Here is a 52,913-nt window from a genome sequence, read left to right on the forward strand (position 1 = left end):
TGGGGCATGAGGCTTCCCTGGTGGTTCATACTGTAAAGAATCTGCCTGCAATGTGGGAGACCCGGGTTCGATCCTTGGGTCGGGAAGATCCCCTGGAGAAGGGATAGACTACCCATTCCAGTATTGCTTGGCTTCTTCTATGGCTCAGATGGTAGAGAATCCGCCTGCAATGCAGGAGACCTGGGTTCGATCCCTGGCTCAGGAAGATTCCACTGGAAAACGGAATGGCAACCCACTCCAGTATTCTTGCCTGGAGAATTCCACGGACAGAGGAGCCTGGCAGACTACAGTCCAAAGGGTCACAAACAGTTGGACACGACTGAGCGACTAACATTTTCACTTTCAAGTGCATAACATTTATTGTGCACTGTATTTCTATCATTATTATATTCTGATGTATAATGACATACATATATAATATCATAGTAGTTTCAGGTGTACAACATGATTTGATATTTGTATACCTTGCAAAACAATCACCATAATGTCTAGTTAGTATTCAATACCACACATCATTTCAAATGCTTTACTTTTGTGATAAGAACTTATAAAGGCTTATAAAATCTTGTAAAATCTCTTAGAAACTTTCAAATATACAGTGCAGTATTAACTAGCGTCACCATGCTGTACTTTGCATCCATAGGACTTAGCTACTTTATAGCTTGCTGTTTGTACGTCTTGATCACCTTCACCCATTTTGCCCACCCCTATACAATTACAAGGGGCTTCCTGAGTAGCTCAGCTGGTAGAGAATCTGCCTGCAATTCAGGAGACTCCAGTTCAATCCCTGGGTTGGGAAGATCCCCTGGAGAAGGGATAGACTACCCACTCCAGTATTCTTGGGCTTTCCTGGTGGCTCAGATGGTAAAGAATCTGCCTGCAATGTGGGAGACCTGGGTTGGTAAGATCCCCTGGAGGAGGACATGGCAACCCACTCCAGTTTCTTGCCTGGAGAATCTCCATGGTCAGAGGAGCCTGGCGGGCTACAGTCCATGGGGTCGTACAGAATCCGGACACAACTGAGAGACTAAGTATAGCATACGATTACAAATAATTTTTAGCATAACTATGTCACAAAGATTGCTTGGGACATACTTAAAAAATTATTCACTGTTCATCTGAAATTAAAAGTAAAAAACAACAATCTAACTCCTCGTCAAGAAAGCATTTCCTGGGACTTCCCTGGCAATCCACTGGTTAGGACTCCTGCAGAGGGCCTGCGTTTGATTCCTGGTCTGGGACCTGAGATCCCACAAGCCCCATGGTGTGGCTTTAAAAAATAAATAAAATACAATTTTAAAAATTAAAAAAAATTTTTTTAATTTAAAAATCAATTAAAAAACGAAAGCATTTCCTGTCTGGCTCCGGACACCCAAGGATACCCACATCTCTATATCACTTTGCCTGCTCTTCCTTCACCACATCCACACTTGCAATTTTGTAACTGTTAGTCACCTATGAGATGGTGATCTCTTTGAGGCAGGAGCCTGATCTTTTGTGTTTTATTTTTAAAAGCTTGAGGAAAGGAATGAACACAAATCTGTGGAGTAAGCCCCCACAATCAACAAGGCTTTGTCTAATTCCTTTCACACCCCTAGGCTTAACAGGGCCTGGCACACAGTAGGTAACTGTCAAATGAATGAATGAAGACAGGACAGAAAGGATTCAGACAAGAGGCTGCTCCTCCTTGCCTGGGCTGTCCTACTGCCATCAGGGTTGGGGGAGGGGTGGTAGGGGGCAGAGGAGACAGCATGTAGGCCTGGGACCCCAACATTTTGCCCATAAATGAAGGCTAAGCTAGAGATCCCCAGGGTGTGATGATGAGTTTATTGAGTGCCAAGTTAAGCTTCTACTGCCTTCTATATTTTTAAAAAAATGCACATCCTGTAATTCACTAGTGAAAATAGTAACCACAAATGATGTGAAGGTTCTGAATACTGCAAAACGGTACCCTAGCTAAAGACATGACTGTGCGCTTGGTAGCTCAGCTGTTAAAAGAATCTACCCGCCATGCAGGAGGCACCGGTTCGACTCCTGGGTCGGGAAGTTCCCCTGGGGAAGGGAGAGGCTACCCACTCCAGTATTGCTTGCCTTCTCCTATGGCTCAGACGGTAAAGAATCCGCCTGCAATGCAGGAGACCTGGGTTTGATCCATGGGTTGGGAAGATCCCCTGGAGGAGGGCATGGCAACCCACTCCAGTCGACAGCACAGTGAACTTGAGCGCTCACCCCGACTGTCCATCCAATCGGGTGTGTGTCTGGCCTGTCACTCAGTATTTACTGAGCACCTACTTCGTGAACAGGCACCATTCTCTGCACTGGGGGTCTAGGGGTGAGCAAGACAGAGTATGTCTCTGTTCTTATGAAGGTTATAATCTACACTAACAAATAACCGCTGAACTAATTACTAACCCAACGTTTACACAATCAATTCGATTGTGTTCCCTGGAAAAGAACAGGATGTTGATGATTAACGGGAGAGGAAGGAGAGCTTCTGGGGGAGTCAGAGGCCTTCCTGAAGAGGCGATAGTGAAGCGGAGATCTGAACACTGAGAGACCAGGCAAAAGGACAGAGCAGATGAACAAGAGTATTCCAGCCAGAATGCAGCTAGAAGGAAGGCTTACATTGCTAGAGAGCAGCGAGAGGGGCTCATGAGGCAAGGATGAGTGAAGTGAAGCAGCGAAATTAGAGGAGGAAGTGCTGGGCTGTGATGACAGGAGACGGCTCTATCATGTTTTCCCCTTCTATGCTTCGTTTTCTTTTCTTTTAATCTCTTTTAAAATTTTGACTGTGAAGGGTCTCTTCAATGCAGTGCTCAGGCTTTCTCTAGTTGTGGCTCTTGGGTTTCTCTTGCTCCAGAGCATGGGCTCTAGAGCAGGGGGGCTCCATAGTAACGGGCTCTAGACAACTGGTGAGGGCTCTCTAGTTGCTCCGCAGCATATGGAATCTTACTTCCCCACCCAGGGATGGAATCGGTGCCCCCTGCATTAGAAGGTGGATTCTTAACCACTGGACCACCAGGGAAGTCCCTCATGCCTGATTTTCCTACCAGGGCTCTAGGCTCCTGGGCCAGCCCCACTCAAATCTCAGTTCAGCCAAGCTGTTGGAATGATCAAAGAAACACAAATCTGGAGAAAACACACACACACACACACACACACACACACACACAAATCTGATCTTGTCACTTCCCTACTTGAAGCATGTCAGTGGCTCTTCACCTTTCACTTCATGAAGACCCAAGTCATGTCTTCCCTAATGGACCCCCCACTTTTGTCCAGGAACCCAGAAAAGAGCTGGCCCCAGCCCCAGTTCTGGGTCTAGCTCCCCACCCACTTCCCCAGAAGGGATGCATTCAAGAATGGAGAAGTCATGTGGGGGAAGGTGCTGGAGAGAGGTTTCCACGCTTTCAGGGAGAGAGCCACAGAAAGCCATGCTCTGACAGCATGAAGGAGGAAGTGCAGAGGGGCCTGAGCGCTTCAGGCAGCCAATCATGAGTGGAGAGAACCAACCAGAGGCTATTGCCCATGCTGGGGCCAACCAAGCAAAGAGATCAGAAGACCCTCAGACCTCCACGAGGTCACTGAATGCTTAATTAACCAACCCCAGAGCCTGCCATACCCCTGCACTTTCTGTTTTGTGGGACACTAAATCTTGTTTAAGCTTGTTTGAATCTGGATGTTTTGTTATTTTTAGTGAATGGTATCTTGATGCCTTTGATCTGGCATCAAGGCTGTTTGGATTTCCCCTCTGGCTGGGTTTCCAGCCATTTATCCCACTCCTTCAGTTCCTACCCATGACTCCGGTCAATACCCTTCCAATTTCCACTGACCTGGAAACTCCTACTTGTCCTTCAGAACCCAGTTCAAACTTCATCTATAAAGTCCTCTGACACCCATGAACATGAACCATGAACTTCCTTCTCTGGGCTCTGCTCTAACCCAGAAAGTTCTCATTAAAAAAAAAAAAAAAAAAAAAAATTTGTTTGGTAGAAACCAACACAATACTGTAAAGCAACTATCTTTCAATTACAAATAACTGAATTAAAATAAAATTTTAAAAATTATTTATTTGGCCATGCTGGGTCTCAGATGTGGCATGCGGGATCTGTAGCTGTGGCATAGAGGATCTTTTTAGTTGTGGCATGCGAACTCTTAGTTGGGCATATGGGATCTACTTCCCTGACCAGGGATTGAACCCAAGCCCCCTGCTTTGGGAGCACGGAGTCTTAGCCACTGGACCACCAGGGAGGTCCCCTCATTTTCTAAGTATTTATTATCCTGGCCCCTGGGAAGTTAGGGAATTTTATCATGACAAAAATATTAACTAATCAATTAGACAATTTCTAACTTAGCTCCCACCAAACATCCCTCTATATAGAAGTATTTAATCTTAATCTTCACATCAAGTCTTTGTCAAAGGTCGGTCTCTCACAGATAGCTGGATTCAATGCGATTTACCGGCAATGGACCCAGGTAGTTAACTACAACTGCAAATCTTGCAAAAGAAACATGATTCCCCAGTATCAGTGAGTCATCCTGGGAAACTGTTGCAATCTGAGAGGGTTAGACCAGCTGATGATTGCCACTTCTGAAGAAACTGATCTGATAAAGGACTCTTTTTTTCATCCTGAGACCTTTCCTGACTCCCTGCTATTTGTCAGGCAATGTGCAAGGTACTATGTGTACAACCAAGAATAAGAAAAACTAACTGCCTGCCTCAATCTTATCCTCTTTAGAGTAAGATTGACAATAAACATGTACAAGTACACTATGTAATTTCATATATTAATAAGTATTATGAGGAAAAAATAAGCTAGATAAAGACAATATAACAAAAAAATAGTAATTTTCTGGCAATGGTACTCTGTAAACTCCATGTTAAGAGAGTATGCCCAGGGGCAGAATGGCTCCCTTGATTACTAGAGTGGGTCTCCTGCAGCCACGATTACATTACATGATTCTGTCCCACTGGCCACAGTTGATTGGAACAGAGGTAAAGAGCTGACCCAAGCCGCTGCTGCTGCTGCTGAGTCACTTCAGTCGTGTCCGACTCTATGAGACCCCACAGACGGCAGCCCACCAGGCTCCCCCGTCCCTGGGATTCTCCAGGCAAGAACACTGGAGTGGGTTGCCATTTCCTTCTCCAACGAATGAAAGTGAAAAGTGAAGGTGAAGTCGCTCAGTCGTGTCCGACTCCTGGCGACCTCATGGACTGCAGCCTACCAGGCTCCTCCGTCCATGGGATTTTCTAGGCAAGAGTACTGGAGTAGGGTGCCATTGCCTTCTCCGTGAGCCAAGGTAGGCCAATCAAATTCTTTCCTAGGATTTTGGACATAGAATACTAGTTATTGAATTGGTAGCTTATCAGAGGGGAGATGATTCAGCTTTAGGGCTGGGGCAGTTGTTGGACAAGTACAGAGATAAAAAAAAAAAGCCAGCCTGCAGAAGGAAGATGAGGGAAGCAGACACCCTGACAGAAATGGTTACAAACTGCAGATTCAGAGGGACAATGGTGAGTGTCTTGGGTTTTCAGGAGTTACTGGTTAGAGACCAAGTCTCTTGTAAGGTCCAGCTGGGAGTCCTGCTTTTGGATTTGTTGTAATTCTTTCAATAAATTCCTCTTGTGGTTTAAGTTAGGCTGGGTTTGTTTCTATGTTTTGCAACCAATATTAGCATTTCCAAGAATGAAAATACTGGTGATGAGGGTGATGGTAAGAGATAACATTTGTTGAGTGCCAGGCATTGTTTGAAGTTCTTTACATAGGTCATCTATTTTGATTCTTACGAATTGTTGAGACAGACACAATTGTTATCCCCATGTTGCATGAGGAAACTGAACTTCAGAAGCCACAGTGATAAGTAGTAGAACCAGCTTCTGGCCTCCACGACCTTCACTGCTTCACTATACTCAAAAAAGCACTGGGGAGGGGGCCGAGAGGGGTGGGGCGGAGAAAAAAAAAAAAAAGCACTGGGGAATGGACTTGAGGTTATTTAAAATCTGTTAAGTCCTTTGACACATTTCTTCTGATCGTGAGCAAAACCCCAGAGCAGAAGATACGTGCTGCTTCTCAGATAACTCACTCCAACTGAGGAAGTGGCCACATCTTTATCAACTCAGCAGTCTGATCACCCACTTTGTTAAAACAGCCACATTCCCAACTGAGAGCTAGAGTTTCTCATAAGCATACTTGATGTCTTAGAAGTGGAGGCTCTGATGTCACTCAAGTCAAGAGTTGAGGTTGGACTCTGGGTTGTCACATGCCTCATGCTAAACCCTCAGAGTTGATCAACTCTGCTGAGCCCCAGTTTCCCTATCTGAAACACAGAAACAAGAAGAAGAATAATAATGCCTAATGTGAAGATTCAAACAGATGATGGACTAAAGTGTTTACCAGTATAATTTAAAACCCACAAGTATCTGAGGCTCATGTAAATGCACAATAAATTGAAAGCATTATTATTCTATGCCCTTTCAATGCAATACTTGTTGTGTCTGCCACTACCCCTTCTTCTGGAAAAAGTACCCTACTTCTCCTTGGGAACTTTTCCTCTGTTGGATATCATCCCCGAGGGACCACCTATTCCTGGTTGAGGAATGGTAACATGGACTCAGTTAGCCCAACCAGAACCCTCTTAGTATCTGAATCTTTAGCTGAGCCACATCCAAAACTGAGTGGGAAAAATACAGAGGAACAACAACAGAAAATATTTAAGGGTTAATGTGTTCCCATTGAAGAACACAGACAAGACTGGCCATGAGCTCCTGTGGTGGCCCACATGATCAGAGCTTCCCTGGCGCCTGTCTTTTCCACGATCTGGTTCTTTGGTTTTCCCATAGATTCTTTGACTTTCTCAGAAATTTAAACTCCTATAAAGTCTCCAAAAAACCTAGGCAGAACTGGTTTCCACTATTTGTCATCAAAGAACTTACTTGATGTACTTTTCAAAGAATGATTAGGTCTCTGTGAAACTCAGCAAATTCTTTAATCCCCTTTCCCTCCTCCTCTGGACAAGGAGAGTGTATTAGTAATCTACTGCTAGGTGACAAATAATCGTAAAGCTCGGTGGCTTTAAACAATAAATATTTATTAACTTGTAACTGTGTGTCTGAAATTTGGAAGCAACTCTGGTTAGTGGCTCTGGTTTAGGATCTTTCAGGAAGGCTGCAGTCAAATGTCAGCCAGCACTGCTGCTGCATTGCAAGCCAGCATTGCAAGGCTGCTTGACTGGGGCTGCAAGACCGACTTCCAAGATGGCCCATTCTTACGGCTGTTGTCAGGAGGCCTCCGATCCGTATCTGTTTGAGTGTCTTCACCACGTGGAATAAGACGGAAGCCACGACACATCACACAAGGCAGCCATCTTCCATGTAAATGCCAGGAGATAGCGATGAAGATGACTGGGGGCCGCACAGGGGAAGCCCAGAAACCCTGTAGAGGGCCTTGGTAGCCAGTTACCATCCTCCTTTCACTGAGTTATTCCTATTCACCCCAAGAACATCTCATTTCAGAAACTCTCAGACAGTGATTTATAAACAATGGGTGGAAGGAGGCAGTGAATATGAAGATGCAAAATAGGCAGAGTGAAGGTCTCCAGTCTAAGGACTTGTTCTGGAGAACTGGAAAAGAGGAAGATATAGCCTTTAGGGAAGGGAGACATAGCCTGCCCTAAGTCCAGGGACAAAGAGTAGTATAAAACCTAAGTGTTCCCCCTGGGCAGCCCCAAAGAAGGTCTGACAGACAGTTCAGGCCTGCTTGTCAATCACTGCTCCAAAGTCAAACTGGGTTTGAGAACTGGAGTCTAAGAGTCCAGGCCACTGCCAAGCTGTTACATATGGGCTGAGCTGTGTTCCCCACAAAACTCATGTTGAAGCCCCAACCTCCCAGTACCTCGGAATGTGACTGAATTTGCAGACAGGGATGATAAACAGGTGATGAAGCCCAAACTGGGCTGTGAGGCTGGGCCTTAACCCAATCTGACTGGTGTCCTCGTGAGAAGAAGGCATTTGGACAGACAGAGATAGCGAGGGCATAGACAGAGGCAAGACTGTGGAAGGACAGAGCAAAAAGTCAACTGTGTGCAAGCCAAGGAGGGGGGCGTCAGGAGAAACGAAACCTGCCGCCACCCTGATCTTGGACCGCCCGCCTGCAGAACTGTGAGAGAATCACTTCCTGTTGTTCAGGCCACCAGTCTGTGGTCTTCCGTCATGGCAGCCCAGGCAGACTGAAGCTCCGGCTGCCACTATTCTGTGAGGCAGCTCCTAACCTCTGCTGTGTACTGGGGTGTCACAACCAGATGTGAGGCCTTCCTTTCCAGACTCAGGGAGGTGAGACGGGCCTGGGCGTCCCCAGCCAGCTGATAAGGATGGGCCTGGCGTGGAGCCATACATGCACCTGTGCACCCAGAGGCTGTGTCCACTCCTGGTTCCTCTCGCAAGCTCTCGCCGGGCCCAGGCCTCCTGCTCCTCGCCTCCGAGGGCGGCTCCTGCAAGAGCGGCTCCTGCGGCCACCTCCACCGTCCTGCCACCTTCTCTTTAGCTGCAGAGCACCTTCTGTATTCGTTCCCGCACTTCCTTTGGTCCCAAAGACACCATCATCTCAGCTACCGGAGGTCCTTGCTGAGGACAAAGAAGAGAAAACGTTGCCTTCAACTGTCTGAGGAACACACGCCCGGCCTCAGCTGCAGGAGTTACGCCCAAGCCAATGCTGCACCCTAAGGAAAGCCGGGTGTGCATTTTATGGGCTTCAATTTCTGAGGCTGACGATGGGTCCCAGAGCCCGCTCTCCCTGGGTTGGTACGTCCCTTCACCCAATCCACTGCCAGCTCTCTGAAGGGGGCGGGGAGCATGTGTGTTTCACTCATTACTGGATCCACTGCTCCTAGCATGGCGCTTGCACATGGGAAGGTACTCAGGAGGTACTGTCTGTTGAATGATTAAATGAGGGGGCTGGTCATGTTTCATTCATCTCTGTAGCCTACAAACTACACTTAGCGCTGTTGGTGAATGTCAGCTGAGTGGATAAAAGAAGGCTCCAGTCCAGTCCAACCGCCTGCCTCACCTGCTGTCCACTGAGGGCCACTCGGAGGAGCTTCATCACGTTACTGTGTTTGATGCCTTCCAGACCATCTGACAGCTTCTTCAGTTCTCCATTCAGCATGTCCTGAGTTAAGTTCGTACCAGGTCCTTCTAAAAGTCTAGAAGAGAGCCAGTCTGTGAGGGGCCAGCACAGGCCAATGGCAAGTGGGTGGAAAGGAGGACTTCAGAAGCTTATCCATCAGCTACAACATATTAATAAACTAACATCACAACCGAGGTTCAAGTCTGCTTGGAAGTGGAGGGAGATACCTACTACCCCCATCCTAGTTGGTGAAGAAATAGCAACCAAGGGACTACAAACACAGAGATTCCAAGCAAGTGTGCATAAAATAGGGAAACTCAGAGGATACCGGAAGAGGACTCACTAATTACTACCTGTGCCATGCAATCTTCAAGCCTCAGTTTTCTCACCTGTAAAGTGGGGATAATAACAGTCTCTGCACCTCACAGAGCTATGGTGGGGCTGAGTTAAAACTGGTAAAGCACTGAGTACGCTGCCTGAACAGATGGTAAGAACTCAAAAGTATGAATCTTATATTTCAATAAAAAGTTAAATATTTTAGCTAATATTTATTATATCCAAGAGCTCAGAGACATTGCAAGAGGATCTAAAAAGAAACTTACGAATGAGTTAGATACAGGATGGAAGAATGAAGCCCTCTGGGAAATGATCTGAAACATGGCTTCAAGACCTATGGGATTTTCCTGGTGGTACCACGGATAAGAACCTACCTGCCAATGGAGGGGACTTGGGGTCGATCCCTGGTCCGGGAAGATTCCACATGACTCAGGGAATCCATGCACCACAACTGCTGAGCCTGGGTGCTTCATCTACTGAAACCTGTGAGCCTAGAGCCCATGGTCCACAAGAGTGCCACCGCAATAAGAAGTCCACAAACTCCAACGAAAAAGTAGCCCCCGCTTGCTGCAATTAGAGAAAGCCTGCATGCAGCAACGAAGACCCAGTGCAACCAAATAAATAAAGACTTCCAGGGGATGTAGCACAGAAGAGCAGAAAGAAATACATCAGGAGAACCCAGCACCAGTAATGGCCCTGCCACCACTTGCTATAACCATTCTTTGTCCACAAACTGAAACAGTTCAGGAAGTACAGTGGGCCAACAATTCCCCACTTTCCTGGCAGTCCAGCTAAGACCCTCTTCCAAAAGCATGTCTGAGCTCAAGAGAAAGTTCCTAATTAGTCAGAGCCAGACTTGCAAAAACTTTGTCCCAGCCCTGATTCGGAGTTAGAGCAAGAGATGGGAGCAGGGCTAAAGATGGGCCAAGGCTGGAGACCTTCACTAGTGCAGATGATCCTTGACGCCAACTCTGACACTGACCGCTTCTGAAATGGTCAGACACTCCATCCCTCACACTGGTTTACTGGGAAGCTGGCGGGCTTCCAGCTCAGGAACAGGGTTCATGAGGAAATTGGAACCAATGGCCTTCCAGGGCACATTTCCTTACTCACTCCAGTACTTGAGCAATTCAGTTTCAGTTTGAGAAATATAACCATTCTTATTGCATCTTAAAACTACAACACATAACTACTGTTATTTATGAAATGGAAAAGAGGAAATGTGGAAAATATAAAATGTAATCGTTTGCAGCAACATGGATGGACCTAGAGATTCTCATACTAAGTGAAGCAAGTCAGAAAGAGAAAGACAAATGCCATGGGATATCACTTCTATGTGGAATCTAAAATACGACACAATGAACATATCTATGAAACATAAGGGAAAGACCTCTGGTTGCCAAGTGGGGTGTGGTGGGGGGAGGGAAAAATTGAGAGAGTGGGGTTAGCAGATACAAACTATTACATATAGAATGGATAAACAACAAGGTCCTTCTGTATAGTACAAGGAACTATATTCAATATCTCGTGATAAACCATAATGGAAAAGAATATGAAAGAGTATCTACATGTATAATTGAATCATTTTGCTATACCACAGAAATTAACATAACACCATAAATGAACCATACTTCAAAAAAGAAATGTAGTATGGGGTAAAAAACAAACAAGCTCCTCAATGTCATTATGGGGAAGCAGGCTGCCAAGGAGCTGGTGAAAGAGTGACAGGCCCCAGGAGGCCCACAGTGGCAGTCAGGACATGTTAATAAGAGCTGGCCCAGGACTTGGCATGGGCAGAGGGACTTCGACAGAACTGGTTGCTGCTCCACATGTGGGTGTCAGCTTTCCCGCCTTGAGTGGGAGCCCCAGAGTGTCCCTAAAATCTAATCCCATGGCAGGGGTGGGGAGGTGAGACGTTAGTTTGGTGAACTAGGACAGCCTCATAAGGAATGTCCTAAATTAACGGAGTATTATTAATAATACCTCAGGGAAATTTAGCATGGAGACATGCTTGCAAGGGTGCTTAATGGTGTCTATTCAAGGTTATTCACTGAGGCATTGTTCGTAACAGCAATTTTGGAAGCAAATGTCCATCGACAGGAGGTGAGTTAAATAAATCATGGTGAAGTGGTATAATAAAGGACTAGGTGTAGCTGAGAGGAGGAAGAGGATGCTCTCGAAGCCTGGAGCGATCTAAAGACACGCTATTAAGTGAAAAACAAACAGACAAATAAGCAAAAAAACACAAAAGACACTTAAGGAAATACAGCCATTATTTCATAAACTTTAGATGGAGTACAATCTATAAAGATATTGAATCACTATGTCATACATCTGATACTAACAATATTGTAAATTAACTGTAGTTCAATAAAAAAATAATAAAATTAAACCGAAAACCCCTAAAAGATACCAGTGTGATTGTACTATATTGTACCTTTTGTGTAAGAAGGTGGAAAATAAGGATTATCTAGATATAATTTAAAAGAGTAGTAAATCCAGAAAGGGTTCTGGAATGGGGCAGATGAGGGATAAGGATTAAAAATGGGATTCATGGGTTTTCCCTGGTGGCTCAGTGGTAAAGAATCCACCTGCCAATACAGGAGACACAGGTTCAATCCCTGATCCAGGGAGATCCCACATGCCAAGGAGCAACAAGGCCCGTGTGTCTGCTCTAGAGCCCGGCAGTCACAACTACTGAGCGCATGCGCCCGAGAGCCTGAGCTCCACAAGAGAAGTCACCACAAGAAGAAGTCCACGCACCGCAGCTCGAGAGTAGCCCCTGCTTGCCTCAACTAGAGAAAAGTCTGCACAGCAGTGAAGACCCAGCACAGCCAAAACTACATCAATAAATAAATAACGTTATTTAAAAAAAAATAGGATTCCTGATATATACATTTAAAAATAATTTCTAGGTTTTAAACCCACATTCAAGAGGTTTGAATAAATGAATAACAAATTAAAAAACTGCAAGAATGGAGTTATATACACCTTTCCTTGACTGTGCAGACCTTTCACAAAGGAAACTGCTATTTGGGACTGTCTTTCTGTTGGGGGCTGAGTAGGAGGGAAGACAATTTTTGCTATAAACCCTCTTGGACTGTTTGTATCTTTGCCACGTTAATTATATTCTTATCTTTTCAAAATGTATGTTTTAACGGTATAGTGATGGTTTCTCGTTATCAGGTGCTGTCCAAGCATTTCGCACCAAGGAGAAGCAACAGAGAACACGACAGGACATCCATTGTCTCACCCCAGCCAGCTGGACTTTCAACCCTGCTCCTCCAACTTACCAGCTGCATTATTTTATTTTATTTTATTTTTTTTACCAGCTACATTATTTTAAACAAGTTACTCTGCCACTTTGGGATACAACTTTCTCACCTGTAGAGTGGGGGATAGCAGCAGCAGTTCCTTTATGAGGTTGCTGAGAATTAATGCATGTATAGATACATGCACAGCACACGTCATGTCACGTGTACGGCTGCTCAGTCGTGTCCCCCTCTTTGCGACCCCACGGACTGCAGCCCGCCAGGCTCTTCTGTCCGTGGGATTTCCCAGGCAAGAATACTGAAGTGGGTTGCCATTTTCTTCTCCAGGGGATCTTCCTGACCCAGGGATCGAACCTGTGTCTCTTGTGTCTCCTGCCTTGGCAGGCGGGTTCTTTACCATTAGCGTACATACACGTTCACACATCTTTTGTGTGTGTTATTTTTTTTGTGTGTGTGTGTGTGTTATTTTTTTTATTGGAGTATGATTGCTTTACAATGTTGTGTTACTTTCCGCTGTACAATGAAATGAATCACCCATATGTGTACATGTGTCTTCTCTCTCTTGAGCTTCCCTCCCACTCCCCGCCCCACCCCTCCAGGTCGTCAGAGCACTGAGCTGAGCTCCCTGTGCTATACACCAGCTTCCCACGAGCGATCGACATCTCTAACGTACATGACATATAACATATTGCACGCACGTGTGTGGGCAAGTACGCAAATGAGTGTTTACTGTTCCTATCAAACATAATCTTCACAACAAAACTGGGAAGTTAAGTAAAATGGACATTTGTGGGGTCTGCTGCTCAGCCCACATTCCCGTTCCTCCTGATACCAGGGCCCTAACTCTCCCTGGGGAATGACCTGGCTCCATCCTCAGCCCTCGAGCTTTGGCTGGGGGTCCACTCAAGGCCCCACAGACGACCTAACCTAAGCTGGTCAACGTATCACATTCTCCAGGCTTCTGTGGCTGGTTCGGAGGCAGAAAACCAGGCCAATCAGGCCCCATCAGAGTAAATTTCAAGACACAGCTGGAGGCTGGGGCTGCAGTTCCGCCCTCTTACCCCCGCAGTGGGGACTGTGAGAAAGGCAGCTTTTGAGCCTCAGGATCCTTTCTCCCTCTCACGTGTACTAACATAATTTTCAACTGGGCATGTGGCCACCAAGGTAAAATCTACATTTTCTGGACTCCCTTGTAGCTTGGCATGGCCACAAGGCAGGCGTTAAGGCCAGCAGGATGTAAGTGGAAACACGTATAACTTTTCAGCCAGGGCCTCGAGGGGAAGGAGGGCCCCATCCCCTCTCCCTTTCCTCTTTCCTCCTATCGCTGAACCGTGAGTCACCATGGCCCATGTGGACAAGAGCAAAACCTGGGCCACATGCCACCACCACTGAGCTTGTGCTCTGCAACAAGTCCTCCTGCTGCAACAAAGACCCAGCATAGCCAAAAAAAAGGAGAGAGAGACAGAGCATGAGCAAAACCTAAAGGCAGCAGGACCCTAGAGATGTGGACAGAAGCTGTTCAGCCTTGAACTACCTGATCTGAATGCAGGTAAGGGAGACAGCACGTATTCATCTAACACAGATCCTCTGCAGAAGGAGCGGCTGGCCTGGGGGAGTGTGAGGCAGGAAGTCCAAGGGACAGAGGGAGAAGCGAGGTGTTGGTGCCATTATTTTTGGCCCCTGCGTTAACCTGGGCCTCAAGTCGACCCTTCTGGCCTCTGCAATGACGTACACGAGTCACTCCCCTCTTGCTTAAGCCAGTTTTGGTTGCACTTTGCGCCCTCATAGTCTAAAGAATCCTGTGACCATGAACAATGAGACCTAGTATCATCTCCACCCTGCAAGGGAGGGAAGGGAAGCTCAAGGACGTGCAGGAACCTGGACAAACTGAAGTCACCTGGCAGGTGAACTATTAAGTTGGTGTGAAAGTAATTAACGGTTTTGCTTTGTTGAACTTTGCCATTTGATATCAGAATAGATTCTTAAATAAATGTGGTTTTGTTATACATCACTTTCTATCCTGAAGCACAGATTTTTATGCTCCAGGAATAAGCAAACTTATTTCTTGTTGGCAAAAATGTGTTGACCGTAATGGTTCCTATTTTGATGAATAAAGATATATTTAAGCCTAGTTATAATGATTTCAAATCCAGAGTCTGAAACCGTAATTACTTTTGCACCAACCTAATAACTGGGTCAGTGAGTGGCTGGGCTGCAGGGGCACCCAAGTGGGTCCAATCCTGGAGCCAGAACCACTCCGTCTTCCGGAGCAGCCTGGGCTTCTCAATGCCATGAGTGACCCTCTCACTGAGAACCTCTGGCTAGCTCTGGGGCCAGACTGCAGGCCTGACCGCCAAGCCCTGGACTGGTGAGGGCCCTGGGAGGGAGACAGGGGAGGCAGGTGCAGACCCCAAGCTCCGCCTGTGGCAACTCACCCCAGCACACGCCTGGCAATGATGTCCACCTTCTCTGAGATGGCACCCAGCTGCGCTCGACCCACCGCAGGGCGGGTCCACAGGTAGGAGTACGCTGGGGAGACCAGATCTTGCAGGCGGCAAATGTGACCCTGGGGAGAGAGGTGGTCGCTGAATGTACTGGGAGGGGGGGACCCTGACATGGGAAGGGAGAGGAGAGGGGCGCCACCCGCTCCCCGGGTCTCCGGGCTCCTGACCCCACACCTGTCTCAGCAGGATGATCCTCTCCACGTAGGCCGGGTCTAGCACCTCTCTGTCCTGCAGCTGGCTCCCGAACGCCTCCTCCACCAGGGCCTGCAGCTGGCCCACCAGCTGGCATCTCTGGGTCTCGTCGCCCACCAGCCGGTGGAGGTGCAGCCTGCAGAAGGAGAAGCCAAGGGACCGTGCTGCTGCGGCCACCCCCAGCCCTGCCAAAACCCTCCTCCCTGGGGGAGCGGGTGGGCTTTGGAGAATGACTCCTTCCAGGGGATGCTCTCCTTCCAGCTGGGCTGGAGCAGTGGGGAGGCTCCCGACAGTCTGCCTGTGACTCAGCTCCCCGGCGCCTCTCACCTGGCCCACTGCCCTCCCCTGAGCTATCATTTGAATTCAGGACTCAGTTAAAAAGCTCAAGTTTTGCTGTCAGGTCAAATTTTCTTTTCAGAATTCTTCTAACCTTCTTGTTCCCTCCTTCAGAAGCAGCAGAGCCTCTAAGACTCCAAGCCTCAAACCAGGCCCTGTCGGTCCTCAGACCCCGGGCTGCCCTCACCCTGTCCCTGGCAGGACTGGAGGGACCCCAGGGTGTGAACAGCACAGGGCTGAGGACTGTTCTGGAGGCGCATGCCCTCCTGTCCCTGGTACAGAAGAAGGGCAGGCAGCAAGGGATGGGTGACCATCTCATGAGCTCTGAGATCGGGCAGGCCAATGAGTGAAGCCAGCTCTGCCAGACATCTGCAGCAAGTGATAGATACAAGCACTCAGAGCTCAGGATACTCATCTGTTGCCATGGGGATGACGGAGCCTCCCTCACAGGGTGCTGGGCGGAGCACAGGAGGGGCTGTCTGAAGCGCTGAGCACAAGGCCAGTGTGGCCGCCACGGCTGGGAGCCGGAGCCGGGCCGGGAGTCTGAGCAGAGGCTTAGGCGAGGCAGAGGGTGGAAGGACAAGACCCTCTGGGAAGCAATCAGGAGCATGCCATGGCCCCAAAACATCATTTTCTTAAAGCAAATGGAGGGAATTCCTTGGTGGTGGTCCAGGAGTTAGGACTCACGCTTCCACTGCAGGGGGCACAGGTTCCATCCCTGGTCAAGGAACTAAGATCCCACATACTGCCTGCCAGGCACAGCAAAATAAATTAAAAAAAAAACGAATGAAGAGAAATCACATGAAATTGTACTAAAGCTGTTTCTAGGACCTCTGCAGCTAGATGAGACAGCGGGAAGAAAGAAATCAAGAGACTATGTAATGTGGGCATGCTTGAGATAATCCACGAAAGGTCCAGGGATCCACGCCTGGGACACAGCATGTGCTAGACAAACGTCAGTTATTATTACTGCCTCCACCAAGCCACTGGCACTGCTGTGACAGCTACTACCTTTACTGCTGTTACTGAAACAGTCATGGCAGTGGCTCGATTACAGAACTACTAAAGCGAACAGCTTCGGCTATGTGAAATCTGCAGGCATCGACTGCAAGCAGAAGCCGCGGCCATCTTCCTCTGACTCCCCTCGTGCTCTGGGGAGGACTGGAATGGGTCACCAAGCAGCGTCCCTGTCCTGACCCCATTTCTTCCCGGGATGTCACTTTCTCCATGGTAAGCAAGGTTGTGTACAAGCTGCATTCAACGTGCATGTTGCACTTGTTCCTGAACGTCCCATGCAAGAGAGGCCCACCGGGAGTTCTGCGGTGGTCCAGTGGTTATAGGGCTCAGCACTTTCACTGCCATGGCCCAGGTTCAATCCCTGGTCGGGGAACTGTGATCCCACAAGCCTTGCAGCATCCCTCCCCACCCCCCCCAATAAACAAAAGCAGAAATACCACCACTACAGTATGAACTTAAACCTGCTTCGTTATTTAACTTCTGGACATCTTGCTCTCGTTAAATGCACAACAGGGCAAAATCATACCAGTGACCCCTGGTATCTGATGGGGGAAGTAACATCCTTGAGGCAAATGCAGTTGATGTGAACCCCCTGGGCTCACGCAAGTAAAACACTGAGAGCCTGTCCCCAAACCAGGTCAAGAGGAGGCATCAAGGAGTTCCGGCCCCCCTAACTACAGACCTGTCCGTTGGCTTTCCCACTAATGCCCCTAGCCCAAGATGTGGCAACAGGGATCCAAACTCTCTGTGGCTGGAGGTTTCAGAGAGAAGGTGTGGTGGTGTTGTTCAGTCTCTAAGTTGTGTCTGATTCTTCTGCGACCCCAAGGACTAGAGCTCACCAGGCTCTTCTTGTCCATGCGATTTCCCAAAGAATACCGGAATGGGTTGCCATTTCCCTCTCCAGGAGATCTTCCCAACCCAGGGATCGAACTCGTGTCTCCTGAATTGGTTCTGTACCACTGACTCACCAGGGAAACCTTCAGAGGGAAGAACTACTTGAGATGTGAAAACCATGGCAAGAGACAGCGCTCACTCACTGTATTGGCTGGTTTGGGGAGGGGTTGACCAAGCATAACTCTGAAGACAAAGAACAAACCTGCTATTTGACTGAGCACTTTCTCCGTGCAAAATAGCTTGAGGCTGAATTTAACTGAACAGTGGCACAAGGCCAGTACTATTATTGGCCCCATTTTTTAAAGAAATTCTCAGCAAGTTAAAAAGATGTATTACCCTTCCAGCCTTCACGTGAGCCCAGAACCTGGGGCTCATCGTGGGAGGACAGGACAGCGAACAAACCCAGGTAGCTGACACCTCTCTTTGCTGGATCCCTGCTCCCCAGAGCGACTGACAGTGGGGCCACCCCTTCAGCCTCTGCCCCATCACCCTGACAGTGCTCCGAGGCTGGGGCAGGCGGCCTCATGATCCCCGAGCTCTCAGTTCTGAGGTCACCCCTACACCTCCAGTACTGGAGGAGCCTGCAAGGGCTGGCACTGTGGATCTGGCCTGATGGAGGGAGAGACCGTGCAGGAGGAGTTGTCTCAAGGTAACAGTCCCATTCTAGAGAAGAGGAAACAGAGGCTTGAAGAGATCAGGTGACTTAGCTGCGGTCACACAGCACTAGACACCTAAGACCGCAGTAAAAATCAAGTGTGTGTGACTCCAGACCCCACTAAGACATCCACCATGGGGACCCAGCATCAGCAGGTGAGCCCATTCCTCCCAGGGGTGAGTGCTCCAGATTCCCCACTCACCTGTTGAATTCTGGAAGCTTCTCCAGGTCCAGCAGGGCTGAGTGGCAGGTGACCCGGCTCAGGTCAAACTGTGTGATCAGCTCTGGCAAGGTCCGGCCCATCTGGTTCTCTGCAAGTAAGGAGGCCCAGCTGCTCAGCATTCTATCACCCCACTCCCCTGTAAACCACCCATCACCACTGCATTTTCAATCACGAGGAAGGCTGGCCAAACAGATTTGATTTCTAGTCATTTTACATATCAAGGGTCCGAATGAGCTTTCATCTGCAGAAAGGGTCCTGTCACTAGGGAGAAAAAAAAAAAGCTTGAAAACAGAATCTGCCTAAATCAACCCTCACTGCCCTCAAAGACATGAGCTGCAAGAACAGCCTGCTCATCTGTCTGGCTGTGGGCCAGGGATCTCGATTGACTGGTTTTGGATGCGGTCTGAGTGGAAGTGTACTTTACAAGCTTCCTGGGGAATTTCAAACTGCAGCCAGAGTGAGGAAGCTGAGCCAGGAGCTGCTTCCCTCGAGCCGCGGCTCCATCCCACACAGTCAGTGGGCATCCTGGTCAGCCTCACGCCTCTGCCACATCCTTCACTAGCTGTGTGACTTCGGTGAGTTACTCAACCTCTCTGGGCCTCATAAGCTTCTAACAAACAGTGGTGATAATACATCCTTCTCATGGATATTTTAAGGCTTAAATAAGACAAGAGCAGAAAAAGCAGTAGGCAGGCTATTTATGGCCATGTTTTCAGAAACCACCCCTGACCAAAGAGGTCACTCTACTTTGTGCATCATCAAGATGTGGGCCTGATGTTTTGGGTCATCTTGGAATAAACTAGGGTCACAGTAATACTAGTAATACTCCCAGAGTACATACTTACTCTCCTCTAATAAAATAACTGCAATAATCACAGGATCTGTAGTGTCCGTGCTTATCGTGTGGCAGATACTGTGTTGGCTCCCCATAGGAGCTCAGTGAACCTGAACGTAACTCAGAGAGGAAGACACTTAGCCCCATTTTACAGATGAGGCAACCAAGGCTCACAGATTATAAGCTCCTTTGAGGCCAGAGATTACACCTTAATCACTGTTGTAGCCCCAGAACTGAACATGGTGCCTGGCTCAATAAATGGTGGACAAATAAAGAGGAAGAACTCATATAAGATCACACAGCCATGGCCTCCCTGGTGGTCCAGTGGCTAAGAATTCACCTTGCAACGTAGGGGACACCCGTTTGACCCTGAATCTGGGATGACCCCACATGCCTCGGAGCAACTGGGCCACCGCAACTACTGAGCCTGTGCCCCTCAACAACAGAAGTCACCACACTGAGAAGCCCGCAAACCACCATAAAATAAAATCAATAAACTAAAAAAAAAAAAAAAAAAAATCACACAACCTCTGGACAGCAACAGCTGGGACTGAAGGCTGGGTAGCCTGACCCAAGGCCCTGGCTCCTCACCACTATGGTCCGGCCAGGACCTCTCAGGGGAGTGGGTACCTGCAAACCCCGAGCCGCAGTTGGTGATGATGTCAAGCAAGGCGTCCGGCAGGAAGCCAGTGGCAGCAAAATGCTCCAGGAAGATGTCCCCTTGCCTCTTGGACAGCTTGCTGCCATCCCTGTTGAGGAGCAGGGGCAGGTGGGCAAAGTGTGGGGGCTGCCAGCCCAGGGCCTGGTAGAGAAGCAGGTGCTTGGCGGTGGAGACCAGCCACTCGGAGCCCCGCAGCACGTGGCTGATGCCCATGTGGTGGTCGTCCACCACACAGGCCAGGTGGTACGTGGGGAAGCCATCGCTCTTCAGGATGACCGGGTCCCCCTCCACACTGGCCACCTCATGCCGATTCCAGCCATATACCAAGTCCTGGAAGGCTGGCGCCTCCCCCTCCAGGCGGAAGCGGATGGCAGGCTTGGGGTCCGTGGCCAGCTTCTGGGCCACCTGCGCCTGGCTCAGGCTTCGGCACCGATTGTCATACCTGTTGAGAAGCAGAGCGGGAGCTAAGAGTTACTAAGAGCACTGGTGATGGGCGTGAGCCTTAGCCGTGTCTCTGATAACTATGACCCTAGGCAGCTCATTTACCTCTCTCAGCAACTTCTTCCGTCTTGAATGGGGATAATACGGTTGTTGTGTGGGAGAGCTAAGTGTGATAACAGAGCACAGCAGACTCAAGTCTGTTTCCTTTCTTCCTTGCTTGACATTCTTCCTTGTCAAATGTCACCCAAGGGGGTGAATCAAGATGGGTGTTGCTAGGTGTGTGATCCCATTCCTCTGTATAACTGACCCGTCCACACTGGACCATTCTAGTCACTGAGATTCAAAGAGACGTATGCCTGGCGGGTAGGGGATGATGAAGATTCTGGGAAAGATTTTTCTCTCCAAGTGAGCCTGAGAGTGAGCCACAAGCTGCTGCAGCCACTTGGAAGTGACTGAGGGAGGGAGGCAGCAAGAGAAGCAGAAAGAGAACAAAAGAGAGTCCCGCCTTCTCAGAGCTGCTGGTTTCGTCCTGGAGTCCCCCACCTCCGGCTGCTGCAGAATGAGAAGACAAACGTCTATGTGGTCTATGCTCTGACTACTCAAAGTGTGGTCTGTAGACTGCCAGCATCAGCCTCACTCGGGAGCTTGTCAGATATGCAGCATCTCAGCCCCTCCCCAGGCCTGCTACATCAGAAGCTGCCCATTAACTAGATCTGCAGGTGATTCTTCTGCACATTAAAGTATGAGAAGCTCCAGTTTGTCCGTTTTAAAGAGTATTTGTTACCTGTTCCCAAAAGTGTACTGATACACAAATGTACCACTTGAAAGCACTGTCTCTGACACTGAGCTAAATATTCAGTGGCTTCATGGATTCCAAAACAGAGCATGATGGTAATTTAAAAAAAAATAATCTTCTGTCAACGGGCAAATAGACTGTTTATAATTTAAAAAGCAATGCTGTAGTGAATGTCGTGACCTTGTATGAATCTCCAAGCCCTTGTCGAAAGAGTTCACTGACACTGGAACGTGAATGCTATGCTGATGAGAGTGCAAGCTAATAAAGGGCCACTAGACAGTATCTATCAAAGCTGCAAATTGACCCTGCAACTCCAAGTCTAGGGCGGTAACCCAACACACACACACTGCAGACGTGCAAAATGATGGACATCAACACTGCGCCTCAGCACCCTCTATTTTTAATACAAAAGATTAGAAGTGACATGAATGTTCATTAGTAAGGAACTGATGAAGTGAGTGAGGACTCAGCCCTGTGACTGAATAGTCTGCAAGTGTAAGGAAACTTACAGACTCACACAGACTGATCCTCATCACAGTCGGTGGCATCTATAAGCTGCATGACATATGTGTGCTACCATTTGAGCGGAGAAGGAGGGGAAACAGCACGCGTTCATCAGTGTCTGCCCTGCACATCTCTGGAGGAGACACCTTTGGACTGTCTCTGGACAGGGAATCAAAGAGCCAGAGTCAAGGCTGGGACAGATCTTTGCACATACACCTTCCTGAGCACGAGACAGATTTCACTAATCTAAAAAGAGAGAATTATTTTAAAACATTTATTTGGCTGTGCCAGCACACGGAATCTTTTGTTTTCAGTTGTAGCAGGTGAACTCTTAATCTTCTTAGGTGGCTCAGCAGTAAAAAATCCACCTGTGATGCAGGAGATACGGAAGTGCAGGTTTGAGCCCTGAATTGGGAAGATCCCCTGGAGAAGGAAATGGCAACCCACTCCAGTATTGTTTCCTGGGAAATTGCATGGACAGAGGAACCTGGCAGGCTACAGTCCATGGGGTCGGGCTACAGTCCATGGGGTCAGGCTACAGATCATGGAGTCGCAAAACAGTTGGATGCGACTGAGCGACTAACCAACGTGAAGTTGCGTCATGTGGGATCCAGCTCCCCGACCAGGGATTGAACCCAGGCCCCCCGCATTGGGAGTGCAGCGTCTCAGCCACTGGACCACCAGGAAGTCCCCAAATAAGAGAGAAGTTCAATGACCTTACACGCCTGAGGCCCAGGTTGGCAGGCAGAGCTGACCCAGCCCCAGAGACACCCCCTCCCGGTGTTTCTGCCTGTGTCCTCCCCGCCCTCGAGTGCGGGCTGGCCCTCCCGACTTCCTTCTGGTGACCAGAGCACAACGCAGCCATGTGACGTCACTTCCTCGACGCGGTGACGCAGAGGCTGCAGCTTCCGCCCTGCTCGCTGCCCTCCCTGCCCACTGCCTTCTCCCCAGCTCGCCTGAAGGAATGCCAGATGCCAAGTGGTGAGCTGCCCGGAGGAGAGAGGCCCACTCGCCGGGACTGTTGTCTCCAGGCAATAGCCTCTGAGAGGGATGGAGGCAGATCCTCCGCAGATCCTACCACGAGCCCAGCCTCGAGGTAACCACCAGGCTGGCCTAGACCCTGATGGCGGCTTTGAGAAACCCTGAGCCGAAGGAGCCAGCTAAGCTGTGCCCAGACTTCTGACCTCCAAGAACCCTGAGGTAGGTGGGTTGGGTGTCATTTGTGATGCAGCAGGAGCGAATGAACGCAGCCGCCCCTGGGGAGGCATGGTGACGGGCTGGGGCTCTCACCGGGGCGTCTGGCGGTTCCTCAGGGCCTCCTTCTTCAGGAGCTCCAGCCGCTGGGGTGAGCAGAAACACGGGTATGCAGCGCCGCTCTTCAGCAGGGCTTCGGCGGCCTGGGAGTAGAGTACAAGCCGCTGAGACTGCAGGTAGGGCCCAGCAGGGCCTCCGCGCCGGGGGCTCTCGTCTGGGGGAACGCCTGGAACACAGGCAGAGGGCAATCACCAAACAATAATGAACACGGCGCAGGTTCCCAGGCACCGCTACAAGTGTTCCACACACCCAGGTGGTGGTGGTGTTAGCTGCTCAGTCGTGTCTGACTCTGCGATCCCACGGGCTGTAACCCGCCAGGCGCCTCTGTCCGTGGGATTCTCCAGGCAAGAATACCAGAGTCGGTCCCCTCTCCAGGGGGATCTTCCCGACCCAGGGATCGAACCTGGGTCTTCCAAGTTGCAGGCGGATTTTTTGCCATCTGAGCCACCAGGGAAGCCCTTCACACATATTGCAGAGCTTTCAATCCTGCCGACAATCCATGAGGCCATCACTCATAATTTCCCTTTTCCAGATGAAGAGGTAAGGCACAGAGGGATTAACGTTTAAGATCACGAGGCTGGTGGGTAAGCAGTCGGATGGAGGTGCACCAGCTCCACGACCCACACCCCCTTGGGCATATCCTCTTCCTCCATCCTTGCCCTGAGGAGGGACAGACCAGCCCTGCCCTGGAACGGCGGACTCAGGAGAAGCAGCGTGGTTCAGGGACAGCCGGTCCAGCCGAGCTGGACTCCTGGGTTGGCCCCTGACTGACCGTGACAAGGGATGGTGCCGTGAACCTGCGAGGCTGCTTTTATATTTTATGATCACTGCTAAGGCCCCAACCACCCGACCTGGTAGGTGCTGCTGTGAACCCCACTCAGTTAGGAGGACACAGGAGCACCGAGGGGCTGTGTCATGTCACCTGGCCAAGGACAAGGGGGTGTAACAACATTCAAAGCCTGGCTAGCTGCTCCCAAGTCCATGCGCTTAACCACTCTGTGGACTGCCCCTTGCATTCCTTAGCTTTCCTAGGCCTTGGTTTCCTCCTCTGAAAAGTGGAGCTAAGAGTCTACTGTGCAGAGTGACCAAGACTTAATTGCATCAGTGCTTACAAAGAGCTTAGCCCAGTGGCTTCCGTGCAGAACATGGAAGCTGCAACATATGCTGTTAGATCAAACGCGATCCATTATAAGCGCAAACCCCAACCCAAGGTCTGGTTTCCATAGGTCACAAAGGATAGATTTCACTTACAAATGCTTCCAGGAGAGGCAGAGGGGACACAGAAGAGCAGGATGACGGTGTTTCTGCCCTCAGAGGGCTTTCAAATGAATCAGGAAGCTAGGGACGGGGTTAATCCTGCACACCGATGTTCCATAGTCTCTGGAGGTGGAGGGGCCTGGGCTCAGAGGCACTGGCCAGCTCTAAGGCAAGGCAAGACAGCTTGTACAGCCTCTACTTCCTCTCTTAAAGAAGCAAACAAACATTTACTTAGGCTTCCCTGGTGGCTCAAACCATAGCGAGCCTGCCCACAACGGAGGAGACCCGGGTTCGATCCCTGAGTCGGGAACATCCCCTGGAAAAGGAAATGGCAACCCATTCCAGTACTGTTGCCTGGAGAATTCCATAGACGGAGAAGCCAGCTATAGTCCATGGTGTCACAAAGAGTCAGACACGACTGACTAACATGTAACACACAAACATTTACTTTCTCCTGAGGGTCATCATGAGGCGGGAATAAGACAGCCTCTGGAAAGGCTCGGCACCCTGCCTGGCATATCTCAGCTCTCAGTAGGTCCTGGCTGCCAGAATCATTGGTTCTGTTGATATTGGTATTTCTTCATTTGTCAGATAAGGGGGGCTGGGTTACAAGCATCTGGGGTTCCTTCTTGATCTAATGTTAGCACGTCCAACATCTGGTATATGCTCCAGGGTTTAATAGCGACTCCACTAGATCCACATAAGAGATAGTATGTAAACGTTCATAGCAATTTGATTCATCATACCCAAAATGTAGAAACATTTCAAATGCCCAACCACTGATGAATGAATAAGCAAAAAGTGGTTATCTTCACATAATGAATATTGTTTGGTCATAAAAAAGAAAGAATTCTTTTTTGTACGATTCTTTTATGTACAACATACATGCCGCAACATCCCCTTCAGGGACCACAGCCTTGTCATGGAGAAGGGGTATGTGTACCTCAATGAAGCTTTGAGCCAGGCCATGTAGGACCACCCGAGACAGACAGGTCACAGTGGAGAATTCTGACAAAATGTGGGCTACAGGAAGAGGAAATGGCAATCCACTCCAGTATTCTTACCATGAGAACCCCATGAGTGGTATGAAAAGTCAAAAAAAATGATACCAGAATATAAGCCCCACCCCACCCCCAAGTCACTAAGTGTCCGATATGCTATTGGAGAAGAGTAGAGGGCAATTACTAACAGCTTCAGAAAGAATGAAGCAGCTGGGCCAAAGCGGAAACGACACTGCATTGTGGATGTGTCTGGTGGTGAAAATGAAGACTGATGCTGGAAAGAACAATACTGCATAGCAACCTGGAATGTTAGGTCCATGAATCAAGGTAAATTGGACGTGGTCAAGCAATAGATGTCAAGAGTGAACATCAACATCCTTAGGAATCGGTGAACTAAAATGGATGGGAATGGGTGAATTTAATTTGGATAACCATTTTATCTACTACTGTGGGCAAGAATACCTTAAGAGAAATGATGTAGCCCTCATAGTCAACAAAAAAGTATGAAATGCAGTATTTGAGTACAATCTCAAAAACGCCAGAATGATCTCGGTTTGTTGCCAAGGCAAACCATTCAACATACAGTAAATCCAAGTGTATGCCCCAACCACTGATGCCGAAGAAGCTGAAGTTGATCAGTTCTATGAAGAGCTACAACATCTTCAAGAATGAACAGCACAAAAAGATGTCCTTTTCATCACAGGAGATTGGAAGGCGAAAGCAGGAATTCAGGAGATATCTAGAATAACAGGCAAGTTTGCTTTCAGAGTACAGAAATGAATCAGGGCTAACGCCAACAGAGGTTTGCCAAGAGAACAGGCTGATTACAGCAAACACCCTCTTCCAACAACCCAAGAGATGACTCTACACATGGACATCACCAGATGGTCAATATTGAAATCAGATTGATTATGTTCTTTGCAGCCAAAGATGGAAAAGCTCTACACATGAGAAAAAATAAGACCTGGAGCTGACTGTGGCTCAGATCATGAGCTTCTTACTGCAAAATTCAGGCTTAAATTGAAGAAAACCGGGAAAACCTCTAAGTTATTTGTTGCTGTTGTTCAGTTGCCAAGCTGTGTCCAACTCTGCAACTGCAGCATGCAAGGCTTCCCTGTCCCTCACCATCTCACCATGTCCACTGAATCAGTGTTCCCATTCAACCATCTCATCCTCTGTTGCTATCTCCTGCTTCTGTCTTCAATCTTTCCCAGCATCAGGGTCTTTTCCAATAAGTCAGCTGTTCGCATCAGGTGGCCACAGTATTGGAGCTTCAGTTTCAGCATCAGTCCCTCCAAAGAGAATTGAGGGTTGATTTCCTTTAAGACTGACTGGTTTGATCTCCTTGCTTTCCAAGGGACTCTCAAGAGTCTTCTCCACACCACAGTCCAAATGCATCGATTCTTCGACGCTCTGCCTTCTCTATGGTACAGCTGTCACATCCGTACATGACAACTGGAAAGACCATAGCCTTGTCTATGGTCTTTGTTAGCAAAGTGACATCTTTCCTTTTTAACACACTGTCTAGGTTTGTCACAGCTTTCCTGCCAAGAAGCAATTGTCTTCTAATTTCATGGCTGCTGTCACCATCTGCAGGGATTCTGGAGCCCAAGAAGAGATACCTGTCACTACTTCCACCTTTCCCCATCTATTTGCCATGAAGTGATGAGACTGGATGCCATGATCTTAGTTTTATCAATACAATATTTAGTTTTAAGCTGGCTTTTTCACTCTCCTCTTTCACCCTCATCAAGGGGCTCTTTAGGTCCTCTTCACTTTCTGCCATTAGAGTGGCATTATCCACATACTGAGGTTGTTGCTATTTCTCCCAGCAATCTTCATTCTAGCATGCTAACTCATTCAGTCCAACATTTTGCATCATGTGCTCTGCATACAGGTTTAATAAACAGGGTGATAATAAACAGCTTTGTGGTACTCCTTTCTCAATCCTGAACCAGTCAGTTGTTCCTTACAGGGTTCTAACTTGCTTCCTGATCCACATACAGGTCTCTCAGGAGACATGTAAGAAAGTCTGGGATTCCCATCTCCTTAAGAGTTTTCCACACTTTGTGATGATCCACACAGTCAAAGGCTTTAGCATAGTCAATGAAACAGAGGTAGATGTTTTTCTGGAATTCCCTTGCTTTCTCTGATCCAGCATATGTTGGCAATTTGATCTCTCATTCCTCTGCCTTTTGTGAACCTAGCTTGAACATCTAGAAGTCCTCGGTTCATGTAATGCTGAAGGCTAGTTTGAAGGATTTTGAGGATAAACTTACTAGCATGAGAGATGAGTGCAACTGTCTGGTGGTTTGAACACTCTTTAGGACTGCCCTTCTTGGGAACTGGGATGAGTACTGACCTTTTCCAGTCCTGTGGCCATTGTTGGGTTTTCCAAATTTTCTGACATATTCATTGTAGCACTTTAATAGCATCATTTTTTAGGAATTTAAATAGCTCTGCCGAAATTCCATCGCCTCCACTAGCTTTATTGGCAGCAGTGCTTTATTGGCAGAGTGACTTCACACTCCAGGATGTCTGGCTCTAGGTGAGTGAGGGACTACACCATTATGGTTATCTGGGTCATTAAAATCTTTTTTGCAGAGTTCTGTGTATTCTTTCCACCTTTTCTTGGTCACTTCTGCTTCTATTAGGTCTTTTCCGTATTTGTCCTTTATTGTGCCTGTCTTGGGATGATTCAGGTATGACCTAAATCAAATCCCTTATGATTATACACTGAAGGTGATGAATAGATTCAAGGCATTAGATCTAGTAGACAGAGTGCTTGAAGAACTATGGATGGATGTCCCTAACATTGTACAGGAGGCAGTGACCAAAACCATCCCAAAGAAAAAGAAACGTAAGAAGGCAAAGTGGTTTTCTGAGGAGGTTTTACAAATGCCTGAGGAAAGAAGACAAGCAAAAGGCAAGGGAGAAAGGGAAGATAAATCCAACTGAATGCAGAATTCCAGAGAAGAGCAAGAAGAGATAAGAAGGCCTTCTTAAATGAATGACATGAAGAAATGAAGGAAAATAATAGAATGGGAAAGACTAGAGATCTCTTTAAGGAAATTGGAGATATCAAGAGAATGTTTCATGAAGGATGGGGACAATAAAGGACAGAAACAGTAAGGACCTAACAGAAGGAGTAGACATTAAGAAGAGGTGGTAAGAATACACAGAAGAATTATACAAAAAAGGTCTTAATGATCCAGATAACCATGATGGTGTGGTCACTCACCTAGAGCCAGACATCCTCGAGTGTGAAGTCAAGTGGGCCTTAGGAAGCATTACTACAAATAAAGCTTGTGGAGGTGACAGAATTTCAGCTGAGCTATTTAGAATCTTAAAAGCTGATGCTGTTAAAGTGCTGTACTCAATATGACAGCAAATTTGGAAAACTCAGCAGTGGCTACAGGACTGGAAAAGGTCAGTTTTCATTCCAATGCCAAAGAAAGGCAATCCCAAAGAATGTTCACACTACCACACAACTGTGGTCATTTCATGTGCTAGCAAGGTTATGCTGAAAATCCTTCAAGCTAGGCTTCAGCTTAGCTTTACCATCTGGTAGCTAAGATGGTAAAGAATCTGCCTACAATGCAGGAGACCCAGGTTCAATCCCTGGGTTGCAAAGATTCCCTGGAGAAGGAACTGGCAACCCACTTCAGAATTCTTGCTTGGAGAATTCCATGGACAGAGAAGCCTGGCAGGCTACAGTCCATGGGGTCACAAAGAATTGGACACAACTGAGTGAATAAGCAACAGCAGGCTTCAGCAGTATGTGAAACTTTCAGATGTATTAATACAAGCTGGGTTTAGAAAAGACAGAGGAACCAGAGATCGAATTGCCAGCATTCATTAGATCATAGAGATAGCAAGAGAATTCCAGAAAAACATCTTTTTCGGCTTCACTGACTATGCTAAAGCCTTTAACTGTGTGGATCACAACAAACTATGGAAAATTCTTAAAGTGATGGGAGTACCAGGCCACCTTACCTGTCTCCTGAGAAACCTGTATGGGGGTCAAGAAGCAACAGTTAGAATCGGACATGGAAAAACAGACTGGTTTCAAATTGGGAAAGGAGTATGTCAAGGCTATGTACTGTCACCCTGCTTGTTTAACTTATATGCAGAGTACATCATGCGAAATGCCAGGCTGGATGAATCACAAGTTGGAATCAAGATTGCCGGGAGAAATATCAACAACCTCAGATATGCAGATACCACTCTCATGGCAGAAAGTGAAGAGGAACTAAACAGTCTCTTAATGAGGATGAAAGAGGAGAGTGAAAAAGCTGGCTTGAAACTCAACATTCAAAAAACTAAGATCATGCCATCTGGACCAGAAGGCCATCACGTCATGGCAGACAGAAGGGGAAAAAGTGAAAGCAGTGAAGATTTTTATTTTCTTGGGTCCCAAAATCACAGTGGACGGTGACTATAGCCATGAAATTAAAAGACGCTTGCTCCTTGGAAGGAAAGTTATAACAAACCTAGATAGTCCATCAAAAAGCAGAGACATCACTTTGCCAACAAAGGTCCATATAGTCAAAGCTATGCTTTTTCCAGTAGTCATGTATGGTTGTGAGAAATGGACCCTAAGGAAGGCTGGTGATGGTGGTTTAGTCACTCACTTGAGTCCAACTCTTGCCTGCCAGGCTCCCCTGTTAATGGGATTCTCCAGGCAAGAATACTGGAGTGGGCCGGCAACATGGCGTGCCGGCCGAAGCGGCGTGCTTTGAGCCCCGTGTCCCCGGCTCTGGGTGATGAGGAAAAGGAGGATGAAGTGGAGGAGGTGGACGAAGACGACAGTGACGAAGAAGAGGATGAAGAGGACGAGGTCATCAATGAGGAAGTGAATATTGAATTTGAAGCTTATTCTATTTCAGATAACGATTATGACGGAATTAAGAAGTTACTACAGCAGCTTTTCCTAAAAGCCCCTGTGAACACTGCAGAACTCACAGATCTCTTAATTCAGCAGAACCATATCGGGAGTGTGATTAAGCAGACGGATGCTTCAGAAGACAGTGATGACGATGTGGATGAAGACGAGATTTTTGGTTTCATAAGTCTCTTAAATTTATCTGAAAGAAAGGGTACCCCATGCACTGAGCAAATTAAGGAGTTGATTCTGCGCCTCTGTGAGAAGAATTGTGAGAAGAGCGCGGTTGAGCAGCTGGACAGGCCTGTGGGCTTTCTGCTGAGCGAGAGGTTCATTAACGTCCCTCCACAGATCGCGCTGCCCATGCACCAGCAGCTCCAGAAAGAACTAGCAGAGGCACACAAAACTAACAAGCCATGTGGGAAGTATCACTTCTACCTTCTGATTAGCAAGACGTTTGTGGAAGCAGGAAAAAGCGGTTCCAAAAAGAGACGGAGCAGCCAAAACAAAGAGGAGTTAATGTTTGCAAATGTGGAAGAAGAATTCTTCTACGAGAAGGCAATCCTGAAGTTCAACTACTCAGTGCAGGAGGAGAGCGACACGTGTCTGGGAGGCCGATAGTCCTTTGATGATGTGCCAATGAAGCCCCTGCGAACTGTGATGTTAATTCCAGGCGACAAGATGAATGAAATCATGGAAAAACTGAAAGAACATCTGTCTGTCTAACCCATCTCCCATGGACCGTGGTGGGCTTGCTTCTGCAGAGTTACCAGAAGACTTGGTGGAGGCTTACTGAAAAACTCATGACTTTATTCAGATGAAGGTCCTCTACAAATGTAGGGTTCTGTCACCCGTGTCTGCGACACATTTACAAAATATCTTTGCTTTTTTAAAATATTGGTCAAATTAAGAACGGTTGATTAAAAACTTTTCCAGTAAGAAGGAAAAAAAAAAAAAAAGAATACTGGAGTGGGTTTGCATTTACTTCTCCAAGGGATCTTCCTGACTCAGGGGTCAAAACCTTGGTCTCCCGCACTGCAGGCAGATTCTCTACTGACTAAGCCACTAGGGAAGCCCAGGAGGCTGAATGACAAAGAACTGATGCTTTTGAACTGCGGTGCTAGAGAAGACTCATTAGAGTCCCTTGGACTGCAAGGAAATCAAACCAGTCAATTCTAAATGACATCACCCTGGAATATTCACTGGAAGGACTGATGCTGAAGCTGAAGCTCCAGTACTTTGGCCACCTTATGTGAAGAGCTGACTCACTTGAAAAGACCCAGATGCTGGGAAGATTGAAGACCAAAGCACAAGGGGGTGGTAGAGGCTGAGATGGTTAGCTAGATGAATCTGAGCAACTCTGGGAGATAATGGAGGGCAGGGGAACCTGGAGTGCTGCAGTTCACGTAGTCACGACGACTTAGCGACTGAACAACAGCCAAAACACATGGACCTTATGCTAAGTATAAGCTGGTCATAAAATGAAACGTCTCGAACAGGCAAACCACACAGACTGAGGTTAGTGGTTGCCAATGGCAGGAGGGAAGGAGGAACAGGGAGTGTCTGCTAACTGGTTTGCGGTTTTGAGTTGATAGAAATGTTCTGGAATTAGAGGGGTGATGGATACACAGTACAGTGAATATACTGAAGATCACTTTGAAATGGTGAGTTTCATATCATATAAATTACAGGTCGACTCCTGAAGCTAGAACATCCAGAAATTACCCACCTGGGTGTGGATCCCTGCCCTCTTCGGTCATACCCTTGGGCGGAGCCAAGGGCTCTAAGAGGCAGGGCATGTCAGGCAGTCTTGCTCACCCCAGCACCCTCATCCTGGCACAGTCTGTGCAAAACGTGGAGAACATGATCCACACATGGCCGATCACGAGCTCCTGCCAACCACCATGTCCTCATGTCACATTTCCAAGTCCCCTGGTCTCCTTGGGCTTCCCTGATAGCTCAGTTGGTAAAGAATCCGCCTGCAATGTGGGAGACCTGGGTTCGATCCCTGGGTTGGGAAGATCCCCTGGAGAAGGGAATGGCTACCCATTCCAGTATGCTGGCCTGGAGAATTCCATGTACTATACAGTCCATGGGGTTGCAAAGAGTCGGACGTGACTGAGCAACTTTCACTTTCGCTGGTCTCCTCACTGGGCTTGGGCCACTCTGGCATCCTTGCTGCTCCTCAGATATGCCCAGCACTAAGCTTCTATAGGGCCTTTACATCTGCTACTCCCTGGGCTTTGAGCTTTCTCCCCCTAGGCAACCACAGAATCAACTTCTCACTTTGTGGAAGTCTCTGCACTACTGTCCGCCCCTTGGGGAAGTCTGTCCTATCTCAAAGAGCACCCACCCCTCCCGGCTGGTTTGCTTACCTGCTACCCCTTTCTCTATAGCACTTATCACTGCTTCATATCATAGTAAGGATGAACTCACCTGTGTTTTTTTTGCCCTACCACCTGGCATATGGGATCTTAGTTCCCTGACCAGGGATGGAACCCATGCCCCTTGCACTGGAAGCTTGAAGTCTTAACCACTGGACCACCAGGGAAGTCCCTAGAATTTGTTTGTTTTTTTAAGTCTATCTTCCCCTACTCACTAAGGGCAGGGTCTTGGTTTTATGCTCAAATACTGCCCAGACCCCAGTAAGTGACCTTGGTGCATGAATTCTTTTACTTAGCTAATCTCGACCGAGTTTCTGCTACAATCTTCTATGGTTGAGGACAGAAATGAAATCAGTTTTTGCTCTTCAGTAACCCAGAGTTTAGTTAATGATTTACCTGAGATTAGAACACACGTTGTCAAGACAGTCTTGGAGTTTTGAGCATTTTCCCGTAGGGAGCTTAACTAGTCATACCTGTTCTGACAGGTAGACAGCAGCTGACCGGGGGAACATACACACTCCTCTTTGTCCTCCCTGAGCTTAGCTGGCTTCAGAATTAAACTTCCCACAGGGAGGCCGACTTAAGAGGCTGCACACATTTTGTCTGACTCAAACAATGTGTTCATCTGAGTTCAGATTTGACAATGGGAAGGACTCATCAAAAACGAAATGAAAACAAAAAACCTTGGCGATCTGGCTCCTCCTAGAAATCAGAAGATTTGAGGAGCTGGGCCAGGATTCCCACATGGCCAAAAAAGGCTGGATCTTCCTCAGGCTCTTCACAGCCCTGGAGCCTCCCAGTTCATCTTCCACTTGGCCTGTGTTTCCTGCTTGCTCCCAGGAGGTGAGATTCTGAGATTAAAAACCCTTGGAGGTTCCCCCACTCCCTCCCCGGGGAGCTTCAGTATCTTTCTGGGTGGTACCTGCCCCCAGACACAAATGTACCCATTCCTCCAGGGACTCCAAGTTCTCCACCCTGGGCTCCATGAGAAGACCTTCAGGCTCCTCCTGCTGGCTTGCTAAATCGCTCAGTCGTGTCTGACCCTTTGCCACCCTGTGGACTGTAACTGGGCAGGCTCCTCTGTCCATGAGATTCTCCAAGCAAGAATTTTGGAGTGGGTGGCCAGGCCCTCCTCCAGGGGATCTTCCCCACCCAGGGATCCAACCTGAGTCTCTTGGGATTCCAGCATTGGCAGATGGGTTCTTTACCACTAGCGCCACCTGGGAGAACCTTGCTTCTTCTCTGGAGAAGGGTCCTTTTCCTGCCAGCCTCACCTGCCCACTCGAGCATGTCCTCAATATTCTCTGCTGCCCCAGGCACAAGACGGGTCTGATCCGTGTCCTCCAGCCTCAGGATGAAGCTCCCTTGGTGCTTCTTGGCAAAGATGTAGTTGTACAAGGCAGTGCGGAGGCCGCCCAGGTGCAAGAAGCCTGATGGAAGAAGAGGACAGCTCAGATGAGACGGGGAAGATGAAGGGCAAGTCAATTCTGCTTGTGATAAAAGGGCCCAAGGAACATCAAAGCCCAGGAAATAGCTCTCCCTGTCCCATTTCTCCAGCAGTCAGACTGTCCCAGAAGAGGACTGGGGTGGCTGACTCATTTACCCTCATCCTGGAAGTGGAAGAACACCCAGGTTTTGGAGCATATCATTTTGTAAAACGGCTCCAGCTCTCCCCACCTGCACCCATTGTTCTACTCTTGAGATTTGCCTTGAGACCAAGTTTCACCCAAAGGGGAAACAGATGGTGAGTCGCTGAAGCCACTTCACACATGCATTTCATTTATGCAAATTCAATGAGGTCCCTGGGCAAGAAAAAAAACTTTGCTAATTGAAAATACTGTATAATTACATTTTGCACATACCCTCTATGCCCTGTACGGACTAACCACATCACACATTTTGAATTTTGACTACTTGATGCTCTAAGTGCAGTCTTTAGATACTAATAAAAACTAATATTCGATAAATCCATGGCTGATTCAGGTCAGTGTATGACAAAAACCACTACAATATTGTAAAGTAATTAGCCTCCAACTAATAAAAATAAATGAAAAAAAAACCAACTAATATTCGATTCCACTGTATTTCTCCACCCAAGTTTAAACTCTTAAAAGACTTTATTTTTTTCATCATTCCTGACTGAATAGTTAGAGTAAACAGTTTTCCCAGGGCTGTCATTTCCCCCCTTACCCTGCCTTCTTTGTACCAGGTCACGGCCCTGTCTTCACAATGAGCTCATTTGCATCTTCAGGTACTAGCGCCTGCATGAAACAGGAAACACTCCTCTGGGATCAGGCAGACTCTAGCTCAACACTGATTATATAGGTGGCCTTTAGCTAATTATTGCAAGGATACCACAAAACCAGAGTTCCCCAAGATAGAAGACATGGGTTGAGTAGTTGAAACCAAGACCTCTTACAGATCTTGATTCAAATTCTGCTGCCTTTGGACATTCTACTTGATTTTTATGAGCTTCAATTTCCTAGTTTGTTAAAAGAAATTGACAACAAAAAATAGAAACTTTCCTTGCAAGATTACTGTGAGGCATAAATGCTGATCAGAGTATGCCATTAATTTTAGCTATTACAATGATCTATATTCTGTCTGCAGTCAATCGCCTTGCCAGTATGGGCTTTTCCAGCAAATCAGCAAGGAAACAAGACTTAAGATCATCATAAAGGAGGCTTCTGCTTGTTAAGTGTTTTCCACGAGGTACCACACCTTTCCAGTGCCTCAGTTGGATTACTTCAAATGATGAGGCAGGTACTATTATCAGCTCTATTTGGCAGATGTTAAAACTCAGAGTTTCAATGCTTTGCTCAAGTGGCAAAGCCAGAAATCTGCACCCAATCAATCCCAGGCTTTTGCACCCAAACCAAAGCTTGTCTGAAAACTGTCGGCAGTTCACAACCAAGTAGGTACAGAAATAGCAAATAAACACTTAGAAACTGAGAGCATTTTGACAGAATAATTTTACATCTGTTGAATTCAAGAGTCTCATATTTTGTATGCTTTCCAGAGTTTCAATTTTCTAGTAATTTTTTCATATGGATTTTATAAAAGAATTAATCAGTAATTCACTGGAAATCAGAAGTGAGTCAAACCCAGGGGTGGTTTGAGGAGCAGGCTCTACACTATAGTGCCTGGCAAGAAATACCCTTGTCATCCTGTGCAGCTGGGATCTTATTACAATGGTAGCTTTGGGACCCAGGAGTTTAGAACTAGAGGTGTGCTTTTTGTGAAGAGGGTAGGAGGTTGCCTCAGATGGAAAAGAATTTGAGGAACTAGTGGGGAGGCCACTAGGGTACACAATGGGTCCCTGCCTCACGCTGGCTTGCTAAGCTCCAACACTAACCACAGGACCGTTGTACCTCCAATTTCCTCTGCCCAGAAGGTTCCTTGTATTGGCTTCAGGTACCTAGCTCCTTGTTACTTGGTTCTCAACTCTCATGGCACCTCCTCAGCAACGCATTCCTGAGCATCCTACCTAACGCCTTGTCCCCTACACTGCTTCACGTCCTGCATGACACATGCGACTGTTTAAAACTACGGCTATTTTTGTACATGTTTGTAGCAGTCACTACCAGTGTAGGCTTCTTGGGAGCAGGGGCCCTACTTTCTCCAAGACCGTTGCATCTCAGTGCCTAGAACAGGTCAATAAACATTTGCTGAATACACAAGAAAAAAGGGATCCATAGACATGGTACAGTACGATAAGCACGAATTCCTGGCAACGCGAATAATTTTCGCTCGTAAACATATTTCTATCTCCGTATAATGAGGTCTCACTGCCCGCCAGTCCGACTCCACCGGAAGGGATTCGTTCGGAATGTTCGGGGGGCGGGCAAGAGACGGTGGGCCTCGGCCTGCAGCGTCACGTCCGCCAAGGTTACCTGTGGGGCTGGGGGCGAACCGCACTCGCACCGCAGCCCCGGGATCAGCGCCCAGGCTGGCTTCGCGTCGCCCCATGAGGCGGCCCAAAGCAGCCGGGGACCTCCCGGGATGCAGCAGCCTCTTCAGAAGCACCGCCATATGGGGTGGCAGCGCACACGTGGGCTTCTCTGTGCATCACTTCCGGGGACTCCTCCCAGCCAATCCGCTTCCGCCACAGACGGCGCAACCCCGCCCCTTAAAGGCGCCGGCCTCCTAGCCTGCAAGCCCACGCCCCCCTCCCAAGACTGCGGCCCCACTCGGCCTCAAGGGGGCAGAGCCCAGCAAGCGGGCGATTTCCCGGGCCCGCCCCCCTCGGTTCTCGAAAGCTAAAGCGTGGCAGGGGCCGGGCCGGGGAAGCGGAGGAGGCGGGTCTCCATAGAAACCTCCACCTGTTTCCGGCCAGGCTGTGCAAGATTAGGGGCTGCTGCGGGGGCCAATCTCAGCCAGCTCGCCTTTTCCCGGCGGCCTCTGCGGGAACGGTGGGTGTTGTACACAATCATCATGGCGGCGGCCGGAGCCCCGGATGGTGAGTGTGGAGGGGGTGGCGGGCGCCCGGGTCGGGCCGGGATGAAGCGGGCGCTCCTAGGGGACGTGGCCCGGCACTGGGGGTGGGCAGTAACCCTGCTCGGGCACATTGGTCCGGCGGCTCGCGCGCAGAGTCTGGTTCCAGGCCCAGCCCGCGGCGAGCGTCCACCTTCTAAACCCCTTGCAGGCATGGAGGAGCCTGGCATGGACATGGAGGCCGAGACCGTGGCGACCGAGGCGCCCGCGCGGTCCCTCAACTGCGTGGAGGCCGAAGCCGCGGCGGGGGCGGCGGCCGAGGACTCCAGCGCCGCTCGAGGTAGTCTGCAGCCGGCCCCGGCCCAGCCCCCCGGGGACCCCGCGGCCCAGGCCTCGGTCAGCAATGGCGAGGACGCGGGCGGCGGCGCGGGCAGGGAGCTGGTGGACCTGAAGATCATCTGGAACAAGACTAAACACGACGTCAAGTTTCCCCTGGACAGCACGGGCTCCGAGCTGAAACAGAAGATTCACTCAATTACAGGTAATCCCCGTGGCGCTGACAGCCTTCCCCGCCGCACCTGCCCACTGGGTATATGCTGTGCTCTAGGTATCACGTTGCCTGTGTTCTTACATCAGTTTTCTCAATGCTCCCAACAGCCTGCCGAAGTGAGTAGTAATGTGCCCGTTATTCAGATGGGGAAAATGAGAGCCAAAATCAGAGCCAATCGGCTGAGCTGGGTTTGAGGCCCAGCTCTGCTTCTTAGGCCCAAGTTTCCAACTCCTGTTTTTAACATCTCTAATAAAATCACCTAAAGCATTTGTTAAGTTTACAGCTTCTAGGCCCTTCCCCCTGGAGAGTTTGAGTCAGTGGGTCTGGAATGTGGCCAGGAATTATTTTTAGCAAATGTTTCAGGTAATTCTAATAAGGGAAGTTTGGGAAACACTGCTGGTGGCTATCACGCTGGCCCCTTCACAGAAGCTCCTATTACGTAGATTTATCTTATTTACAGCACTTTTCCATTTGAAATGATTTCCTTTTTAAACTTTCTCTGGGTAGCCTGTAAGCTCCATAAAAACAGAAACCTTATTGGTTTCTATATCCATGATATTTGTGGGCACTCACTTAATGTTTGAGTCACAGGGTGATTGAGGAACTACTTGGAAGGAATAATACCTGATACGGCACTAGGTAGGTAGGTTTAGTCGCTCACTTGTATCCAACTCTCTGCGACCCTGTGGGCTGTAGCCTGCCAGGCTCCTCTGTCCATGGGATTTCCCAGGCAAGAATACTGGAGTGGGTTGCCATGCCCTCCTCCAGGGGATCTTTCCACCCCAGGGATTGAATCCAGGTCTCCTCTATTGGAGTCAGACTCTTTACCGACAGAGCCACCAGGGAAGCCCTGATATGACGCTAGCTGTAAAGAATCCATCTGCCAGTGCAGGAGACATAAGAGATGTAGGTTCCATCCCTGGGTTGGGAAGATCCCCTGGAGGAGGAAATGGCAACCCACTCAAGTGGGTTCTTGCCTGAAAAATTCCAAGGACAGAGGAGCCTGGTGGACTACAGTCCACGGGATCGCAAAGAGTTGGACACAACTGAGCACACACATTGATCGGTTACTTAATACCTTGTGCTGCACTTAATGCTGTGTATTTGTTCCATCTCTTAGTCCTTAAAGCAAATCCATACAGAAGGAACTATTGTCATCACTCTTATGACGTTCTGGAGGCTCAGAGAGGTTGTAAATTGCCTAAGTGCACAACAGTGATTAGCAATAAAGCAGTATTCACTTACGGGTCTGTTGTACAAAGAATATTTTTCATTTCTTCTTTGCACTGTTCTCTGCCTTTTCCCAAGGTCTCCCGCCTGCCATGCAGAAAGTCATGTATAAGGGACTTGTCCCTGAGGATAAGACATTGAGAGAGATAAAAGTGACCAGCGGGGCCAAGATCATGGTGGTTGGCTCCACGATAAATGATGTTTTAGCAGTAAACACGCCCAAAGATGCTGCCCAGCAGGACGCAAAGGCCGAAGAGAACAAGAAGGAGCCCCTCTGCAGGCAGAAAGTGAGTCTGTTGTGTGATTGGTGGTCCTAGGAAGAGTGAGGCTTTGTCTTCGCGAGCCTAGGCTGGTTGTCTCCTTTCTAGAATAAGCTCCTTTTCGGACAGGGCCCATGATGGAAATTTATGGCAGCAGTTGGGTGCGGCTGGCTGTTGAGTGGAGGTGACAACTACCTGAGATTTGCATCTTTGTCTCGTCTGGCGGGTCAGTGTGTCTCAAGTCTACCTACTTTAGGATGAGGCCTTTGTAAAGGCAGGCTTCAGACCAGGTATTGAAAGGAAACAGATGCGGGTTTCTCTCCTATTTAGCATCAGAGAAAAGTGCCCCTATTAGAATTAATCCTCCATTTCATACAGATGCTTACATTTGTTTTTTTGGCTTGTGGCTTCCCCCAAGTCAACAAGCCTTTTTCTCCATAGGTAGGGAAATCAGTAGCTTTCAGCAGTCCCTCTGAAACTGGCTGTTTCAGGAAGCCAAACGAAGCTGACTTGGAAGATAACTACCCTGATTTTTTTTTTCTTTCTTCCCTCCTTCCTGGTCATGAAATGGGGGTCTGATTTTTCACATGCTCTGTTGCTTGTTTCAGATTGAAGAGATCCAGCCTTGTTTTGTGCTCACTGTAGCCATTCAGATTGTTTTTTGCAACTGGGAAAAGTAAGAGTGTTTCACTGTGGAGGGAACTGGTTGAAAGAACGGTCACTTGCTATCTTATCACCCAGCAAACTGCGCTTGTAGTTACAGAGCCTCCCGGACACTCTTAGTGTGTTCCAGGATAATAGATATTCTCAACTCAACCTGTATCCTGCAGAGAGTAGACTGATCTTGACCAACATTAATTTCAGTGACCTCAGGCATCAAGGCACACGGCCAACAGTGTGACACACAATTTTGGGTCACAGGTTATAATCCCTTACATGTGCTACCAGAAGCCCAAGCCTGAAAACCAAAAGTGTTCTTACAGATTAGGCAGTAACACCCGACCAGAATTAGCATCGATGGTCATGTTTTACCCTAGAAATGTTAACACGTTTGGTGACAGGTGCTTTCCAAGACCCCCGCAAAGAATATCATGTAATGTATTTTAAAACTGTGTTATGTTTATACAAAACATTTGTCCATAGGGTTTCAGATAAGGGGTTGTAAACCTTTGTTCACATCTAAAAGGTGTTTATTTGGATATTTTCCCCTCTAGATATGGGGTGATATGAACCAGTTGAGTTCATTTCCATTTTCCTATCTTCCTTTGCCATGATGTATGAAATTGTCAAATAGGAACTTGTCAAACATGAATCTTTCCCCTGGTCACGCCCTTGGAGCGTAACAGACTTCTTAAATATAGGTTTTGAGTTACTAATGGTAGCTTAACAGGCTTAAAAGTGTTCTCCACAGTGAAGGGAAAATTCTTCAAAAGGTACTTGGGATGTATGAGTCAAATTAAACTTCTAAGCCACACAACTTTGTTCCATTGATGCCGGTTATGAGACATAAGGTGGCCTAATGAGAGGGACCCATTCTCCTAGCTTTTCATCAGCTTGTTCAAGAATCTGGGGCTGATACGTAGAGTGACCTTTTGCTAGTGGTCTGGCACTTTTCTAGTTATTCCTAACCAGAGGGTTTCCGCCATGCTAGTGAGGGTTTGAACTGGCTTGTGGCCACCTGGTACTTAAATTCAATGAAATGTTTACTCTCTACCCACTCATTACCCACAATTCTAGCTTGACCAGACAACGACTGTACCTCTAAAGCCACAGATGGAGAGGAAACAAGACTTAGGCATTTGGGCCAGGCAAGAGCAGTTTTCAGGGGCCACATGCCTAATTAGAACCCTTTATGAGCCGCTTCAAACTCCTGAGGAGGGAGTGGAGTTAGGCTTACTGTCAGGCTGTAGAGCAGTTAACATTTCTCTTTGGAAAAGTGGCTCTTGAGCTTTCTGGTTAGCTCAGTTGAGGGTGGGGTAGTGGGAAAGATTTCTGCAGTGGGCTGAATCTCCATTTGTTGAAGAAATGTCCCTTCTAGGAAGCTAAGCTGATTGTCACATCCTTACAGGTTTCTGTGTGAGTTTGAGTTGGCAGAAATGGCTGTCCCCATTTTGTACCTGCCAGGAGAGCAAGCACCCTTTGTGGCTCTCCTTAAGCTAGCTGTGTAGTCTTTTCAATGGTGATTTTGGTGGCGGGAGAGAAGGAAGCTGAGTTTATGTGAATTAGCAATCTGGAAAGCTTGATTGCTCTAAAGCTTTGATGTCTACTATGGTAGCCACATGTGGCTGATTAAAATTCAGTGATATTAAGAATTCAGTTCTTACGCTAGCCACATTTCAAGTGCACAAGTGGTCTGGCTACTGTTTTGGACAGCACAGATACAGAATATTCCCATCACAGAAATTTCTGCTGGACAGCACTGCCCTGGAGTGTCAGGGACCCATAATCTGTAGTCAGGACAAGCTTTTGAACCAAAATACTAAGGCTTGCTTCATCCTGTTTTTCAAAGAAGTAGTAAAAGACAGAAATGCAGTCAGCTGTTTCATGTAATTATCTTTTTCTAACTTACAGCAACACAGGAAAGTGTTGGATAAAGGAAAACCTGAAGACGTGATGCCGTCTGTTAAGGGTGCTCAGGTAAGCCAAGCTCCTCTGTGAGCCTTCTGAAAAAGGCTCCACTTCTGCTTTCTTGAGGTTCTTGCAGTCGTGTCCTCAGCTCCTGTCTTCTCCTAACTCGCCACGTTACTGGTTCCTCTCTCTTTTATCGTGCTTTTGTGCCCCTAGGAGCGCCTGCCGGCTGTGCCGCTGTCCGGCATGTACAACAAGTCTGGAGGGAAAGTGAGGCTTACCTTTAAGCTAGAACAAGACCAGCTGTGGATCGGCACTAAAGGTATGGGCTGCCCTCGCCTCTTCCTGGCTCGCTGCCTCTGGCACCCAGCAGGGCTTGGGCTCGGGTTCACCTCTGCTCCTCAGTCTGGAATCTCTCTCCACTGTGCTTTGCATGCTTTAGATTTTGTTTTTTGATGCTCGCCTCTTGTTTGGGCCCTCTTCCCTCATTCTTTTCAGTCCATCAAACGTCCATCAAACGTTGGCTCTTCAGTTGCAGCCAGAACCAGAGGTTCCAAACATGTGGCGTGAGGGCCAGGTCCTGTCTGTGGACGAGAGTTTTCTGAGTTTACACACAGTCTCTGTGAAAGTCAGGAGATTTCACTGGATGAGGGTTTTTTTTGTTTGTTCGTTTTTTGTTTTGGCTTCTCTTGAAAAGAAGCAAAAGATCTAGCCGTTCTGGACGTATGTTTTCATGCGGCAGACAGAGATCAGCTGGAGCCGAGTAGCCGTTGCAGGTGGACCGTGCTGCGGTCCTCACTGTCCCGTCCGTCTGTTACTGTAGCCAGCGTTGTTCCTGTGCGTCACCTGCCTGGCCCCTGTAGATCAGAGTCTGCCTGGACTCGGGACCTGCCTTCTCTCCTTGCCTCGTTGCCCCCTGCTACCCCCCCACCTGCCCTGCCTGGGTCCGGGAGTCAGGCATGATGTTTGCTGGGAAGTATCTCTGACTGTCCTCCCTTTCCCTTCCCCCAGATGGTTCAGAGTCTTGTCAGTTACATTCCGGAACTATTTGCGTCTCTTTCCCCCTCTCTTGTGCCTGTTGATTCCTAGCATCTGTGAACTTTGTTAAAGCAAGTTAACCTCTATGCCAGCCCCATCTGTGATCTCTTCTGTCCTGTCCATCTTCCACACTGCTTTTTCCTCACTGGTTCCTTTGCTCAAAAACCTTGGGCTCTTTAAGGCCAAGTTCAGATGCCTCAACCTAGTCTCCAGTATTCTCACCCGTGGGGTTCACGTTTAGATTTCTGACCCGGCTTCCTGCCCCACTTGCCCTGTTGTGTGCTTCGTACTTGAGCTGCATCACTCCGTGAGCTTCCCACCATGCTTTGCACAGCTCATGTTTCGGTCATGCTGGGCCTTTGCCCAGGATGCCTACTTCCTGTTCCTGTTATTAACAAAAATCTTCCAAGGTCCTACTTAAACATGCTCTTCTAAGGAAGCCTTCCCTGATATCTCACCCCTGCCGCCCGCCCCCCATAAATGAACTGCTGCCGCTTCTGTTCACAGAGCACCGGCTTTATCCCTGGAGCACTCGTTACTCTCAGACTTATCTGTCCCCCGTCAGATTCCTGGAGGGAACCAGACATGCCCAGTTCACCTGTTTCTGGCCAGCAGTGTAGGTATTCAGTGTTGGAGGTAAATGTAAAGAGAAGTATGGTGGCATGCATTGTGAAGGTTAGCTGGATTCAGGCATAGGCCGTTTAGTATGATTCTGCTTAAAATGGGGCCAAGGAGGTGTTAGTTGCTCAGTTGTTTTCGACTCTTTACACCCCCACGGACTGTAGCCCACCAGGCTTCTCTGTCCATGGAATTCCCCAGGCAAGAATACTGGAGTGGGTTACCATTTCCTTCTCCAGGGGATCTTCCAGACCCAGGGATTGAACCCAGGTCTCCCGGATTGTAGGCAGATTCTTTACCATCTGAGTCACCAGAGAATCCCAAAATGGGACCAAAGTTTTAGGGAAAATAATTGGAGCAGGAGTGACGGGGAATGAGATTTTAATCATCTTAAAATGTGAAAGTGGGTTTCCCATTTTTAACCCATCCTTGATTCTTAAAATGAACAAAGACCTAAACCACCAAGATACTTGAGTTTTCTAACAATTTTGTGATTCCTTGCCCCAGTCTTCTTTTTCACTTTTGACTCTCACTACATGGGCAAGGCAAGTTATGCATAAAACTTAAGGGCTGTCCCAGTCTTCCCAGGGGCTTTTGAACTCTGTTGTAGGTCATTCTTTTCCACAGAGCCTGGCACATCATCAGTTTTCTTCAGTCATGAGCTGCCCCACCTCTGTCAGATCCTCACTTACTCATGCCTTGCAGGGGAGCTGGCTTAGTTCTCCATCATCGGCAAACTTGCCGGAACCCTGCCTCTTCCTTGGCCTGCACTTTCACTCCTGCAGCCTACTGGGAGGCCGGGATCAAGGCTGCTGGCCGGGAGGGTGGGGGCAGGTAGGGGAACTGGACGAGGACTGAGTGTGTAAGCCTTCGTTGGTTCCTAGGGAGTGTTTCCAGGTGGTAAAGTTCTATAGGAAACAATAACAGATCTGCTGGGGCTAATGACAGCCTCCCTTTCGTATGTTAGAGGTTTTGTTTCAGCTCGTAGGAGCTGCCACCTTTCTGCTATGGCCTTAATGCAGAGCTCTGGAAGAATTTGGTGGATCAGGGTTCAGAGCTGTTGAGAGCCTCATGGCTCACCAGCCTCATTAAAGAACCTGGCTTTGAACATGCACATCTTCAAAGGGTGACCAGGGCCAGGACTTCCATTCCCACCCAGGTGGTGGTGTCAGGGTCCGTCAAGCTTTCTTCTCACTGTGGGCCCAGGAGTCCTGCACCCTGAGTGTCCTAAGCACTGTCCTAGGAGGACGGCTTGTTCTGGGAGTTGGCTTCCAGCCACTGGCTTCATCTTTCTGCTGAAGTGACCGTCCCAGCAGCTAGTTGATGTCTTTCTCAACGGGGTGCTTTATGGAGTGGCATGCAATGACTCCTGCTTGTGGCTTAAACTGTCCTTGCTAGCATGCGTGGGAGGCAGTACCGACAGCCTCGGGCCCGGCGGGGTGAGAAGAATGAGCTCCAGGCGGGAGATGGGACCTGTGACCTCATGAAGCTCCCATGGGGAGCACGTGCCCTGTGTGTAGGGTGCTCGGGTCTCTAATCTAGCCGATTGCTGTCACTTAGGAATGTGGGCCCAGGATTATTGAATCTTCTGTGTTTTCAAGAGAAGCCAGGAGTCCATGTTTTTGTGTGAAATCTCTGGACAAATCAAAATGGGTGATGTTTAAAACAGTTTCCATCTTAAAAGACCAGTGCTGGTCAGATCCTGCCTGTGGGTCACTGTATTAGAGCCATTGAAAGTCAAAATCTGAATGAGCATCTTCAGGCCCCATCTCCTCACCCCCCTTTTCAGAGACCAAGGCCTGTAGGATAGAAGTTACATGTCTCAAGCCACCAGCTAGATGACAGTCCAGGGCTCTAAATTCCTGGGGTTTTGTCAGCTTATCTCTTTTTTCGATTTTTGCTTTGTGCAAAGCCGTAGTGAGTTTTTTCCAGCATGGTTTCAGCTTTTGCGGAAACTCCCTGCCCCTGAGGTGTCTGCTGCTTCTGGGCGGTGGTTTTGCTGCACAGGCGCCGCCACCCCCTTTCCTGCTGCTTGTCTCCGGTCTCATGTCACTCCTGCCTCGCTGCCTCCTCTTTCTTACCTGCCATCCTCAAACTTGCTGCAGAGGGTCTTCTGACCTGATGTGATAAGTGCGTCCTGAGAGTTAACCAGAAGAGGTTATGAATGTTCTCAGAGAACTTGTTCAAGTGTGTGTGTGTTTGGAGGGGTGGGAGACGGAGGGAAGGGGCTGGGAGGGGGAGTGGGAGTGGGCAGGATCAGGATGGGAGACTGGGAGGGAGGGGGAGTGAGGGTGGATCTGGGTGGGAGACTGGGAGGGAGGGGGCTGGGAGGGGGAGTGGGCAGGATCAGGATGGGAGACTGGGAGGGAGGAGGAGTGAGGTGGATCTGGGTGAGAGACTGGGAGGGAGGGGGCTGGGAGGGGGAGTGGGCAGGATCAGGATGGGAGACTGGGAGGGAGGAGGAGTGAGGTGGATCTGGGTGAGAGACTGGGAGGGAGGGGGCTGGGAGGGGGAGTGGGCAGGATCAGGATGGGAGACTGGGAGGGAGGGGGAGTGAGGTGGATCTGGGTGGGAGACTGGGAGGGAGGGGGCTGGGAGGGGGAGTGGGCAGGATCAAGGGATAGAAACTGGTCTTAAAACCCCAAGCAGCCCCCTTCCTGTACAAGTAGCAAGGGGATACGGCTGCCTCCCCCTGGTCCCTGTGACTATCCCAGGCACTAAAACCTCAGCCAGGGCTGGGCCTGGTGAAAAGGGTGCAGGGGAGTTTCCTAGGTATTTGTCAGTCATCAGGCTCCACAGAGTAACGCCAGGATAGCTCTATCTATGCTCTCGGAAACTTTTAATGCACACCTGCCAAGCCCTCTTCCCCATTTGCTCCTAGGAAGTCCCCACCTCCCAAACAGGGCTTGAGGCGCACTGACCAGAATGCTGTCCTGTTGTCCCTGGAGGGTGGGGGTGGGTCCCCCAGCCGTCAGCCCTGAGGAGGGACCCCTGAGTCACAGGAGTAGAGCCTGGGGTGGGGAGGGCCTTTAATAATCTCTGTAATCCCTCTCAACTTAGAGCGGACTGAGAAATTGCCCATGGGTTCCATTAAAAACGTGGTCAGTGAACCTATCGAAGGACACGAGGACTACCACATGATGGTAAGTAGCCGGGCGGCCTCGTGCGCACTTGACTCCCGCTTCTGCCCCTCCAGCAGGGAGAGGCTCTTCACTGAGGAGAAAGCTCAGTGTTGAGAAGACAACAGTCTTAAGATCCTCCTGTTGTCTTCCAATTCTTAGAACTTAATCCCTGACCTACTCCTAGTTCTGTTGATTTTGCAACCACCCCCCCCCCCCAACCCTGCTCCACCCACCACCTTGACGCAGTTTAAAGGGGATACATTTTTATCTCTTGAGAGTCTCATATCTGTAATATTTTGTTTTTAGACCAGGAAAATAAATGCAAAGAGGAGGTTAATGGCTTGTGGGTCTTCATTTTAAGTTTTGTCTCAGGTATGAAACAGAACCTCCCACTAGCCTTGGCGTCTGTGAGGGCACCAGGCTGCCCCCTTCTGCCACGAGGTGCCTACCCCGGGGGGCTGCCCTTGAGTGGCCGAGGACCCTTGGGGAGGATGGGACCTTGACCTGGTTCTGCCTGGAGTTGCGCTCAGGAGAGCGGCTGCTCTTCCGCAGACAGGGGCTCTGGAGACGTTCTCCGGGTCTGCAGGGCAGAGCAGGACGAGCAGCCCTGAGCAGCGAGGCCGGTCCCTTCCGCTCTCCCAGCGCTGGTGAAAGGGCTGCTTTAAAAGTGAAGTTGGGCCGCCTCGCTCCAAAGTCGCTGTGGCAGGGACGAGACCTGAGCAGCGAGTGGGGCCGCCCGCCCTGCTCAGTTTGAGGAGGCGACCATGCGGTAGCAATGTCAGCCCCGTCCCAGGAGGAGCGGCCGCTGGCTGGCGTACAGAGTTCTTGGTAGAGGGAGGTGTTGGAAACTCCCTGAAGAGGGCATATCCAGTTGTGACCCTTCTCTCGGCAGATGGCGGGGCCCCTGGCTCTAGGAAGTCAGCCAGTCGTGTCCGTGTGCTGCCCTCTGGGGGTCTGGCAGTGCAGCCCTGGGTACCCTCCTGGTAGAGGTGGTGATGACTCAGGCTCCTCCGAGGCCCTCGGGCTAGTCTCTGTGTAGTCCTTAAAGGATTACAGGTGATTGGTTTCACCTGCTCAGTTATTTTTTCTGTTTTAAAAGTTGGACCTACTCCCTTTTGAAAAGTTTGTCCCACCAGTTTGACTCCATAAGGCTCATAGCCACAGTTTTCAAACAGTCTGGGGAAAGGAACTTCCAACAAGTAGCATGGACCATTTTGGACATATTTTAAGGAGGTGGTGTGGATGGCTAATGCCTTCGCATTTAGTTTAAATGCCGATTTCTCTCTGGAGCTGTTGCTGGCAGAGGTGGGTTCTAATTGATCCCTTTCTTTTCTAAGCACCATTAAGTGCCTTGGCCTTTGTCTTAATGAAGATATCGATTCCCTCTTTGTAGGTGCCATTTCACTAGATTCACAGTCCACCTTAGAAAAGGGTGGCTGTGCTTTTTCATTTTTAGAGAAATGTTAAAAGAGTACCCAAAAGAACCAAGAGTACTATAACAAACCCATATATCCATCAACCAAGAAATGACTGTTGTAAATATCTTGTAACTTGTTTTCAGTCTTGTTTTAAATAAAAGAAAATCCATCAACAGTGAATATGTCCCCATTGTCTTCCCCTCCCCCTTTGCCCTTGTCATGATTTATCACGTGGATCCTTCCCATCTCTATGCGTTTATTTTCACGTGTATCCATGACCAAGATACAGTATTGTTTTGTGTTTTTTCAGTTTTCATAAATGGTATCATGGTATGTATCGTTCTGCAACTTGCTTTTTTTTGGCTCGACATTATGATCTGTCTGTATTCACTCTAGATCCAGTTCATACCTTGTAAAAGTAAATCCAGTGTTCATATGAGTAGGTCACTTTTAATTTTGCGTTCCCTTAACCGATGGATATGTAGGTGGTTTCCAGGTTTTTATCATTTCTGACAGTGCTGCTTTCAACACTCCCGTCTGTTTCCTCGTGCATGTGTGGCAGTTTGCCTAGGGCAGTGGTTCTCCAACTGGTCTCTGGGTCGGCAGCATTAGCTCACCTGGGAACTTGTTAGACGTGCAGATCCTCAGGCCCCCAGCTCTCTGGAATCAGGAAGTCTCAGGGCTGGAGCCCCCAGTCTGATCTAACAAGCGCCCAGCTGGCCCTGCCGCACATGCGAGTTCGGGAACCACCGCTTTAGGATCGGCTATGCCTAACGCTCCCACAGCTTTTTCTGTTTTATTTACTCATTTGTTTCTGACAGGAGAATGCTCCCATGTGCACACTTGTTTTGTTTTTTTCCCAAATAATGAGCTCACTGCTCAGCCTCCCCGTGTTTGTTGTGCTGCCTGCTCAGTCTCCCGACCTCTGAAGTACCGCTTGGTTTTCCTTTTTCCCTTCCAGGCGTTTCAGTTGGGCCCCACGGAAGCCTCTTACTACTGGGTGTACTGGGTTCCAACTCAATATGTGGATGCAATCAAAGACACTGTGCTGGGGAAATGGCAGTATTTTTGAAAGCACTTTCACCTCTGGCCCAGGAGACTGACCCAAAGTGAAGGACATTGCTGGGAGAGGCCTGCAGCATCCCTGGATTTCAGAGTTCTGGAACTTTGTTCAAAAATATCTATATCCAATCTGAGGTGATGTGGTGACTGAAGCCAGAGGTGATGTACTTTCACCATTAGCTTAATTTTAACTTAAAATCACCGGTTCCCTTTCTTGCAGTCAGCTTCATACCATTTTTAAAAGTCAATACGGTGGAAATCAATAAATCTGAATTCTGAACATGTTGTGTGGAATACTCTTAAGTGTGTTTGAGAGTAGATCTACCAATTGTGTTTAGAAAGGGATGATCAAAAGCTTTCTGGTTTTTTGGGTTTTGTTTAAGTGATTTCACCTGAAATATTTTCATAACTCTTTGGTTGCAAACATTTGGACTGCGTTGTGATGAGTTGGGGGTGGGGTTTTTTTTTTCTTTTTCATATAAAATTGTATGCAAAATGTGGGGGTTAGTAAGCCATATTTCTCTGTCCACTGATTCAGAATGAATTCTTTCCCTTTTTATTTTCTCACTTCCTAGATGGGAATTTTTGTTTCTGAAAACCCAAAGATGTCAGTTCCTCCTTTCGTACCTCATCACCACTTCCTTGCCCAGCCTCCCTCCCGCCACGCTGCTGCTCGTGAATGCATGGCAGGAGAGGAAGAGCCGGGGGTCTGGTCGGGATGCTCACACGGGCTCTGGTATTTGTTGAGTAGCGGAGTGTGTCCCAGCCACTCCAGTCTGAACGTCTTGCCCTTTGGGCCCCGATCTCTGGGGAGAGGGCACTGCCGCTTTGACAGTTGCCTGCAGCCCTCGCTGATTCGGCTTTGAGGCCCAGCCTGGCATGGGTGTGCCGACAGAGGCCCCTCTGAGAGGAGCCCGGTGGACGCCAGTTATACAGCCATACAGCCACAGACCCAGATCCTTCCTCCTTCCGTTAGAAGTTTTGAGAAATCCTTCAGCAGTCCAACGATTCTTTCAGTGACGCGTCTGCATCTGGTCCTTCTGCTCATGCATTATGTTCAAGTGTCCTTCATCCCAGGTTTTAGAGATGCTGCCTTTCTCAAGAAGTCATCCGACCTAGTGGGTTGGCCGATGGATTTCAACATCGAAAATGGGATAAATGGCTTTTGTGATTAGCTCTCCCTCTTCCGGGTCTAGCCCTTAACGTCCTTTGTCCACGTGAAGTTCTGTCGTCTCCCAGTGGTTTGGTTGACTCTGGAACGAGGGACAGTCTCTTGGTGAATGATACCCTTTGTGCTGTTCGCTGTTGCTCTGCTGCTGTCTTTGCGATTCTCCTCTCACTGGTGCAGGCCCTCATAGTAAGGTTGGGCAAGAGATGTCCCAAACTTCACATTCTGGATTCTAGACTGTTAGCCTTCTTTCTGTGAAATGTATTAGCATGTGTTCGCCTAAGATGACTATTCCTTGTGAGCCAGTTCATGGTGATCTCCCGCGCCCTCCCCTTCTAAGCTGTAGTTCAAGAATCCAGCCCATCCAGACCGACTCTTGCTTTTCGTGGTGTCGTCCATGCCAGATTACAGATCTACGCAGGAAAATCTCCTCTCGCTTTTCTGGGGAGCACAAGTTCATCTGGGAAGTGTAGCATCCAGGAGACGGCCTGTTTTCCACCCCTTGCAAAAGGAGCAGTACCTGTAGCTCTTGTGTCCTTGTCAGCCCGCAGTCCCTGGAGGAAAGAGCACGTCTTTGCTGCTTGTGGAAGCCTCGCTCTGCGGTTGACAGGCCTCACGTGCTCGCGGAGTGGCATCGCGGTGTGAATGCTGCTCTTTCCGTTGGCCAGCCTGCCTGTCCCGGAGGCTTGTCCTGACAGTGCCACATGCCCGCTCTTGAAGCAGGCGTCCTGTCCCCGTTTTGCGGGGCTGCTCCCCAAGGCCCTTCCTACCAGGTTCCTCCCTCATGTGGCTGCCCCCCGCCCACCCCCACCACCTGGCGCCCCCTCCTCCCAGTGACAGCGTGCGTCCCATCTCCCTGCTCCCCAAGGGCCAAACCGCTTCTCACTCAGGCCGGTGTCGTCTCAAGATAGGACCAAAGCCTGTGTGAGCCTTTTTATTTGAAGTAAAAATGGTGCTTTTTTCCTTACTTGGAGATCTTCTATATAAATACTGTAAATGACATCTTTTCGTGTGAACCTGTTCGAGCGTTGCTTTCCAGAGCCCACAAACTGTGCTGGCCTGATCTTGGGCTCTGGCCGCCCCCTCCATGTGGAGACCTTGTGGGAAGCCCCGGTGAGCAGAGGAGCCGCCGGGGGGAGCGTCTGGTTAGAGCCGCGCCTGGGTCCCAGCAGCACTCACTAGTCTGTCACTCGGCCCGTGAGCGGGCTTGTCATCATCTTCTTACGGTCCAGGAGGTACTGACTGAATCTGTGTTAGCAAACTCAGACGCTCCTCCCCCTTCAGTAGCATCACGGGGTTCATTCTCCCTCAGGGTTCTCCCTGCGCGGAGTCCTCGCTGGGGAGGGGGCGGCCTGGGCTGCTTTCGCGGGGGCAGGACCCCTCGCGGGGCTCCGAGGGCGGGCAGGCGGGTGAGGCTGCTGTCTCTCCTGGAGCTGGCAGCCTGTCCACAGGACACCAAGCCTTTCCTTCCCTCCCCTCCGCCACGTGGCAGAGTAGTGAGGAGGTGTCCCTGCCCCTCAGCTCTGCTTCAGTCAGCCTTTTCAGAAAACTCAGAGACAGTCTCGAGACTTGCTCCAACTCTCTGGTATTCAGTATTCAACTATCTGGTATTCGGTTTTAATTGATGATGGGCCTTTTGCAAGTAGCGTCAGCTCTTTGTAAAATGAGTCAAGCTGAGCTAAGGGTGCACTTTGCTGTATCGCGGATGTGGTGGGCCAGGTGAGGCCTCTGTGGGCTCCTGCTTTCCTTGATGGCCAGGGAGACTCCTTTCGCTGCTCAGTTGCCGGATTTCAGCTGGAAGGAGCTGCCTTGCTTGTTACTCTCCCTTTCACCAGGTGCCTGGAGGAAGGGTCCCGGGCGCTCACACTTGGCCCGCCCCCTTTGCCGGAGGCAGGACCCCGTGTGCCAAGGCCAGGTCGCTTCCCACCCCGTCCTCTGAGGGTGCCTCTTTCTCTCCTGGCCTGTTGTCTTGGAAAGGATAGTCTTTTTGTCTTCAGGCTTTGTGATCGAGTCATCGCCAGTTAGGACTGGCACCTGTTCCCTTCTTCACGGGGCCAGGTGGCCTTTCTGAAGTTGCAGGTGGTCAGGAGCCCTCCAGTGCGCTTGACATCTGGTCAGTTGACCTGCCAGGCTGGGTGGTTCTACTGCTTTCTGAATTTCTAAGAATCTCTCTTTCTTTCCTAACGAGTTCTGCAGATTTATTTGACAATGTACGTAAGTACCATGTTTTCCTTGTGGTGTACACTCTGTTCTGGTTTTTGTTTTTAATCAAATGCCTGTTTGGGAGGAGATGAACGTATTTAGTCTATTAGATTTGCGCTGCTGGAAAATTTTTTTTTTTTAAAGTGTAACCTTGACTAGCTGTCTTATTATTGTTTATCCTGTAAGATTAGTCTATCAATTAAAGTTTGATAATTAATTGCGTCTCCTTTTCCTTCCAGTTCTTCATGCGCCTGGTCTGTACTGGGGATTGACATTGAAAGTGGGCCCGGAGTCATTTTTGTCCGGTTGTGGGGTACCCTGTCACCATCTCCCTTGTTTGGCTCTTAGGTATATCCACATTTGTTCCTGCTGAAAATAGCTGATAAAGGGACCCAACTCGATGCGCCCCGTGTTAGTCCAGCTCCCAGCTTGGCGGTCAGCCACGTCGCTGTCAGGGCCTTCCTCCCCTGCCTGGCCCCAGGCCTCACTCTTCCAGGACACGTTTGATAACACACTGAGATGGAGCTGCAGCTTCAGCCGCAAGCCACAGAGACCCAGGGGGAGGGAGGGAGATCTGGTACCAACAGCGGGACGAAAGCAGAGACCTGGGCACG

General features: G+C 48.8%; 3 protein-coding genes across 5 annotated transcripts; 2 read left to right on the forward strand and 1 right to left on the reverse strand.

The window, feature by feature from the left end:
• Nucleotides 1-7,068: 7,068 nt before the first annotated feature.
• On the reverse strand, nt 7,069-36,689 carry EARS2 (glutamyl-tRNA synthetase 2, mitochondrial). 3 transcript variants are annotated; one of them, XM_061153008.1, is made up of 9 exons: nt 36,523-36,689; nt 33,904-34,059; nt 23,079-23,268; nt 20,017-20,489; nt 18,531-18,639; nt 15,409-15,562; nt 15,166-15,296; nt 9,063-9,198; nt 7,069-8,620 (listed from the first exon to the last, which is right to left on the reverse strand). In XM_061153008.1, exons 1-9 carry the CDS (start codon nt 36,659-36,661, stop codon nt 8,537-8,539), a joined length of 1,572 nt encoding a protein of 523 aa, XP_061008991.1. In that variant the 5' UTR covers nt 36,662-36,689; the 3' UTR covers nt 7,069-8,536. The 3 variants fall into 3 exon arrangements, with proteins under 3 accessions (XP_061008991.1, XP_061008993.1, XP_061008992.1); XM_061153010.1 differs by lacking the exon at nt 36,523-36,689 and adding an exon at nt 34,820-35,009; XM_061153009.1 differs by lacking the exon at nt 36,523-36,689 and adding an exon at nt 34,233-34,349.
• Nucleotides 30,069-31,157, forward strand: LOC133064045 (BRCA2 and CDKN1A-interacting protein-like). The gene has a single exon (XM_061153987.1). The coding sequence runs from the start codon at nt 30,072-30,074 to the stop codon at nt 30,864-30,866; it is 795 nt and encodes a 264-aa protein (XP_061009970.1). The 5' UTR covers nt 30,069-30,071; the 3' UTR covers nt 30,867-31,157.
• A 154-nt stretch (nt 36,690-36,843) lies between the features above and the next one.
• UBFD1 (ubiquitin family domain containing 1) lies at nt 36,844-52,521 on the forward strand. The gene is made up of 7 exons (XM_061153013.1): nt 36,844-37,088; nt 37,275-37,604; nt 38,922-39,130; nt 41,675-41,740; nt 41,888-41,993; nt 46,388-46,470; nt 48,829-52,521. Exons 1-7 carry the CDS (start codon nt 37,064-37,066, stop codon nt 48,937-48,939), a joined length of 930 nt encoding a protein of 309 aa, XP_061008996.1. The 5' UTR covers nt 36,844-37,063; the 3' UTR covers nt 48,940-52,521.
• The last annotated feature ends 392 nt before the right edge of the window (nt 52,522-52,913 follow it).

This window comes from Dama dama, chromosome 10, assembly GCF_033118175.1.
Source record: "Dama dama isolate Ldn47 chromosome 10, ASM3311817v1, whole genome shotgun sequence".
Taxonomy (NCBI): domain Eukaryota; kingdom Metazoa; phylum Chordata; class Mammalia; order Artiodactyla; family Cervidae; genus Dama; species Dama dama.

Bases quoted from the DNA above. Each gene is read 5' to 3' on its own strand.
- LOC133064045 (XM_061153987.1), top strand. From the start codon at position 30,072: ATGGCGTGCCGGCCGAAGCGGCGTGCTTTGAGCCCCGTGTCCCCGGCT.
- EARS2 (XM_061153008.1), bottom strand. From the start codon at position 36,661: ATGGCGGTGCTTCTGAAGAGGCTGCTGCATCCCGGGAGGTCCCCGGCT. The intron at 9,199-15,165 runs GTGAGTTGCCAC...GCTCTCTTCTAG, and splicing joins ATTGCCAGGCGTGTGCTGGG to ACTTTTAGAAGGACCTGGTA. The intron at 8,621-9,062 runs GTGAGGCAGGCG...CTTTGTCCTCAG, and splicing joins TGGCCCTCAGTGGACAGCAG to CAAGGACCTCCGGTAGCTGA.
- UBFD1 (XM_061153013.1), top strand. From the start codon at position 37,064: ATGGCGGCGGCCGGAGCCCCGGATG. The intron at 37,605-38,921 runs GTAATCCCCGTG...CCTTTTCCCAAG, and splicing joins GAAGATTCACTCAATTACAG to GTCTCCCGCCTGCCATGCAG. The intron at 41,741-41,887 runs GTAAGCCAAGCT...TTGTGCCCCTAG, and splicing joins CGTCTGTTAAGGGTGCTCAG to GAGCGCCTGCCGGCTGTGCC.